The sequence below is a fragment of the Prionailurus bengalensis genome, chromosome C2 (genome assembly GCF_016509475.1).
Source record: "Prionailurus bengalensis isolate Pbe53 chromosome C2, Fcat_Pben_1.1_paternal_pri, whole genome shotgun sequence".
In the NCBI taxonomy this organism is placed as follows: Eukaryota; Metazoa; Chordata; class Mammalia; order Carnivora; family Felidae; genus Prionailurus; species Prionailurus bengalensis.
In genome coordinates, this window is record NC_057350.1 from 43,919,684 (window position 1) to 43,991,772 (window position 72,089).

Consider the following 72,089-nt stretch of genomic DNA (forward strand, 5'->3'; position numbering starts at 1 on the left):
CATTGATATAGGTGGGATGTTAAAGTCCTCTACTATTATTGTGTCACCATTTCTCCCTTTATATCTGTTAATATTTGCTTTATATATGTAGGTGCTCTATGTTAGGAGCATAATTTATAATTGTTATATCTTCTTATTAGATTGATCCCTTTATCATTATCTAATGCCCCTTTTGTCTCTCATTGCAGTATTTGTTTTAAAGTCTGAATATATATGTGTGTGTGTGTATATATATATATATATATATATATATATGCATACACATATACATATACATACATACATATATACATACATGCGATATTACTACCACAGCTTATTTTCAATTTCATGTGGATGGAATAACTTTTCCCATCTCTTCACTTTCAGCCAGCATATGTCTTTAGGTCTAAAGTGAATCTCTGGGGCACCTGGGTGGCTCAGTCAGTGAAGCATCAAACTTTGGCCCAGGTCATGATCTCACGATCTGTGAGTTCGAGCCCTGCATTGGGCTCTATGCTGACAGCTGAGAGCCTGGAGCCTGCTTCTGATTCTGTGTCTCCCTTTATCTCTGCCTCTACCCCACTCATGCTCTGTCTCTCTCTTTCTAAAAAACAAAACAAAACAAAACAAAAACATTAAAATCAGTCTCTTGTAGGCAGTATACAGATGGATCTTGTTTTTTTATCCATTTAGTTGTCCTATGTCTTGTCTTTTTCTTTCTTTCTTTCTTTCTTTCTTTCTTTCTTTCTTTCTTTCTTTCTTTCTTTCTTTCTTTCTTTCTTTTCTGTTTATTTATTATTGAGAGACAGAGAGAGACAGAGCGTGAACAGGGGAGGGGCAGAGAGACAGGAAAACACAGAATCTGAAGCAGGCTCCAGGCTCTGAACTGTCAGCACAGAGCTCAACACGGGGTCCAACTCACAAACCGCGAGATCGTGACCTGAGCCGAAGTCGGATGCTTAACCAACTGAGCCACCCAGGTGCCCCGTCCTATGTCTTTTCATTAGATTCAGTTGATTTTATTTATAGTAATTATTGAGAGGTGTGTAATTATTGCCACTTTGCAAAATTGTTTCTAGTTTTTGTAGTTCTTTCCCTTTTCTTTTTTTCCTCTTTTTTTTTTCTCTTGTGTTTTGATGACTTTCTTGAGTGTTATGCTTGGATTTTCTGTTCTTTATTTTTTGTGCACCTTTTAGAGGTTTTTGGTTTGTGCTTACCATAAGTTTTATACATAGCATCTTGTATATAGTAGTCTATATTCAGTTGATGCTTACTTAAGTTTAAACACATTCTAAAAGCACTGCATTTTTAATCCCCCTCCCACATTTTTGTGTATATGAGTCCTATTTTACATCTTTTTATTTTTATATTCTTTAATTGTCAACATCATTGAGTTTACTACTTATTTTCTTTTAAGGCTTATTCTAGTTTTATAAGTGTTTGATCTACTTCTTGACTATATGCTTGCTTTTATCAGTGAAATATTTTCCTTTTGTAATTTTCTTCCAGTTATGGCCGTTTTTTGTTGTTGTTGTTGTTGTTGTTGTTGTTGTTGTTTTTACACTTAAAGAAGTCCCTTTAACATTTTATAGGGCTGGTTTAGGGGTGATGGATGTCTTTAACCTTTGGGAAACTTTTTATCTCTCTTTCAACTCTGAATGGTAACTTTGCCAGGTCGTATATTTTTGGTTTAGTGGGTTTGTTTTGTTTTGTTTCCTTTCAGCACTTAGACTGTATTTTGCCCCCCACCCCCACTACTGGCCTGTAAAGTTTCTGCTGAAAAATCATCTGATAGCCTCATGAAGTTTCCATTATATATAACACATTGCTTTTTTTCTTGCTGCTTTTAAAACTCATTTTTTATCTTAAACTTTGATATTTTAATTATTGTGTTTCTGACGTGGACCTCCTTGGGTATATCTCATTTTGAGCTCACTGTGCTGCTCTTAAATGTTTGTTCCCTTCCCCCGGCTGGGGAACTTTTCAGCTATTCAAACAAGTTTTCTGCTGCTTTGTCTTTTTTTTCCTTCTAGGATGTCTTAAATGTGAATGTTAGTATGCTGATGTTGTCCTACAGGTCCCTTAATGTATCTTCATTTTTAAATTCTTTTTTACTTTTCTGTTCAGTTGGGTGGCTTTCTATTACCATGTCTTCCAGATTGCTGATCCACTTTTCTACATCCTCTAATCTAGTGTTGAGTCCCTCTAGTCTATTTTCATGTTAGCTATTATATTTTTTCAACTCTGATTAGTTCTTTTTAATATTTTTGTTCTCTTTGTTGAAGATCACACTGAGTTTATCCACTCTTCTTTCAAGTTCGGTGAACATTTTTATGACACTTACTTTGAACCCTTTATCAGGTAGTTTGGCTATTTCTATTTTGTTTACTTCTTTTCCTGAGATTTTTTATTCTTTTGTTTGAAACATATTTCTCTGTCTCCTTGTTTTATCTCTCCGTGTTTGTTTCTGTGTATTAGGTAGCTCAGCTATGTCTCCTGGTCTTCAAGATAGTGCACTTAGATATAAGGCATCCTGTGGGGCCCAGTAGTACAGAATCAGGTGCTCCAGGAGTGCCTTCTGTGTAGACTTGCATACCCTCCTGCTGTGACTGGGCTGTGACTGCTGCACACGTGTGAAGTATGCCGACATGTGGGGCTGGCCCCAGCCTAGTGGGCTGCAGTGAATGGTTATGACTACTGTGTATACTGGTTGGCAGGGAAGGCCTCCAAGCACAGCTGTCGAGGAGGCCCAGCTGCACCTGCAGTAGGCTTGCTGGTGGGCGGGGCCGGCCCCCAGCCTGACTGGGTGTATTGATGGATTGTGACTTGGTGTGCTGGCTAGAGGCCCGCCTGTGGCCGGTGGGTGGATTATCTCCTAGTACAGCTAATGGAGAGCCTTGGCTGCAACTGTTGACAGGGGTGCATGTTGGCAGCATTGTAACCCCCTCCCTGAGGCAGAATGTGTTTTGTAGTGGCACTGGTTCTGGCCAGGGCTATCTGCCAGTGTAGTGGGGTGGTAGTCACTATGGAGGGGATACTGGTCCTGACTGTTGCTGGCCACTGGGTGTGGCAGGAGGTATTCGCTTTGCAAAGGTGTGTTTGCTCATTGGGGTGGATTTTCACAGAAACACTGGAGTGGGCAAGCAGCACTCCCAAGGTAAATGGAAAGTGCCAGTTAGCTGAAGGAGGGCAAGAAAATGGTGCCCAACAAGACTTCCATTCCTGGAGAAAGCTGCCTGTCCCTCCAGTACATCTTAAAATTAGTCAATAAATCTCCTTCACTTATAACCCAGGTCCTTTGAAATTTCGGCCTCTGTGCTGGGTCTCAGATCAAGTGATACAGTGTGCTGGCCCATTAAGAGCAGAATCTGAGTTTCCTGTAAATCTTTGCTTTCCTTGAGTTAAGTCCCATTGATTTTCAAAGACATTATGGGGCTTGTCTTCCAAGTGCAGATCCCCAAGGTAGGGTGTGCCTGATGTAGGGTTTGATTTCCTTGCTCCCCAGGGAGAACCTCCATTCCTGTGATATTTCTCCTGCATGTGGGTCACTGCACAGAGGGGTTGGGTTCCAACCATGTCTCTTCCCCACTTCCCCTTCTCAATGTGGCTTTCTCTTTATCTTTAGCTGTGGAAGTGCTGTTCAGCTAGTCTTTAGATCATTTTCAGAGTGAGTTACATTATATATACCTGTAGCCTCAGTATGTCTGTGGGACAAAGTGACCTCAGGATCCTCTGATTCTGCCATCTTCCTTGACCCCTAATGTTATCTCAGTTTTAGTATAATAGTGTCCTTGATTCTTACCAAACATAGTAAATATCCACTGTTTAAAAATAATAATAATTAAAAATAGCAACTATTCACTGTTTAAAAACAGATGCAATAAGATTAGCAAAATAGTATGAACAGAAACAATTTTGTTAGCTTCACAATAAATACAAGCAGGTACTCATGGATTACACTTGAAATAATAAAAACCAAAAACAGGTACTCATGGATGATACTTGAAATAAGGAAACAAAATAGGATGTATCTGATTCTCATCTATATACAAAAATTCAACAACTAGATCAGGGTGTTTTTTTTAATTCAATAAAACCATCAATTAATATAGACTTCACAAAGGAATGAAAAGATGAATGAGACATAACTCATTTCTCATGTGGAAGAATATATACTTTATTGGAGGATAATGGCACATACTTAAAATATGCAGATAATCAGTAAAGGGAGGAAAGCGTTTTCTAAATTGAAACGTGTATTGTGTGAAAAGTCCATTTTACTTTGACATTATAAATTCGGCCTCCATATCCTTGTAAAGAATATGAAAAGTACTCAAAAAATATTTCTAAATGTTCAGTAGCCACCTACAAATAGTAACTTGTATATATCCCTTTAAAGGTGGGTAAAACATATTTCCAAAGAATTCTTACTGCAAAATAATCTCAAAATTTTAAGTAAAAAAGTACATTCTGCTGAAACTAAAATTATACTGTATGTTAACTAACTGGAAGTTAAATAAAAACTTGAAAAACACATTCTGAAACAGTATATATTTTATGAGCTTAAATTGGCTCAAAATTGACATGCATGTATTTTTGTGTGTGCACACATGTATATATGTGGAAATAATACCTTATTTGTGTGCATATTTCCAGAAACTTAATTGTGGTTATTTCTCATTAGTGTTACTGCTAACTTATATTCTCTGATTGTCTTTTATATTCTCAAATTTTTGGTGGTGATTTTACATACATATAAATTATACACACACACACACATATGGCATATGTACAATATATTATTATACATGTAATGTATATTATGTGAAATATTATATATAACAAATGTTATATGTATACATATATACATATTCTATTCATAAAATGTATGTTACATGTATTATATAAATTATATAAAATATATAATGAATATATATTATTTTATAATTAGACATTAAGTGATAGAAATAAAAGGTCTTTTCCAGAAATAGAAGGATAAATATTTTATGATATGTTAAGTATAAATTATTTAGGGGATAGTAGTCAGTCCTTGAAACTGTATAAGTATTTTAACATTAAGGTGGCCACCGATGCATGTGGAATAAGTCGAAAGCAAGAAGTGAAGAGAAATTAAACACACATAGAATACAATTACAGAAAACAAACTGTCCATTTTCTAAGAAATCATATGTGCAAAATAACAAGAGAAAAGTCTCCATGAAACCTGGTAAATATTTATTAAATATTTTATAAAGCTATCACAGAGTCATACACTCTAACTTGTGTATCACTGTATTTAAAATATGACAGCAAAGCCATTTTTTCAAAACTGCTAAGAATCTTTGACACATTTACATGCTATGGAGACCTGTGAAAAGTTTGAAATCGTAGTCAGCCAGATGGTTATCTGCATGATACCAAATTGCCACCTGCTTAATAACAGTTGCATGATTAACTGCACTTTAAAAGTTTTTCTCCAAGTATTTGGCAAAACGCAGGAACAATCATTATTCTATGTGATCTTTTAAAGCATTTCATGATACTATATATCTGACGATAGAGAAAATCTTTGTATTTCATAAAAATAACACTGTTAAGTACATAGCACAAAAGCACAGAATGTACTAGATGGCATAAGTGTTCGTGTCATTATGAGACTTGCACTTTTTATTACTTCTAGAAAATATATTTTAGACCCAATCTTTAGACCTATCTGCTGCCCTGTTTGTTCGATCATAAAAGGAGATCATGAAGGAGATGAATGTTCTCATGAAGGAGAACATTTACATTTAATTTTCCAAGTAACAGAGCTGCTTTGCAATGCTACCTCAGAAATCTGATTGGTAAAACAACTTAGATGGTAATTTGTGCCTTTGTATAGCTCATATAGTAGACTTAATTTACACAAATGTTAGAAAGTTTAATGGGTATTTTCTTTATATATCAACACATGTTAATAGCAGTATGGCTATTGTACAACCAGCTATTTAACATTAGCTGCGTTAGTATAGATTATAAGCACAACTTGCATGCTTTATGCAAATAATGAATCAATTACATTCTGATAATAAATTAATAACCTATTTTGCGAGTAAGTTGTGTATAGGCCATTTATATAGACAATACATAAAAATGGAACTCAGAAAGAGCCAAATTAGGTTTGTTTTTTTTTTAATTTTTTTTCAACGTTTTTTATTTATTTTTGGGACAGAGAGAGACAGAGCATGAACGGGGGAGGGGCAGAGAGAGAGGGAGACACAGAATCGGAAACAGGCTCCAGGCTCTGAGCCATTAGCCCAGAGCCCGACGCGGGGCTTGAACTCACGGACCGGGAGATCGTGACCTGGCTGAAGTCGGACGCTTAACCGACTGCGCCACCCAGGCGCCCCGTTTTAAAAATTAGTATTTTCATTATGAATGTGTATTTTAAAAATGTATAGGTTTTCTACATTTCTTTTACCTTTTATTAAACATCATAGTATTCAAAATGCTGTGCACAGTAATTGCTGAATTTATTTTACTCTTTGGCATGTATTCATTCACGTATTTGTGACTGCTGCATGAATGTTTCTACCCATCAACTTTCTCTTTCAAATTAAACATTTCAATTATCCAGAATGTTTGATCATTAAAACAAGGCACCGCCCGGGGTTTCCTTTTCCTCTATATTTAGTCTCATGAGTAAATTTGGCTTTAGTAAAGTTACAGAAATGAGACTTCCAAAAGCCTTGAATACAAAATGTAAAATATTGCAAAGTATCTCAAATATCAAGATAATGGACTTAGATAAAATAAATGACTTAAAACTGCTTTAAAAATTGTTATTTCATTACAGACTTGTGATATACTTGCTCACAATTCTTGAAAATTATGAATCTAAAATATTGGCTTTATTGACTCACTACTTTGGTGTAGCAGGATTCTTACACAGAGAATTGACACCAAGTTTGTTTTTTTGTTTTGTTTTGTTTCGTTTTTGTTTTTTTTAGAAAGCAACTTTATTTGTGCCAGCACTACTCAGTTGGGTTTGTACCCGAACTGAGCTTGGAACGCCACATGGCATAGTTTTTATATATATATTTTTTTACTTTTTTGTCTCCCATATATGGTAACTACACACACACATACACACACATGTAGTCTGATTAAGTGGTCTCATGTTACAAGGTTGTGAGGGATGTTGTCACATACGGTATAGTCAGGTTGCCTTTTTTCCCCCCCCTTAGGGAGGGGACGCTATCACATGGGAGCTTTATGAAGCTATGATATCCAAACCTTTCTCTGATTCTTAACCTTGTTGACCCAACCATTAATTCATTTTCTCTTCAAAACAATTTTCTTCCCACATTATTTGTAATTCTCTCTCACAGCCTAGCTAATAGCTTAATAATGACTTTTACTGCATCATGACAACTATGGATACTAAGTAACTCTACTCAAAGTCTAATAATACTCTCTCCCTCTGTCCCAAGCCTCCCTAGCACATGAAATTTTAAATCAAGTATGTTTGATAACTATGACATATGATGTTTCAGATTGAAAAAACACAAATATTTCTATTTATCAAAATAGACAATGCATTAAGATATTTAGTGAGGGACACTATAGATGCGTGCTGATTATTGGTATGTCTTTGCAAACATTTTTTTCTTCAAAAGGATTTTTTTTTCAAATATACCTCAAATGTTCAGCCTGTTCAGGTGCTTAGAATTATTTGTACCTAAAGGAAAAATGAAGACACTGATACTACTCTAGAGAGAACACAGAAAGAGAAAAAAGAATATTGTGTGACCATTTTCGTGTGTGTGTGTGTGTGTGTGTGTGTGTGTATATGCATGCAAACCTGTGCATATACAGGTTTATTACATAAACCTGGAAAATCATCTCTATGCCTTTTTAAATTTTTTTTAATTTTATTTTTTTTAATTTTTTTTTTATGTTTATTTACTTTTGAGACAGAGAGAGACAGAGCATGAACAGGGGAGGGGCAGAGAGAGAGGGAGACACAGAACTGGAAGTGGTCTCCACGTTCTACGTTGTCAGCACGGAGCCCAATGTGGGGCTCGAACTCACAGATCGTGAGATCATGACCTGAGCTGAAGTCGGACACTTAACCGACGGAGCCACCCAGGCCCCCCTCTATGCCTTTTTAAAAATCAGATTTTAGGGGCGCCTGGGTGGCGCAGTCAGTTAAGCGTCCGACTTCAGCCAGGTCACGATCTCGCGGTCCGTGAGTTCGAGCCCCGCGTCGGGCTCTGGGCTGATGGCTCAGAGCCTGGAGCCTGTTTCCGATTCTGTGTCTCCCTCTCTCTCTGCCCCTCCCCCGTTCATGCTCTGTCTCTCTCTGTCCCAAAAATAAATAAAAAACATTGAAAAAAAAATAAAATAAAATCAGATAAGAGATTTTGTGTCTAATCACTATCGGAGTTTATAATTGCAGAATCCTTTGTCAACTTTTAGAATCTCTATAGTTTTATATATTTTTTTCCACATAAACACATTCTTTCTACACATTAGTCCTTTATTTTGTATAATTTTTGGTTCAATTCCATTTTTGAGACTAGATATTAAAACCTTTCCTGAGTAATTTTCTGCCCCTAGAGTTGGATTTAGAATGCCACATTTTTCTTTTCTAAGCTATAAGTAGAATATTTTTATCTTCTAGAAGAAAAAAACAAAACAGAGAGCCTGGGTGGCTCAGTTGGTTGAGCGTCTGACTTCAGCTCAGGTCATGATCTCACAGCTCGTGGATTCCAGCCCCACTTCGGGCTCTGTGCTGACTGCTCAGAGCCTAGAGCCTGCTTCCAATTCTGTGTCTCCCTCTCTCTCTGCCCATAACCCTCTCACATTCTGTCTCTGTCTCTCTCAAAAATAAAGAAACATTTAAAAAAATAGAAGAAAGAGAAAACAATTGATAGGTTTTAATTTATTATGGTATTTAAAATTAGATATTGAGTATATTTTTAGCTTACTATTTAAGGAAAAACAGATGAGTTACATATAAGTATTACTATCATCCTTAGCAAAAAACAAGTCTATATAAATATTCAAGATATATAGAATAAAAATGGTTTGTCTTAAGCGGTACAATTAAATTTGTACTTGGTGATATCATCCGATTAAATGTGTGTTTTAAGTTTTAATAGTTTTATATTTGTTCAATGACAGAAAAATCTCATCCTTCAGGTAAAAGACTTGGGAATAAGCAGGTCACTGAGAATATAAACTGAATCTGAGAGAAAGGACTTGGAAGAAGTAAACAGGAACATGCATTTTGCTTATTCAGATATTAGGAGACTCAACACAAACCTGTTAGTATTCCTAATAAGGACTGAACAATCTTCAGTGTAAATCCAAGGGCAGTTAGGTCTCTGTTCTACTAGATACGTTCATCAATACCTCAATGGTTTGAGTTACCTTTTTTCTTTTTTCCTTGAATACTGCAAATCTTTTGCTAAGGAAGAATGCCCAGGTGCTGAGAATCTTCAAACTTTGTATATAGCTTGGAAGTTTAGAGTGTTGAGCACAGACTGCATTTTTTCTTTTATTAGTGTCCACATACCCAGCAGTCTTTGTCTGTTGTAGTCAGTAGAGCTTATGTCATTGAACCATGCAGGGAAAATAGAGTGCTCTCTCTGAAGATCAAATTAACTCTTAGACACCAACCTAAAAACTAACAGAATATTTTATATATTTCATGTGAAATTTGGTTTTCTTCTAACACATGTTTGTATTTCATGCTTCTCCTTGCCATTCTCCCTCTACGCAGGGCTAACTCTACGCAATAGGAGAAAATTTAGGTTGCTATAAAGAAAAAAGACTTATAAGAGATCTTGAGAGACTGGACAGTCCAGAGGTGCTTCCTCCAACGTGGTCCCTTTTTATTTTAAACCTTATCTGAGTCTAAGTGAATGTTCTTCTCTTAACTGGAAGACTCATGAGTGGCACCAAAATGTATCTTCTTTCTCTTAGGTTGGATTATTTCAGTGGAGATCCAAGGATAAACATTTTCGTATAAGTAATTTATTAAGAGGGTTCTAGTAAAAATCAGAAGGAGAGTAAAGAAATTGTTTGATAGGGGCAAAGTTCAATAAAGACAAAGTACTTTGTAGGAAAATTTTAGTTCATCCTGCAGAGACCTCTTGAAATAGTGTAAGTAGCAATTCGTAGTGGCTCTAACAAGATAGAGAGGAGCTGAAGTGTTTATATTTATATCCCACATATATTTGTCAGTCACTGGGTTACAAAAGGCTGCGGGGAATGCTGGCTTACTCATCGATCAGGCAGCTTTAAGGGCAAGTCCTTTTGTATGTTTGTTTTTGTTCTCTCTTTTTTTAAATGTTTATTTATTTTGAGAAGAGGGAGTATAAATGGGAGAGGGGGAAAGGGTAAGGAAGAGAGAGAATCTTAGAAATCTTGCCAAGTTTCACACTTGGCATAAAGCCCAGTATGGGGCTTGATCCTACAAACTGTGAGATCATGACCTAAGCCAAAACCAAGAGTTGGACACTTAACTCACTGAGCCCTCCAGGCACCCCAAGGGCAGGACCTCTGATAAGAAGATTCAATTGCTATTCAGAGTAGAAGCACATCAGTAGCCCCTGTACATGCAAGCGATAAGGAATAAGAAAAAAATATGCACGGACAAGCATGGGCTTCAATACTACAAAAGAAGAGGTGTAATCTCACTACTAAATTGCATGAACTTTGTTTTAGCTGAAAAAAATGTCAGTATAAAAATTAAACTACAATAAATTTCACCCTTTAGGTGTACTTTTTGATGAATTTTGGCAGTTGTATATATTCATTATCTCATCAATCATGATACAGAGCAATTCCAAAAACTAAAATATATTCTTGGGCTCCTTTGCATTTCATGCCTCCTCTGGCTTTCCTTCCTCGCTGCTAGGAAACACTGATCTCTTCTTTGTCCCTATAGTTTTGCCTTTTCTGTAATTTCTTATAAATGATATAATGCTTACGTGTTTGTGTTTGACTTTTTTGACATAGCATGATTTTTGAAATTCATCCATTTTTCAATGTTCAAATCTGTTTTTACTGCTGAGTAGTATTCTCTGAAATTGGGTTGTCACAATTTGTTTACTGACAAGTTTGTGATGGGTGTATCATTGAGCATTTTGATCAGAAATCTCTGAGAGTTCTATTTGCTCCACATCCTTGCCAACACAAGGCATCATCAAGCATTTTGATTTTAACAGTCTAGTAATTTGGTGGTGTTATTATGGTTTGAATTTGAATTTTCTGAGTGACTAATGTTGAGCACATTTCCATATGCCTATGGGCCATTCATCAATCTTCTTTTGTAAACGATCTATTCAATTGCCCATTTTTTTTGTAGGAAGCGGTTTTGTTTGTTTTTTTTGTTTTGTTTTGTCCATAGAAGTCTTCAATGTTAAGCACCATTTATTAGAAAGACTATCTTTTTTTCCATTTTTTCCATTTTTTCCATTTTTCCATCCCCCATGATTTTTCCGTTTAACTAACTTGGCACTGTGTAAAAAAAATAAACACACCCTGTAAATCTGTGATTATTTTTTCACTCTCTTTTCTTTTTTATTGATCTATATATTGATCATTACCACCATAGACACTATATGTGGTGAATCTTTCAATGGCAGATGCATTCTGTTTTGAGGTGTTTAAAAATAATTAATTTGGTTAGAATTTGTTCAAATTCAAATTTGTCAAATATGTCATTTTTTTTCTTTTTCTAACAATTATTGATAGATAGGATGTTGTAATCTCCAGGAATAGATTTCAAGAGAATTTATGTTTCAAGCCCAGTAATTTACATTCAGTTCTCTTTCTTACACATTGGATTGATTGTTCGATTGTTTTCAGGTCCTCTATTTTCTCCTTCAATTCCCCTTGCCTTGAATCCTTAAGCATAGTTGTAAAAAGTACTTTTAAGTCTATGTCTGCAAAATCCAACATGTTGATCATTTCTGAGTTTGTGTCTTTTGATTGGTTTTTCTCCTCTTTTTAAATTCACTAATTTGCTATTTTGTACTGAATATTGCTGTGTTATGCTATTAATGTGTAGATTTCGTTGTCTTAAAACAAGGTGACATTTTATTCTGGTAGAATTTGCAAATGAGCTTGATTTATTTGAGCTTCTTCCTAGATTGTGCCAAGATAAGTCTGGGATTATTTCTTTTAGGACTATGTTTTGTTTTGTTTACTTTTTTATTTTTTTACTTTGGTTTTGGAGTGGTTAGCCTTGCAAAATCCCCTCTCATAACTTCTCAGCTTAATATTTATCTAGAAAGTCAAGCAACTCCTGTGCATATTCCTGAAGGCCCTTCATTGTACAATATCTTCTTCAGTTTTTGGCCCATAAAGCCAGCATCCTCAATAACATAACATTGATCTCTGTGGTTCCAGCTCAGTGTAATTTTCTGCTCTATTTGGACTTGCTGTACTCCAGAAAGTATCTCCAGGCATAAAACTGAGGTTATAGAGCCATCTGACAGTTTTTCCTTCTTTTCATGATAACAGCATCACTTTGCCTATCATGCAGTATTTGAAAAGTTATTATAGTTATCTATTAGGAGACATTAATTGCTAATTTTATTCAGTTTCGCCATTTTAATCACATATGGAAATCCCCATTCTTCTTTTTCTGAGTTATTTTTTAGTTTCAGTATAGCTAACACACAATGTTATGTTTGTGTCAAATGTACAACATAGTGATTTGACAAGTCTGTATATGTTAGGCTCACAAGTGTAGCTACGATCTGTCACCATATGATGCTATCACAATACCATTGGCAATAGTCTCTATGCTATACCATTTATCCCCATGATTTATTCATTCCCTAACTGAAAGCTTGTATCTTCCACTCCCCATCATCCATTCTGCCCATCCCTCCCACTTTCCCCTCTGGAAACCATCAGTTTTTCTTTGTATTTATGGGTCTGTTCCTGTTTTTGTTTATTTTATTTTTTAAGATTCCACATATAAGTGAAATTGTATTTATCTTGGTGTGACTTATTTCACTTAGCATAATACCCTCTATGTCCATCCATGTTGTTGCAAATAACAAGATCTCATTACTTTTATGGCTAAGTAATATTCCATTATAGATATTTATATTCATATTCAGATTTATAAATATATATGTATATACACACATGCCCCACATCTTCTTTATCCATTAATTTATTTATTGAATGTCCCTAAATTTTTAAAGTGAGTTTTCAACAAATTGTTTTGATTAACTGGATGGGTTTTCATAGTTTTTGAGCAATATTTTTTAATACATATAAACATCCTTGGAAAACTTCCTTCATAATTAGTGACATTTTTCCACATGAAAAAAGAATAGTGTATTTTTATCAACGGGAAAACAGAATAGTATATTTTTATTGGGTCATCCTAATAATGTAATTAGGATTTATGGTATAAAGTCATTACTTAAAAAGAAGTAAAACTTTTAGAATAATGTCTATGTTATTTGTCATTAATGTAATGTTCTAAAGGTCACAACATTAAGTGCATGTGTGAAAATTAGTGTTGTGTACTTGGTTAGTTATGTCTTGAGGTGAAATAATCATAAATAGCTCAACTTTACAAAATAGGATACTGAGTATATCCATTGATGGTAAGAAATAGTGAGTAGTGACCCAATCTGAAAGCAGTATACCATATTTCTTTTACTTGCAACATCTTTCACAAAAAAGTTAAAAAATCAACCCACCAGGGCGCCTGAGTGGCCCAGTCGTGTAAGCATCTGACTCTTGGTTTCAGCTCAGGTCATGATCTCAAGGTTCGCGGGCTCAAGCCCCCCACTGGGCTGTGCACTGTTAGCCAATTCCTTAACATTTCTTCCTCTCCTTCACCCTCTCTTCTCTCTTTCTCTATATACACACATCCTATTGGTTCTGTTTTGCTGGATAATCCTGACTAATACAAAGGCTGTATTCATTTTCCTTAACTAAATACATATGTTCATGTCTCACCTCCTTTGCTAGTAGTTCTTATATATTGTTATAATTCCAGTTATTTTATTTGCATATGATTTCTATCACAAATTAGGGTATAAAATTCTCTACAACTGAGACAGTGTATAATACCACTTTTATATCTGTGTCTACTACATTTTTCTTTTTTAATTATTGAGATAGTTTACTCATTTTTTTTAATGTTTGTTTATTTTTGAGAGAGAGACAGAGCACAGAGGGGGAGGGCCAGAGAGAAAGAGAGACACAGAATCCGAAACAGGCTCCAGGCTCTGAGCTGCCAGTACAGAGCCCGAAGCAGGGCTTGAACTCACAAACTGTGAGATCATGACCTGAGCTAGAGTTGGACACTTAAGCAACTGAGCCACCCAGGTGCCCCTCTAGTCCATTTTTCAACTACACAGGTAGAATGCCAACATATATTTTAAAAATTAATCCTATTGCTTTATATTATGCTACTGACTCTTGTGAATAAATATGAAGCATTTGATATATTATTAAACCTCAAAAAGTATGTATCTTTGTGTGTGTGTGTGTGTGTGTGTGTGTGTGTGTGTGTGTGTTGGAAAAGAAAAATGGAATGATATCATTATTAGTTGCTTCTAATGACTCTCAAAGGAACCAAAAACTAAATGAAATCTTTGTCCTATATCTGTTCATGAGTGTTCTTAAAAGAAATATTACAGTTTTGTTTATCATGATTAGTATCATGTCATAATATTTTAGATTGTTTTCAATTTAATTTAAAGAGAATAAGGCCATATCTATTTTAAGTATACTGTTGCTTTTGTCCCCAAAGTGAATATGGTTAGATTTACTTTTACTGCCACTTTATTTTTAATGAGAATATTTCAGTGACAACAACAGTAAAATACTCTGATTGTTTTCAAATTAGAGATATAAACTCTGCTCCATAATTTACTTTTGCCTCTCTACTTCATGGAATATTCGTTATTTCTAAGAACTGCAGTTTCCTATAAATGATATAAATAAGGTAAATGATGATCTTCACCTTTCCTTAAATTTCTAAGAGGCAAAGACTAACTGAAAGTTTCTATTCACCTATTTTTTTTTCATGGGAATTATTTAAGAGACAGAAGTTTTTCTTTTATTATTGGCTGATAAGCAAACAAATTGAAGCAAATCAAATCAATTTATAAACCTGTAGGAGGATAAAATATAGACATAAATCCACTGAACACACATGTAACTAATACACCCTCTGCACGTATTCTGAATGATTTCAGCGAACGCTACTCGTCTGTCCATAGGCACATGTAATGAATGCCGATGCAATCATCTGGAGGCTTAGCCATCCTTCTCTTCTTCTTCTTCTTCTTCTTCTTCTTCTTCTTCTTCTTCTTCTTCTTCTTCTTCTTCTTTTGTCTCTAGGCTCTCCAACTTTTATGTTTTTCATTCACTCCACTAAGCTTCTCTTGAGCTTTCTAGGTTTGACAAAGCTGTCCTCTGGCATGTTTTTGCCAGCTGTCATGGCTCATGTGCAATTTAAGCCTCTGTTGCACACTATTGTAAATCCAGGTAATGAAAGCCACAAACTTCTCACAAGCATTATAAAGCTGACATCTGTCAAGATAAATATTGTGCAGTCAGCAAAGAGAGGGGATGGCTTAGATGGCTTAAACAGGTAACCTTGATATTTCATTTGAGAAGGCTTTAGATGCACCTTCAAAGTATCGTGGTTTGCGTTAAGTTGTTATGTAACATCTGCAGATCACTTTCATGCTCTTAATAAGTAATAGTTTATGTTTTTAAAAACATCTGTGTTTTGGAGAAAATGGATGAATTATTTCCTAAGCCCATTATTTAAAAACATGGTATGATTTTCTGTGTTTTATTTACTTATTTACTATTTTATTATAATATTAATACCTGTTGTTTAAATAAAATATATACATGTGTTAAAGTACACATATGAAGAATACCACAATTACTTTTATTGTCACAAACCTTTCAGTGTTGTTTAGCAATACTTTATATTCCTTTAATATTCTTTTATTTTTGCAATGAACACTGTATGAAAATTTGCATCTTAATATATCTCAGTAAATCTTATGTCATAAACATTGTCATGTTAATCATATTTATCTAAATTATAGCATGAAGTTGCCCTGTAGCTTTCTGGCTTTTAATGACAGAAGATTTTACAGAGTGCTTTAATTATAACTATTATAACAACTATACAAATAAGTTCTAACATTGACCATTTCTTATAGGTCAGACTATTTCCTATGTGATATATATTCTCTCATTTAATTCTTTCTAAAAAAATTTTTTTTTAATTCATTAATTCATTTTGAGAGAGAGAGAGAACACACACAAGGGGAGAGGAGCAGGGAGTGAGGGAGAGAGTGAGAATCCCCAGCAGGCTCTGTGCTGAAGTCCAATGTGGGGGCTCAAACTCAAGAATTACAAGGTCATGACATGAGCCAGCTGGCTACTGATCTGACTGAGCCACCTAGGCCCCCAATCTCATTTAATTCTAACAATAATCTACTACTCATACTATTATATAAATATAAGTTAAAGTAATACACAAATAATTATGTAAATATAATACAATAACCATTATATTATGTTCTCTCTCTCTTATAGACAATAAAGCCAAAGATTAGAGAAGTAAAACAAAATGGTTGAGACAATACAGCCAGTAAGAACAAGAGCTGGCACTCGAGCACATTCTTGTAAGCATCTTTAGAATTAGTTCTTGTAATATCTTATCATGTACAACACTATGTGACAGGAAAATGAAGATTTAGTTTTAGTTACAACTCACAAGTTAGAAGATTATTCTTTTACCCCATCTTATTTCTTTAGTATATTCAGAGAGCACTGTAGAAACAGAACAACACTGATCACTATGGAAAAAAAAAATAGAGCTGACTATATAAGGAAAAAGAATCTTCATCCATTCCCTTTGAGCACAGGGAAAAAAAAAACAAAAACTAAAAACAAATGCTTTGTGCAAGGTATAAAAAAAAAAAAAACAAGAAATGAGAATGCTGTAAGAATTACATTCTCTCTTGTCAGACAGTGAGACACCAAACAAGAATAGACCAGAAAAAATGTTATTGACATAGACATGCTTTTTATCATTATTTTTTTAAAATTTTTTTTCAACGTTTTTATTTATTTTTGGGACAGAGAGAGACAGAGTATGAACGGGGGAGGGACAGAGAGAGAGGGAGACACAGAATTGGAAACAGGCTCCAGGCTCCCAGCCATCAGCCCAGAGCCTGACGCGGGGCTCGAACTCACGGACCGTGAGATCGTGACCTGGCTGAAGTCGGACGCTTAACCGACTGCGCCACCCAGGCGCCCCTATCATTATTTTTTAAGGAACGAAATACTGAAAATGGATTTGGAACCCATAAAATCCTTTAGAATTTTTCCATATAAGTATGTATATAATGATTGAGAACCATAGTATACATGTGTGAATCTTTTTATATACGTACGTGTGTGTGTGTGTGTGTGTGTATTTCAACAGTAGGTAAACTAATGCAAGGTCTAATTATTCTGTTAATTTTGTATTTTTGAGATTGGAAATAAGAGAAAGATCCTGTCATTAGAATCTAAATTGTAGTCGACTCATCTGTGAAGAGATCTATCATTTTGTGAGAAAGAATAAGGAAGAATGTGATGAAATCAGAGTGAGCAACTGGGGGTGGAGGGGAGGAGAAAAAGCCAATATAGTATGCTCTTGCTCTTCTCTGTAAGAAAGAGGTAAATAAGATTAACACATATATTTTTTTTAATTTCTAAAGAGAGCAAGAATGAAATATGAACTACTCAATTTTACATAAAACTTAGAAAAAGGGAATTGACAGGGAGAAGCAAATACATTTATATGATTTTGACTTTGAACCGTATTTCTTTTACACTTCCAAAAATGAAATTCATCCACCTGTAGGGAAATACCTTAAAAAGTAGGAAAAATAAATGCAAAATTAGGCACAAACATTAGAAAATAAGTCCAACTCTATATTAAATAGGTAACACATCCATGTCTTATACAATGTTATTTATAATTATAACTCAATAAAATTGGAAAAAAACACCAAAAAAACCCCACAGACATAAGACCTAAATAATATTTCAAGTAATTTTAACACAGTTCTTTATATAGATTTATACACACACACACATACATGTATAAACAGAAAGAACTATAAATACACTTTTGGTACATTTTCAATCAAAATGAACAATAGGTTTATTGTTAGTAATGTTGACAATGTAATTGTAAGCTACATTAAAGTACATTCTTGGGGCCCCTGGTTGGCTCAGTCAGTTGAGTGTCTGAATTTGTGGCTCAGGTCATGATCTCACAGTTCACTAGTTCGAGCCCTGCTTCAGGCCCTGCGCTGACAGCTCAGAGCCTGGAGCCTCCTTCAGATTCTGTGTCTCCCTTTCTCTCTGTCCCTCCCCTGATCAATTACTTTCTCTCTCTTTCTCTGTCTCACTTTTTTAAAAAGTACATTCTTTCAAACTACACCAAATGTATTATAAATGAATTTATAATTATTCCCTAATATACGTTTTAAAAAAATGTAAATATATTGAATTTATTTGGAAACAGTTTTTACAGCATAAAAGCATTAAATAAAATAGTTTTATAGCATAAAAGTACTAAATAAAATAGGTAAAAACCTTTTTGTTAAATTTGAGTTAGAAATACGAATGTAACTTGTAAAGTATATATATTCTCTAGGTTTTTGCTACTGAAATAATCTAGAAGCAGTGACCTCCCAAGAGTAATGTGTATACGTAACAACCAGACTTTGATTCTAAAAACTATTCTCCAATATAATGAAGAGGTGAGACTTGAAGAAATAGCTATTTCCAAGTCTGAGAACAGGGAAAATAGAGAAAATGAAAAATGCACACAAGAAACTGATCAAATATTAATGTGTTCATATCAAAAGGATACAGAAATGGGTTGGCAATTTGTGTGGAAAATTATATATATATATATATATATATATATATATATATATATATATATATATATATGTGTGTGTGTGTATGTATATATATAAATTTTTTTTCAATGCTATACATCTCAAAATCTTGATTAGTTTTTCCAGTATGAAAAATATGATATCCACTTTAAGTTTGGTATATACACTTAGTGGATCTTTCCATTCTGTTTATTTTTAAACTTTTTGTATCATTTTGTTTTAAAATCCTATTGTGCAAAAATATATGGCATTACAGAGGAGACAGTAAGATTTAAGAAGAAAGATAGTATCTTTTAAGCAGTAGGCTTAAACCATTCATATGCATACCGATTTTTGATGAGTTTGAATATATTCCATATTTGGTTTTATGTGGTCTTACTTGTCATTATTCACTTATTTTATACACTCCATTTTCCACTTTGGTGATTTTAGTTTGCTTCATTTTGTTTACGTATTTAAAACTACGTATTTTACTCTCAAATTTTCTGATTACTTTTATGTACATATTTGACAGGTAACATTAAATTTAAATTTTCTAATAAAAGTTTAAGTTTAATAAGATCAGTTTTACTCTCTGCAAGGACATTAATACCTATTTAATTTTATCTTCTTTTTTTCTTGTCCTCTTTCCCCATAAACACACACACACACACACACACACACACACATACACATCATAGGACAAACCTTATTATTTTCATCTAGGTTGTAGTTTAATTTGTTAACCAAAACACATTTTAAAACACTGATTTAGATATATTGAAGACATATTTTTGGTAGCAAATTCTTGAATAGTATTGTTCAAATGCCAGTAAGCTAATTAAATAATTTATAGAAATATAGCATATCAAGAATGGAATATTTTGTTGTCATTAATATTGATGTGATTTGTCCATATCAGCATATATTTAAAATGCTCAAAATTTATTGTAAAGTGAAAAAATTAATTTATATGAAGACAGTTATTTTAGATACCATTTTACTCAACTTCTATCAATAGTTATGTCTAGAGAGATACCCAAATAAATAGGTAGATATATACATACATAAACAACTTGTCATTTCTGAAAATAGGCACCATTATTTTATAAACACATTTGCCTTTATTGAGAGGAACTGGTACAATGTGTTACATATACATTTGTAATGCTAAAATTTTGCCATGTTTATGTATTATGTAAAAAAAAAAACTATTCAAAATGTCTACTACAACATGACAGTTTTTAAAAAGTTCTTACAAGTCAATGATTACATGTTACATGGGCATCTGGGAAAAGTTAGTAAAAAAAATTAATGCATTGATGAAGAAAAACACATGTCCCTACAATAAGGAGAGTTGAATCTTCACAATCAATGAAATAAGATTTGCCTACAATCTTGTCATCTACAATATTAGCAAAGCACTTTAAAATAAACAATTGATGGAGAATGTGAGAAAAATGTTACTGAGGTGAAAATTGGTATTTAATGGCAATACATATATCAACCTTCAGCTGGTATGAGACAGTGTAATTAATTATTGGGATAGCATTCCAAGTAAGAGTATGTTTAACAATACTCTGCCCTCTAAGGAACATTTCTTCTGTTTTTATTTTCCTTAAATTCAATAAAAAGAGAATTAAGAATGATGTTGATTTGAGTTTCTAAGGTTCACGCCTGCAAGTCAGGATTCTCAATCCAGAGACAATGGCCCCAATGTGATAGAACCCCAAAGGCCTCATTGAGAGTAACTGGAATGAGACAGTTGATAGCTTTGATGACATGAACCTCTCTGATTCCCTTTTCCGTGTCATATGCCTATGGCTTTGAGAAGCCTTCTGCCATCCAGCAGTGAGCCCTTCTTTCTTGTATCAATGGTTAATGTGATCACTGAAGCCCAATCTGAGACTGGGAAAACAGTCACTTTTGCCATATCAATTCTGTGACAGATTGAATTGGAACTAAAGGCTACACAGGCCTTGGTCCTGGCACCCAGCAGAGAGTTGGATCAGCAGATACAGAGATAGTCATGGAATTAGGAAATTACGTGGGTGCCTCCTGCCATGCTTGCATTGAGGGGACCAATGTGTGTGCTGAGGTGCAAAAGTTGCAGATGGAAGTTCCCCATATCATCATACCCCAGGTCATGTGTTTGATATGCTTAACTGGATATACCTGTATCCCAAATACATCAAGATGTTTGTACTGGAGGAAGCTGATAAAATGTTAAGCCATGGATTTGAGGACCAGATCTATGACATATTCCAAAAGCTCAACACTTTTGGAATGGTGGTTTTGCTGTCGGCTACAATGCCTTCCAATGTGCTTGAGGTGACCAAGAAGTTCATGAGGGAACCCATTTGGATTCTGGTCAAGAAAGAGGAGTTGATCCTGGAAGATATCCACCAGTTTTACGTCAAGATGGAACAAGAGGAATGGAATCAGATGCACTGTGTGACTTGTGTGAAACCCCGACCATCATACAGGCAGTCATATCCATCAACACCTGAAGGAAGGTTGATTGGCTCACTGAGAAGACTCACACTTGAGACTTTACCATGTCCTCCAACATGGAGATATGGACCAAAAGGAATGAGATGTTATCATGAGAGAGTTCAGCTCTGGCTCTAGCAGAGTATTTATTACCACTGACCTGTTGGCCAGAGGCATTGATGTGCAGCAGGTTTCTTTAGTCCTCAATTACGACCTTCCCACCAAAAGGGAAAACCGTACCTACAGAATCAATTGTGATGGACCATTTGGCTGTAAGGGTGTGGCTATTAACATGGTGACAGAAGAAAACAAGAGAATTTCTCAAGACAATGAGAACTCTACAACACCTCCATTGATGTATACCCCCCAATGTCGCTGAAACCATCATCTGAGGTGCTTCCTGCTACCTAGCTGTACCTGGAGTTCAGTCCTTGGGCAGGATAAGGGGGGAGGGGCACTGAAGAGGAGCAGGAGAGGGGAGGGAAGGGAGCCAAGGGATGGACATCTTGTCATTTTTTTTTTAATAAATGTCACTTTTTGAGGCCAAAAATAGACTTCTGTTGATTTTATTTTATTATATAGGCTATACTTTTCAATATAAAAAGAAAATTTATACTTTTTTTTATAAATTGAAAGAGAACAGCATGTTTGGCATCATAAAACAGAGCTATGGTTGAAGTATATCTATTTAGACATTACAAGTAATCTCAGAATAACCTCGTGGGTTTTTTTTTCCATTTTCATGGGTGTGTGTTTGCAAAATCTAGTTTAAAAAGAAACCCATAGCAGTTTTCATTTGCCCAGAATGAGGGATGAAGATTACAATTTACAGTCACTTTCTATTTTTTTATTGACGTATAGCTGACATATAGTATCCTATTAGTTTATATCAATAATACATCATAGTAATTCAATATTTTTATACATGATGAAATGATCTCCATAAGTCTAGTTATCATCTGTCACCACACAAAGTTACTACACTGTCATCAACTGTATGATATATTATATCCCCATGATTTATTTATTTTAAAACTGGAAGTCTGTACCTCTTAATCCTCTTTACCTATTTTGCCCATCCTCTAAACTTTGGTAACCAACAGTTTCCTGTATCTAGGAGTCTGTTTCTGTTTGGTTTTGTTTTATTTTTAGATTCCATATATAAATGAAATCAGACAGTATTTGTCTTTCTCTGACTTATTTCACTTCATATAATGCTCTCTAGGTCTATCCATGTTGTCTCAAGAGGCACAATCTCATCTATTTTTATGGCTGACTAATATTCTGTAACACACACGCCACATCTTCCTTATCCATTGGTCTATTGATGGACATTTAGGTTGCTTCCATATCTTAACTGTTGTAAATAAGGTTTCCATTGAACCTAGGGATACAAATACCTTTATGAACTGGTGTTTTCATTTCCTTTGTATAAATGTCCATAAGCAGAATTGCGGGTGGTTTTAATTTTCTGAGGAACTTTCATACTTTTTTTCACAGTAGCTGAACAAATTTGCATTGCTACAAAGATATGAGAGTTTTCTCCACATACTTGCCAGCACTTGTTCCTTTTTGTCTTTTTGATAATCTGACAGGAGAGAGGTGGTATCTCATTGCATTTTTGATTTGCATTCCCCTAATTATTAGTGTTTTTGGGCATCTTTTCATGTGTTTGTTGGCCATCTTGCATGTCCTCTTTGATAAAGTATTCAATTCCTCTCTCCATTTTTAATCACGTTGTTTATTTTATATATTAAGTTGCGTTAAGTTCTATATGTATTTTGGATGGTAACCCTTTATTGGATGTATGATTTGCAAATATTTTCTCCCATTCAGTAGGTGCCTTTTCATTATGTTGATAGTTTCCTTCTCTGTGCCAAAGCTTTTTAGTTTGATGTAATCCCATTTTTTTTTTTAATTTTAACTTTTGTTGCCCTTGCCTGAGTAGGTCCAAAAAGCATTGTTCACACAAATGTCAAAAAATTTACAACCTGTGTTTTTTTTTCTACGAGTTTTATGGTTTCAGGTCTTACATTCAAGTCTTTAATCCATTTTGAATTTATTTTTTAATATGTTAAAAGATAGTGGTCCAGTTTCATTCTTTTGCACATAGCTCTCTAGTTTTCCCAGTAGCATTCATACGAGACTGTCTTTACCCCATTAAATATTCTTGCCTTCTTTCTTACAGATTAATTGGCTACGTATGTGTGGAGTTATTTCTGGGCTTTGTATTCTATTCCATTGGTCTATGTGACTGTTTTGTGCCAGTCCCACACTGCTCTGATTACTATAGCTTTGTAGTATAGTTTGAAATCAGATAGCATGATACATATACCTTTGTTCCCACCCCCCACCCCCCAAGAAAAAATTATTGCTATTTGGGATCTTTTCTGGTTCCAAACACATTTTAAGATTCTTCTTCTTAGTTCTGTGACAAATACCATTAGTACTTTGATGGGCATTTCATTGAATCTGTAGAATGCTTTCAGTCGTGTAGACATTTTAATAATATTATTTCTTCCACTGCATGAGCATGGTGCACCTTTCCATTTATTTGTGTAATTAGTAACTCTCATCAAGATCATCTAGTTTTCAGCATACATGCATACGTCATCTTATTGCATTTTTCTTTATTGTGTATTATGAATATTGCATTTAGTACAACTAAAGATTTGTGGCAACCCTGAGTTAAACACATCTCTTGGTGCCATTTTTCCAACAGCATTTGTGTAATTTGTGTCTCTGTGTCACATTTTGATAAGTCTCACAATATTTCATTTAAAAAAATTTTTTTTAATGTTTTACTTCTACTTTTGAGAGAGACAGAGAGAGAGAGAGAGAGAGAGTGAGAGCGGAAGGAGGGAGGGAGACACAGAATCTGAAGCAGGCCCCAGGCTCTTAGCTGTCAGCACAGAGCCAGATGTGGGGCTTGAACCCACTAACCATGAGATCATGACCCGAGCTGAAGTAGGAGGCCCAAGCAACTGAGCCACCCAGGCACCCCTCACAATATTTCATTTTTTAATTATTATTTTACTTGTTATAGTGGCCTATGATAAGTAATTACTACTCCCTGAAAGGTAAAGTGATGGTCAGCATTTTTTAGCAATACTTTTACTTAAGATATGTATATATATATATATATATATATATATATATATATATATATTTAGTCATAATGCTATTGCACACATAATAGGCTAAAGAGTCATGTAAACATAACTTTTTCATGCAGTGGGAAACCAAACAGTGTATTTGATTCACTTTATTGCAACATTTACTTTATCACAGTGGTCTGGAACCGAATGCTCAATGTCTCTGAGGTACATCTGTACAGGTCTTTCACCTCCTTACTTAAATTTATTCCTAGGTATTTAATTCTTTTGATGCAAATGAAAATGAAATTGTTTTCATAATTTTTCTTTCTGATACCCTGTTATTGGTATATAGAAATGCAACCAATTTCTGCATCTTAATTTTGTATTCTGCAGCTTTAATGAATTCAGTTATTAGTTCTAATAGTTTTTTTGATAGAATTTATGTATATGTATGTATGTGTGTATGTGTGTGTATGTGTATGTATATGTATATGTATATGTGTGTGTGTATATATATATATATATATATATATATATATATATAGTACAATGTTATCTCCAAATAGTGGCAGTTTAATTTCTTCCTTTATAATTTGGATGCATTTATTTATTTATTTATTTATCTATCTTGTCTGTTTCCTGTGGCTAGGACTTCCTGTCTTATGTTGAATAAAAAGTGGCAAGACTGGACATCCTTGTCTTCTTCATGATCTTAAAGGAAAAGCTTTCAACTGTTCCCCATTAAATTGATGCTATCTGTGGGTTTTTCTTTTATGGCCTTTATTATTTTGAGGTATGTTCCTTCTATGCCAACTTTATTTATGGTTTTTATCATAAATGCCTGTTGAATCTTGTCAAATGCTTTTTCTGCACCTTCTGAGACGATCATTGGATTTCATCATCCAGTCTGTTGTTGATTCCTTCTAGTGCATTTTTTATTTCAGTTGTTACATTCTTCAGTTCTGATAGTTGTTTTTTAGATATTTTCTAACTTTGTTTTCTAACTCTACTAAAGTTCTCACTGTGCTCTTCCATCTTCTAGCCATCTTTATGATCATCATTTTGATCTCTTTATCAGGTAAATTATCTATTTCCTTTTGTTAGGGTTTTATTTTTCTGTCTTGTTCTTTCATTTGAAACATATTCCTTAATCTCCTCATTTTACTTGGCCTTCTTCATTAGTCTGTATGAAATAATCACAATAACTACCTCTCCTGGTCTTGGAGGAGTGACCTTGTGTAGCACCCACCTCTGTGTAGACTGCATTTGCCAGGCAGCTTTGGGAGACCAGCTGGAAGTAGTACAGGCATAAGTGGGGTGTTCTGGATGACAGTGTCCCAAAGCATGGCTTGCTGAAGAAGCCTTGGCATGTTTAGTGGAGTTGGGATTAAGTACAGCTAGAGGAAGTGTGGTCTTGGGTACTTCATATCACAGCCTCCTTGGTGAGATAGCTAGAGTGGTTGTAGTCAAAGGGTCCTAGGGTGCACCGTGCTGAGGCCACCCTGGTGGGATAGTCGGAACTGGAGTGGGTATGGCCAGGTGGATCCAATGTTGTGCTGCACAGGGGCTCACTTGGTGGCAGGAATGGAGCAGGTGTGGCTTGGGGACATCCTAAGGCATGCTGCAACACAGTCGCCTTGGCAGAGTGGCTGGATTGTGTATAACCAGAGGTGGTCCTTGAACACACTGCACCAGGACCACCTTTGTGGGACAGGTGAATTGAGCACAAGCTGGAGAGGTCTTGAGGGTGTCACACTAGAGCTGTCTCGGTGGGACAGCTGGAGCAGGCACAGGCCAGCAAGGACCCTGTGCCAGGATCACACTGGCAGGATGACTCCAACTGGTGTGGACTGGGAGCCCAGGGCTTGCTGGCACAGTCCTAAGAGGCTGACAAGAGCACCTGAACCCTGTTCCTGTCTCCACTGTCAAGGTGAAAAGGAAACAAAAAAATGTGCTTGCTGGAGCCTCTGACCCTGGAGAGCTTCTGCTGTTCCCTGCCTGTTTGGCAGACACTCTAGGCTTAGTAAAATGATTTCCTTTACTAATGGTCTAGTTGCCCTTTAAACCACTTTTTCCCCCTCCTCTTGAATGTGAGCAAGTCTGAGCACAGGCCCCTCAGGGCTATCCTCTCCCTACTGCAGGCCATAGCATGGGGGGGGGGGTTGCCAACACTACCTGTCTTCATGTCTCCTATGTTATGTGTATCCTGTTGTTGGTTGTTCAAAAGTTGTTCAGTCAGCCTCAGTTCTTCAGGAGAAATTCCTTTATATGTGGGTTTAGACTTGGTGTATCTATGGAGGGATTAAGTTCAGGGTTTTCTTATGCTACCATCTTGGACAACCTTTTTCCCCACAGTCACTTTCTATTGATGCTTTCATTGGGCATTAAGAAAAAAAAAACCTTATTCTAAACAATCACAAAGTAGAGAACTTCATTTATGCTTTGACAATAGTTAGGCTAAATATGTCTCTGTCCTCCCCTGTACATTTAGATTAAGAAATAATACACATCTTTGTAAATATATATGTTCTCCATTTATTACAAGACATTTACACAAGCTGTGAATCATTATGCTTCCAGTCATTATATATTATGGAAAATAAAGTACCTAATTATCACCAATAGATATTTAAGATATATAATATTTTAAATGCATGTTTTTCAACAATTTGAAAAGTACATTTATTTAGTTATTTAACATTGTTCCATTAAGGGGTCTGGAAAGTTTCAGTTACAAACATTAAGAAAATATTAAAGACTGATAATTATAATAATTACTTTAAAATAAACTTAACTGGCACACTGTCATCATAGTATTTCTTTGCTAAAGTCATTTAGCTAGGTGTAGAAATGGCAAAAATAAGCCTTAGATTTCTTTGTTTATTCAAAATTCTCTAGATGTTTGTAAGAAGAACCATTATTGTTATAGTCCTGGGTTTTAGTTAAAGTCATACCATTTTGATGTATGTGTATATTATTATATTATACAACTTTTAATCTCCATTTGCTTTCAAAGAAAAGAAAATATTAATATCTATCTTATATTTTTAACTTTAAGAAGACTAGCTGAGATTAAGAAGATATTATATATGTTATGAAATAACCATATGAATTTCAATTATTATTTGCTATACAATAGTGTATTTTCCTTATTTTTTTTTCCTTTCATTCTGCCTCTGATATTTTCCTGTTACCCTAAATTTCACCCACCTAAACAGTCAATTTATCTTTGCATGAATGCTGGGATTTCTGTATATTTCTTTTGTTTAGACATTAGTAAAGAACACCTGATGTTAATTATTAGAAGGAAAGAAAATAATTTTTTCCACTATGTGCATGTAAACCAAAAGAAAACAAAAAGTCTGTGGCAAGGATTTGTTGAATTCATTTATTTCTAGTTGTTGTTGTTGTTGTTGTGTGCTTTACTCCTACTGAAACACCCCTCCCATTTAATAAATGGTAACTGCTTCATAAATACAGTATTGATTGCAAACAAATAGACCTTTATGAGCTTTGTTTATAGTCCAAATTTCTGTGCATAGCTACATAAATCACCATTAAAAAGCACAAACTACTGTTAACACTGTTGAGCACTTGTGTGTCTTAAGTTTTTCTAAGCATTTTATACTGGTAGTGAGTAGTGACGTCAAGATTTAACTACAAGCATTTTGGTTCAGAACCAATTCTTAACCACCACACAATGCTGCCCTCTAACATTAATTAACTCAGTGAATATAAATTTGGTGAGATTATGCTATTCTGTTAAGATATATTTTCTAATGGATGAGTTTTGATCTACCTTTTTAAAGAAAACAAGAACAAGAAAGGTGAATCTAGGTTTGTGAGTCGTCTTTGGGGTTTGTGAGGATAATTTTTACAAAGGTATAGGGAAGACATATACATTTATTTGAAGACAAGATGAGTATTCATGATACACTCTGTTTCTCTCAAAAAAAAACCATAAAAAACAATTTGTTTATTTTTATTTATTTTGAGATAAAGAGAGAGAAAGAGAGAGAGAGAGAAAGTGAGTGCAAGGGAGGGGCAGAGAGAGAGGGAGACAGAATCCAAAGCAGGCTCCAGTCTCTGAGCTATCAGCACAAAGACCAAGTTGGGGCTCAAACTCATGAACTGTGAGCTTATGACCCAAGCCAAAGTGAAGAATTGAATCGTTAACTAACTGAGCCACTCAGGTGCCCCAAGCTTCTAACTCTTGATTTCAGCTCAGGTCATGATCTCAGTTTGTGAGATCAAGCCCCACTTTGGACTCTGCACTGACAGCACAGAGCCTGCTGGGGATTCTCTCTCTCTCTTCCTCCTCTCTCTCTCAAAATAAATAAATAAACTTACAGAAAAATCTTATGTTGGTGTCCCAGGATGGTAGAAGAATAAGACATAAATAAGTAAATAAGTAAATGAATGAATCAATTTATTCATTCATCTGTTCATTCATTTATTACAAAATAATACACTTTCAAGAAAACTAAGTTTATTCCTTGTTATATAACAATTCCAAGGTGACCTAGCTGCCCATGTCAATGAGAAAGCTGTGTGTACTAAACCCCTTATTCAGGGATCTAAGTTCCTTCTATGGTATGGGCTCCACCATTCTATAGATTCTTCTTACTATCCATGGGCCAGCTTCCAGGAGGGAGAAAGAAAGTACATGAAAAATAACCACCTGCTCTGTTAAGAGCCCTGCAGTGAAAGTAGTTTCGAGCATTTCTACTCACCCTGAACTAAACAGAATTAATACATATCTTTCACTATGTGCCTAAGTCTACAGCCATGATTCTATTATGATAAAAGAAAACAGGTGGTACAGTGATTTTTTGTTGAAATCTGACATTCTGATAAAAAAAAAGCTGAGTAATACATTAAAATCACTTTAATGTAAACAAATTCTGACCCTGCATAGACCAAATTTGATTCATTTTCTGCCTTTCCTCCCTCACCAAATCTTTATACCAGAAGATAGTGTTTTAGTGACAGTATTTAAGTTTGTAACTCACCAAATTCAAGAGACAAATTAAACTACTTTTTATCACAAACTGGCTGATTGAGGGAAGTAACATTTAAAAGTAATAACAAGTAATAAAAGAAGTAACATTCTAGTTTAAGTATCATCACTGATCTCATTTAAACCATGCAGGCAACAAAGCTATTTCACAAAGGACCAATGAAACCTGTGTTTTCTACTTGATTTACTTTCCTTCAGAGATAGAGCATAATATCCTAAACCCAAAAGCAGAGCTCAGAAAGAAGTGGTCAAAATAATCACAATTCTGTAAAATGTCTTTAATCAGGCACACCAAAGCCTTTGGTTTATCTCTTATTTTAGCAACAGCGACAGTGTGCAATTCCAGACTTACTCAGATGGACCTTGCCCTGCATATACGCCGACTCAAACTTGCACCATATCTTGTTCTGATATTTGCCGCACAGCAAAATTGGAAGCACAGGAATGTAAATGGGAGAAAAGTGAAAGGGAGCAAGGACAAGCTGGTGGATGAACGCTCCAGCTTCAGCCTTAGAGACACAATACTGGGAAGACTCCAGTATGTGTTTAAGGGACCCCACAACAGCAACTCTGGTACATCCTTATGTTGGCTCCTCTTGTCTCACTCTCCCTCAGCCATTTGTGCTTCTTAGAATCACTTCCTGGATAAACTATTTGAACACAATTCTTTCTCTAAGGCTCTGCTTTTGGAAAAACCCAAGTCGCAGTGTTCATCATTTATTTACTGAGAGTCAACTGTATTTTTAAATGCTTCTCCTTCCCTTGGAAAAGGTATGTATATTTAATAAAATGAAAGATACATTATCTACATCTATCTATCTCTCCATATCATTTATTTATATATATCCACACACACATTTGTCATCATCTTTATTGTGGCAGTGGTGAATTATTAGGCATTTGATTTATAAGAACTTATGAGAATTATCATTTTTATCCCATAACAATAGATGACTATGGGAGTTTTTCTAATGAATTATTTTGCTTTTGATTTCTTTTTTGAGAGAGAGAGAGAGAGAGAAAGAAAGTGTTTTAAAAAAAAAGACTAAAAAGATATCTGCCCATTTTAATCATCTTCTATTTCTAGAGTCATTTCTACCTGTGTGCCAGAATCCACAGCAATAACAAATATAATAATAAGAGAAAAACATCATGCTAAAAATGGGAGTTAAGGTGAGAGATTAAAGAACAAAATCAATATATCAAATATTGAAAGTTGATATTCCTGGTAGACACTAAACCCCTATAAAGATGAACAGTGTGTGGTGACAAATCTAATTAACACATATGGAAACACATCCTATTCATTTCAGTGCTGTTGTGATATCCAAGGTGAGAATGTTGTCAAAAGGGAGTTGTTTTCAAGTTTGTATTTCTCTGTTAGATTTTTTGCAGAACACAACATGAATTTTCGCAAAAAATAGATCAGCTTCCCTTTCAATTCATATTCCTGGAGTGTCTTAGCAGGAATGGTGTCTGTTTTCATAGCAAGACCAATTTCTACTTTATGAATCACTTGTCTACGTTGTGAACCCTGCTAAACTGTGAAAGAAGAATTACTTGTGGACAGAAAATGTTGAACTGTAAATTATTTTGCTTTCCGTTTACCTAAATTCAGAGTTCCAAATCCTTAGTTTTACATCTTATTGCACTATTCCTGTCTCTATTTTGACAAATCATACAAACTATAACTGTGTTACAGTAACACTAAATTAGCAGCTGTGGACAAATACAAATGTGTGCACACACACACATACACTCAAATATTTGTAAATCAGTAGTCACTGGCTTTGCTTTATCTTAGAAGCATTAGGTAGTATAACACAAAATAATGAAAACATCTATACTCTTGAAAAAACTAAAAAATGTTTAGAAGCAGGCAAATTAACTAGGACATCTACCAAATTCTTAAATGCTCATGCTTTTGCACCAATATTGCACTTAGCTGTCTTTATAGTCTAAATCTAAAATTATCCTACAATAATATACTTTCTACAAAATCCTGTAATCCATCAAACAGTCCTAAAACTGCATATTGCATTAACAATTACTATTCAATATTTTAAATGTTCGTTTCAGTACTATACTTTCAAGCAAGCATATGAGTGAGAGGAGTAACAGCTTTACATTCATGCTGAATGTGAACGAGTTTGCTAAATGGACTTTCTGAGGCAGGTGTTCCTGAACAAGGAATATCTTTCAGAGACTTTCAGCTGCTCTCAGCACTGGGGATATATTACAATGTAAGCAATAGCTCTTTTCTTTCTCGTTCCCTCTAAATATGGAAACAACTTCCTTCTTCTTAGCTTCCATTGCTTGAATAGATGAAACAGAAAAAGACAATTGCCTTCAAGCCATTTCACTTCTGTCTCTGCTCTGTGAATCTTAACTAGCACTTGTTACTATCAGTTTTATTTTTACTTAATTTTTTTTTTTTCATTTTAGCCAGTCTAGTAGGGGTGGCATTGCGGTTTTAATCTGCATGTTTCTAGTGACTCATTTTGGCATCATGTCACGTGTTTACTTGCCAACTGCAAAATTTTTGATAGTGTTCATACAAAATGTTGGTTCATTTTTCTATTGGTTTTTTTTATGGCTTACTTCTGAAATTTCTTTATATATTTTGAGTATAAGTAATTTTTTAAATATATAATTTCAAATATATTCTGATGTTCAGCTTGATTTTATTCTCAATGTTATCAAAGAGCAAAAAGTTTAGGCTTACACAAAGTTCAATTTCTACACTTTTTTCTTTTGTATCTAAGAACCTGTTACCTAACATAAGTTTATAATTTTATTCCCCTAAGCTTTCAATAAAAGTGTTGTAGTTTTACATTCCATGTTATATATGCAATCTTGTTTTGCATATGATTATGCAAAAATATGTCATTGTTTCCGCGCCATTTCATTATAAGACTACTCTTTTCTCTTTTCAAGTTGAAGTACATTTGAAGTTTTGTTTTTCCTTCCCCTCCCCCTTCATGGGTGATGGGCATTGGGGAGCGCATTTGTTGGGATGAGCACTGGGTGTTGTATGTAAGTGATGAATCACCGGGTTCTATTCCTGGAGCCAATACTGCAGTGTATGTTGGCTAACTTGTGTTTAAATAAATAAACTTAAAATTTTAAAAAAAAGTCTAAAATGGGAAACCTAGACATTCATCCTCATGAGGCTGCAATGCAGGTCTTCATTACCCCAGCTTAAATAATGTCAAAAAAGGCCAACTAAGAAACCAAGACTTATCACGATCCGAAGATAATGAGATCTTTCCTCCCACCATGCTGCAGTGTCATGGGAGACATGTAGGTAGCCTAGATATCTACCCCAAATGTGCAGAAAACTTTCCCTGCTGGGGTGATATCAGAGGAGGTCTAGTGGATAGTTATAACTTCCAGAATTACCTGATGACAAATAACAAGTAAGTCTAACCACAGTGACATTAGGCACCACGTAAAGAATTGAGACTTCTACCCCAGCCAAGCAATTATGAGGGGCCCCCACCTCGGTGTCATGTAATGACACCTGACAAGAATGAATTAGTCTTCCGTCCCCTGCCAGAGTAAAGCCAAAGAAAGCTAGTTAAAATGAAGATTTAAAGAACATCATAATATAAAAATGTCCAACTTTCCATAGAAAACCACTTATCGTACCAATAGTCAGGAAAATCTCAAACTAAACTTAAAAATTTTAAAAGACAATCCATTAACGCCCACACCAAGAGGGCAGAGATGCCAGAATTATCCAATAGGTATTTAAAATCAGTCATACTGAAAATGTCTCAGTGTGCAATTAAGAACATGGTTGAAACAAATTTTAAAAAAGGGGGAGAATGGTCTGGGCAAAAAAAAAAAAAGTTCCAAATAGAAATATAAATAAAAGGCAATCAAATGAAAACTTTATAACTGAAATATACCATATCCAAAATAAAAAGCTTTGTGGACGGGCACAATATCAGATAGAAAGAAGGAAAAAAATCAGTAAAAATGAAACAAAATTACACACTATGAACAAGGGAGATAAAATGGACTTTAATAAAAGAACAGAGCAGGGACTCATGGAGACATAAGAAAAGATTTAATACTTATGTTATCAGAGTTCCAGAAGCAGAGGGGAAAGAGGTTGCGACTGCAAAAGTACTTGGATATAATGACTAAGAACTTCAAAATTTTGTCAAAAGACATTAAACTACAAATTCAAGAAGCTAAAAGAACTACAGTTTAAACACAAAGTAATCTACGACAAAATGCATCATAATTAACTATTTAACTAATGACAAAAAAAAAATTATGACAGCAGCCAGAGAAAAATGCCACCACATCTATAGCAGAAATGCTATTTGATTGACACATTTCTTTTTCACCAGAAACCATGGAGGCCAGAGGCAGCAGCACAATACTTTTGAGATGCTAAAAGAAAGGAATTGTCAATCCAGAATCTTATATCTAGTGAAAATACACTCTGGGAATGAAGGGAAGTCAATAAATTCTCAGATGAAGGAAAATATGATCAGCATATTTGCCCTAAAACATTCTTTTATGTAAGAAATGGCTTAAGAAAGTTCTTAGGGAGGGGCACCTGGGTGGCTCAGTTGGTTAAGCATCTAACTCTTGATTTTAGCTCAGGTCTTAATCTCAGTATTGTGAGTTCAAGCCCTGCACTGAACTTGATACTGGGTGTGAAGTCTACTTAAAAAAAAAAGAGAGAATTGGAGAAGAAGAAAAGTTCTTAGGTAGTAAAGAAACAATAAGAAAAGTGATGTTGGGACATAAGAATAAAAGAACATAAACATGGTAAGCAAAAATTAGAGACTGTTAAATTTTCCTTTTCCTTTTGAAGTTTGTACATTATAGTTGGCATTTATAAAGCAAAAATATATTACTAATGCGGTTCTAAATATTTGTGGAGAAACTATTTGATTATTATAAACTGGAAAGGGTAAAGAAATATAAAGGGAGGGAAAGTTTTTTTGTGTGTGAAGTACAATTGAAAAACAATGTTATATTAGTTTCACATGTACAAAATAGTGATTCAACAAATCTGTTATTTTATGCTCATCACAAGTGTAGCTACCATCTGTTAACATTCAATGCTTTAACACCATTGACTATGTTCTCTATGCTCTGCCTTTTATCCTCATGACTTATTTATTCCAAACTGGAAGCTGGTATCTCCAACTCTCCTTCACCGAGTTTGCCTATCTTCCTACCCCCTCCCCTCTGGCAACTATCAGTTCTCTGTATTTATGGGTCTGATTCTGCTTTTTTGTTGGTTAGTTTTGTTTTTTATATTCCACAGACAAGTTAAATAATATGATATTTGTCTTTCTCTGTCTTATTTCACTTAACATAATACCCTCTAGTTTCATCCATGTTGTTGGAAATGGCAAGATCTCATCCTTTTCTACAGATGAATGATATTCCATAGTATAATTATTTGTGTACACACACACACACACACACACACACATATACTACATGTTTATCCATCCATCTGTTAATGAACACTTGGTCTATGTCCATATCTTGGCTGTTGTAAATAATGCAATAAAACATAGGGGTGCACATATATTTTTGAATTAATGTTTTTATTTTCTTTGGGTAAATACCTAGTAGTGGAATTACTGGATATATGCTATTTCTATTTCTGTTTTTTAGAGAAACTTCCATACTATTCTCCATGGTGGCTGCATCAATTTATGTACTTAACAGCACTGTACAAGGGTATTTTTTTCCATATCCTCCCCAATACTTTCTCTCTCTTTCTTTCTTTCTTTCTTTCTTTCTTTCTTTCTTTCTTTCTTTCTTTCTTTTCTTTCTTTTCTTTTCCTTTCTTTCTCTCTCTCTCTCTCTTTCGCCCTCCTTCCTTCCTTCCTTCCTTCCTTCCTTCCTTCCTTCCTTCCTTCAGCCATCTGACACACATGAGGTGATATATCACCGTGGTTTTGATTTGCATTTCCCTGATTATTAGGGACATTGGGTATCTGTCAGCCATCTATATGTATTCTTTGGAATATGTCTATTCAGGTCCTCTGCTCACTTTTTAATTGGATTTTTTTTACGTTAAGTTGTATAAGTTCTTTATGTATTTTGGATATGTATCCCTTATCAGATATAGCCTTTGCAATTATTTTCTCCCAGTCAGTAGGTTTGTTTGTTTGTTTGTTGTTTGTTGTTTTTGTGGAAAAGGTTTTCATTTTGGTATAGTTCCAATAGTTTATATTTGCTTTTGTTTTCCTTAACAAAGGAGATATATCTAGAAACATGTTACTGAAGGCAGTTTCATAGAAATTACTGCCTATGTTTTATTCCACAAGTTTTATGGTTTCAGGTTTCACATTAAGATTCTTTAATCCATTTTTATTTTATTTTTGTGGATAGCATTAAAGGATGTTCAAGTTTCATTCTTTTGCTTATAGCTGTCAAGTTACCAGCTACATTTATCAAAGAGACTGTTGTTTTTCCCATTGTACATTCTTACCTCCTTAGTCATAGATTAATTTACCATATATGTGTGTGTGAGTTTATTTCTGGGGTCTCAATTCTGTTCTACTGATCTTTGTGCCATGTTTTTTGAAGGTACCATACTGTTTTAATTACTATAGTTTTGCAATATAACTTGAAATCTGGAATGGTGATAGCTCCAGCTTTGTTGCATTTATTGGCTATTTGGGGGTTTTTTTGATTCCACAAAAATTTTGGAATTTTTCTGTTTTAGTTCTTAGAAAAATGATGTTGGTATTTTGATAGAGATTGCATTGAATTTGTGGATTGCTTTGGGTAGCATAGGCATTGTAAAAATATTAATTCTTCTAATTAATAAGCATAGGATATATTTCCATTTGTGTCATCTTTAATTTCTTCATCAGTGTATTATGGTTTTCAGAGTACAGGTCTTTTACCTGCTTAGTTAAGTTCATCCCCAGGTATTTTATTCATTCTGGTGTCATTGTAAATGCAATTGTTTTCTTAATTTGTCTTTCTGCTACTTTGTTATCAGTATATAGAAATGCACCCAATTTTTGTGTATTAATTTTATATCCTTTGGGAAAGTAAGGATTATATTCCATTTGAACCCCATTTTCTAAATATCATGAACTTCAGAAGATACATATAAGCTGTGAGATATGTAATTTTAGACTATTGAATGGGGGTTTAGACTACGTTGCAATTTATACTAATTTGCAAATACCAAATCAAACAACAACAACAACAACAATGACACATAAAATAAGTTATCCTGAACACTTTGTGATGGTTAATTTTATGTGTCAACTTGCCTGGGCCAAGATACCTAGATATTTAAGCAAATGTTATTCTGGATGTTTCTGTGAAAGTTTTTGTTTTGTTTTGTTTTTAATTGGTTAATATTTAAATCAGTGGACTTTGAGTAAAACATTACCTTGCATTATGTGGGTCGGCCTTATCCAATCAATTTCAAGCCTTAATAGAACAAGGACTGACCTCCTCCTAGCCAGAAGTAATTCTGCTAGTAGACTGCTTTTGTGCTGGAACTGTAATTCTTCACTGAGTCTCCAGCCCATCTGCCTATCCTATCAGCCTTTATAACTTGCCAAGCCTCCATAATTGCTGAGCTTATTTATTAAAATAAATATCTATACATATAATATACACACATGTGTATACACCTATGTATCTATATCTGCATCTACCTATACATACACAGAAACACACTCACACATCCTTCTATTTCTGTTTCTCTGGAAAGCCTAACACACTATTCAAATTTTATTCCTAAAAGTCCTAAAGTGTTCAGTTATAAATTTGGATTTGTATACTATTCCTTTCAGTTATATCAGGTTTGCATTGTGTATGTTGTAGCTTTGTTGTTTGGTGAATACACATTTAGAAATGCTATCTTCTTGGTTGATTGACCCTTTTATCATTATAAAGTGATATGTATTAATGCTTTTTACCCACTTAATACTTGATCTCCTTCCTACCTAATACTTAATCTCAGAGAAGTCAGAATATCCAAAGGATCCATTTTTGTGGCACCTACTCCTATACACTGTACCCAAGGCTATAAAACAAACCCCCAAGTTTAAAATACAGGCATACTTCAGAGATAATGGGAGCAGATACCAGACCACCACAATATAGCAAATATCACAATAAGGAGAGTCAGGGGTGCCTGGGTGGCTCAGTTGGCTGAGCATCCAACTCTTGATTTCCACTCAGGTCATGATCCCAATGTTGTGAGTTTGAGCCCTGCATCAGACTCTGTGTTGAACATGGAGCCTGCTTGGATCCTTTTTCTCTCCCTCTGTCTTGCTCCCATACTCTCTCTCTCTTTCTCTCTCTAAAATTAAAAATAAATGTTAAATAATGAGAGCCAAATCATTTTTTTTGGTTTTCCAAGACATATGAAAGTTATATTTACATCATACTGTAGTCTATTAAGTGTATAATAGCCTTATGTCAGAAAAACCACTGTGCATACCTTAATTGAAAAAGGCTTTATTGCTAAAAAATGCTAACCATGCATGTCTTGACTCATTGTTGATGGATGCTGACTGATCAGAGTGGTGAATGCTCAAGGTTGGGGTGGCTGTAGCAATTTCCTCAAGACAACAATGAACTTTTCTGCATCAATTTATTCTTCTTTTTGTTGATAATTTCTCTGTGGCATATGATGATAGCATTTTAACCACTGTGGTATTGATAGTATTTTACCACTGTAGAACCTCTTGCAAAATTGGAATCAGTGCTCTCCAACCTGTCTGCTATTTTAAGTTTATGTAATATTTGATGCCCTTTGCTGTTATTTCAAAAATCTACACAGCATGTTTACCAGGAGTAGATTCCATCTCAAGAAACCACTTTCTTTGCTCATCGATAAGGAGCAATTCCTCATCCATTCAATGGCAATTTAGCCATATCTTCAGGCTCCACTTATTTTTTTTTCTTTTAAGTTTATTTTTTGATAGAGATAGAGAGCAAGTGAGGGAGGGGAAGAGACAGAGGGGGAGACTGTGCTGCCTCTGTGCTGTCAGTGAAGAGTTTGATACAGGGTTTGAACCTACAAACTGTGAGATCATGACTGAGCTGAAACCAAGAGTTGGATGCTTAACCTACTGAAGCACCAGGGCACCCCTTCAGGTTCCACTTCTAATTCTAGTTTTCTTTCTGTTTCACCACATCTGCAGTTTCTTCCTCCACTGAAGTCTTGAACCCCTCAAAATCATCCAGAAGAGTTGGAATCAACTCCTTCAAAACTCCTGTTGATAATATCTTGGCTTTTTCCCATGAATCACAAATGTCTTTCATGACACTTAGAATGGTAAATCCTTTCCAGAAGTTTTTCAATTTATTTTGCCCAGGTTCATCAGAGAAATCACAATCTGTGGCAGCTATAATCTTATAAAATCTATTTCTTAAATAATGAAACTTTCAAGTCAAAATTACTCCTTGATCCATGTGACTACAGAATAGATGTTGTGTTGGCAAGCATAAAAACAACATTCATTTCATCATACATCTCCATCGGAGTTCTTGGGTAACCAGGTACATTGTCGATGAGTGGTGATATTTGAAAGGCATCTTTCTTTCTGAGCGGCAGGTCTGAACAGTGAGCTTGAAATATTCAGTAAACCATGTTGTAAACAGATGCTCTCTCATCCAGACTTTGTCATTCCATTTACAGAGCATAAGCAGGGTAGGTTTAGCATAATTCTTAAGAGTCCTGGGATTTTTCAGAATGGTAAATGGGCACTGGCTTCAACTTAAAGTCCCCAGCTGCATTAGTTCCTAACAAGAGAGTCAGTCTGTCCTTTGAAACTTTGATGGTAAGTATTGACTTCTCCTCTCTAGCTATGAAAAGTCCTAACAGGCATCTTCTTCCAATCTAAGACTGTTTTGTGTACGTTGAAAATCCACTGTTGAGTCTAGCTGCCTTCATGAATTATCTTAGCTAGATCTTCTGGACACTTCGCTGCAGCTTCTACATCAGCACTTGTTGCTTCAGCTTGTACTTTTATATTATGGACACAGCCTTTCTTAAACTTTGTGAACTATCCTCTACTAGCTTCAAACTTTTCTTCTGACACTGCCTCACTTCTTTTCAGCCTTCTTAGAATTGAAGAGAGTTAGGATCTTGTTCTGGAGTAGGCTTTGGTTTAAGGAAATGCTGTAGCTGGTTTGATCTATTCCAACTGGTAAAACTTTCTCAGCAATAAAGCTGTTTCATTTTCTTATCATTCACATGTTCAATGCAAAGCCCTTTTAATTCTCTCTAAGAATTTTTCCTTTGCATTCACTGCTTGGCTGAGTGTTTAGCATAAGAAGTCTATCTCAGCTTTCAACATACCTTTGTCACTAAGCTTAATTATTTCTAATTTTTGACTTAAAGTGAAAAGACATGTGACTCTTCCTCTTGCTTAAAAACTTATAGACCACTGTGGGGTTATTAATTGGCCTAATTTGAATATGTTGTGTCTTAGGGAGTGGGAAGGCCTGAGGAGAAAAGGAGAGAGGTATGTGATTTCCTCTTATCTTCTTCATAGCATACAGACCATTCATTTCTAGTCTCCATAGTAAGAGATAAAGGGTTGTTTTTGTTTTCTTTTCCTGGTAATGCTTCTTTTTGTATTGACTATGCAATTATGCAGTTCTGAGATTCAGGCTGTCAGGCATCAGATATGGGATGAAAAAAAAAGACAAATTAAACAACAAAAAACCTAAAATAGGGAAATCACCACTGTATTGGTTGTGTTTTGAATTTTGGTTTTTCTTCAAAGTTTCCTGAAATTATTTACTTTTCAGGGTCTGTAGATAGTTGCTTATATATTCTTCTCCGTGTTTTGCTGTTGTAATCATTGGGAAAGTTTGGGTGGAATGTGCTTACCTATCTTAGGTGGATCTGGATGTCTGTACTCTAACTTTTACATTAACAAATTGTCTTATTTCAATACAAACACATAGTAGTAGCTACAGCTATATATCCTCATGTCACATTTGCATGGGGCTACCCATAGTTAAAATGAAACCTATATTTAAAGTGAAAAAGAAAAAAAAATAACAGTAGGAACTATTTCCTTTCTCTAATTATATTTCTGAAAAACCCTTATTTTAGTACTATTAATATTTTAGTCAATAATAATATTAGCATTCTGGATTCATATTTATTAACTAGTGTGGTAGTTAACATGAAAAATTGAACATTATTAATCTCTTTTCTTTTTTCGTGTCTATTGATGCTTGGCAGCCGGCTTTTAGTTTTATTTCCTGTTCTTTACTAAGCACTGTATTGAGAATAATTAATTTTTGATTCAGGCAATAATTTTTTCTCTGAGACATTCAAACCTTGTTTACTTTGTTAAAATAGTAAAGTAAAAATGCAGTGTTTTAGCCTATGAATAAGCAATCAGTCACAAAATGCCTTTCTAATTAAATTCAGTATTTCTCCTGACTCTCAAGTTATTGCACATCAAGTTAAATCAGTAGAAGAGAACACCTAATGAATCCATAGATAGATACATGTCCATTTAGCTGCTTATTCGGTCACTAATGTAACCTACTTCTCAACACATTTTAGTATTGTCAGAATTATTAAATCTCACTTGAAGTTATTGGTTTTGAAAGTAATGGATTTTGAGTATAAATTCTTGCTGTGAATGTTTTATGTACTTTTTGAGATTTAGGGACAAATTATTTAATATATGTAATTTGCATATGGGCCTTATTAATCAAAAAGGAAAGAACTATTTTATTACTAACCTTATTACTGATAACCTGCAAAATATTTATTTACTTGTTCAACTTTAGAATCCACATAAAACAATTTCAAGATTGTTAACCCACTACCCTGTTAAAAGCATATATATATATATATATAATATGTATATATATATATATTAACTAGATAACAAGGTTGATGATGAACTCTCTTTTTGTCTTCATCCTTGCAGTATGAAATGAAAATAGTCTGTTTCAAAATTACTTAGGTTAGTTATCTGCTGCACCTCCATTATGCTATGCAATATGCATTTGCAATATGCTATTGCAGTAATGTTAAATTAATTCGTGATATCATGCATTTTGACTGTTTTTTCCCTACACATATCCTGGTTATTTTTTTTTATTAGCATACATTAAAATTCACACTTTATAGTGTAGACTTCTATGGGTTTTTAAAAAGACATGGAGCCATGCATGTACTACCACAATCATTTTAAGATCTATCCCGTTAGACTGAAATGTTCATGTTGCCTGTAGGTAGCACATACCTTTGACTAATACCACCCTTAGCAAATGCTGAGATATATTTCATCCCTGTAGTTTTACCTTTGCCATATTTCATATAAGTTAAATCATACAATATATAAGCTTTTGGATCTGGCTACTTTGACTTAGTAAAAGGCATTTTAGATGCAACATATGTTGTTTTGTGAAACAGTAGCATGTTTCATTGCATTGCTGAGAAGTATTCCATTCTGTGTAGGTACCATGGTGTGTAAGTTTACTAGTTGATGGATACCTGGATCATTTCCAGTTTGGAGTGACCATCGATAAGTTCTGCTCTAACATTTATATTAAGATTTTCATGTGAATATGTTTTTATTAATCTTGGGTAACATTGTGTTAGGGGAATTACTAGGTTACATGGTATCTGTATGCTTAACTTTTTTTTTTAAATGCCTTTTAGGAGTTGAATTGTATCCCTAAAATGATAAATTGAAACCCTAACTCTCAGTACCTCAGAATGTAATTGTACATGAAAATAAGTTTGTTTTAGAGTTAATCAAGTTAAAATGGGGTTATTAGGGTAGACACCAACCCAATGAATGTATTATTATTAAGAGTAGAAATTTGGACAGAGATACACAAGAAAAATTCCATGTGAAGAAGAAAGCAGAGATTGGAGTGATAGATCTATAATCCAAATAATGCCATGGATTGTGTGCAATCACCAGAACCTTGGAGAGAGGCATGGAATAGATTCTCCTCAGAGCCCTCAAAAGGAACCAACCCTTACAATAATTGGATTACTGACTTTTAACTTCCAGAACTGTAAGAATAAAATTATGTTGTCTTGAACCATGAAGTTGGTAGTACTTTGTTATAGCAGGTTAGAAAATTAATATACTTCCAAACTATTTTCCAAAAGAGTATACCAATTTGTAGTCATACGAGAAATATATTACAATTTCAGTTACTCTCCATCACCAACAGCACTTAGTATTGCCTTTGATTATTCTAGTAGGTATACAGATGTATCTCACAGTATATTTAATTTGAATTTACCAAATAATTGATCATCTCTTCATATGATTATTTATCACCTGCATACTTTTTGAAGTATCTGTCTGAATTTCCTGCACATTTTTATAAAGATTTTTCAAACAGTTTTAGGGACACCTGAGTGGCTCAGTCAGTTAAGCACCTGGCTCTTGATTGTGGCTCAGGCCACCATTGCACAGTTCATGAGTTCAAGCCCCACAGTGGGCTCTGTACTCACAGTACTGAGCCTGATTGGGATTCTCTCTCTCCCTATCTCTCTGTTCCTCCCCATCTTGTGCCCTATCTCTCTCTCATAAAATAAATAAATAAACTTAAAAAAAATTGTAAAGAAAAAAAGAATTAAATTAAAAAAGTAGATTTACTGGGGCGCCTGGGTGGCTCAGTCGGTTAAGCGGCCGACTTCGGCTCAGGTCATGATCTCACAGTCTGTGAGTTTGAGCCCCGCGTCAGGCTCTGTGCTGACAGCGCAGAGCCTGGAGCCTGTTTCAGATTCTGTGTCTCCCTCTCTCTGACCCTCCTGTTCATGCTCTGTCTCTCCCTGTCTCAAAAATAAATAAAACGTTTAAAAATTTAAAAAAAAAATTAGATTTACTGAAAAATCAAAGATGGTAATACAGTTTTTATACATTCTCTGCCTAATTTCCCCTATTATTAATACCTTAAATTAGTATGTTATTTCTATTGTATTAATGATGCAATATTGATTCATGATTATTACCTAGATTCCACCCCCCTATTCAGATTACCTTAATTTTTACCTATTTTTTTTTTATGTTCTAGGATCCCATCTAGGATACTGCATTATATTTAGTAGTTATATCTGCTTAAGCTCCTCTTGTTTGCAAAAGTTTCTCAGACTTTCCTTATTTCTGATGACCTTGATAGTTATAAAAAGTGTATCCCTGGTATCTTATAGAATGTCCCAAAATTGGGAATTGTACGATGTTTTTCTCATATTGAAATCAAGGTTGTAGATTTTTGTGAGGAAGAACACATAGGTGAAAGTGTCATTTTCTCACAACATATCAAGGGTACATACTATTAATATGGCTTATCATGGTTGAGGTTCACCTTGGTCACCTAACTGAGGCTGTGTTGGTTAAATATTTCCACTGCAAACTAGTCTTCCCTTCTCTTCTATACTATACAAATAGTCCCAGCTTTGACCACTGAGAGCTGCTTCAGTTGGCTCCTGTGTCCCTTTGATATATCTCTGTCATTGCATTTGTGTGTGTTTTTAGCACTTTCTTACACTCTGGAATTACACAACTTTCCAGATTCATCTTGTATATTTCTCCCCCATTGTTAGAACAAGGGATTTATCCCAGGATCCCATTTCTTTTTACTGAAGGTTGTTTTTACTCGTATCATAATAAATCAGAAGCTGATCACTAGTTGTCCTTGTTGCTATTGTAGTGTCATTTCATCTAGGGTCAGTTGAGAGAGAAAGGAAGTACATATGTGTATACTAACCTGTGTGGATGCATCTATCCGTGTTTCTATGTGTAACCATCTGTATCTATATTAAGCTAAATATGAGTTCATTTCTTATGTTTCTAATTCTAATCCGTTATCACATGGATCATTAAAGACTTTCCACCCCCCCCCCCCCCAGCTTTGTTTGTCTGTTAACTACCACTCCAACAGTAAGTAAACTAGCTCCCACTATTGCCTTTAGATTTACTTATTCAATTCCAGTATATATGTATAGCAGTTTCAGAATTTTTAACCTGTACCCTACAGGAAACAAATTTGTCAACCAGAGTACAATGCTTATGTGCAATTCCTTTTGTATTCAGTTTTATAGACCCTGCTTATTTCCAAAGATTTTTAGGTTAGAGCATTTTCTCCCAGCCCCATCAGAGGCTTTTTTTTCATACATTTGTAATGCAGGTAGATTCCTTAGACATAGCATGCTTTTTTTCATGCGATCCTCTGACCTCCTAAATGGCATTTGTTGTTGTTGTATTGGCATACATATTGGTTCACTTGCTGTGCTGCAAAACTGTATGAATTTTTTTTTTTAAAGGTTGGGAGGGGGAAGCTTTTTTTTTTTCAACGTTTTTATTTATTTTTGGGACAGAGAGAGACAGAGCATGAACAGGGGAGGGGCAGAGAGAGAGGGAGACACAGAATCAGAAACAGGCTCCAGGCTCTGAGCCATCAGCCCAGAGCCCGATGCGGGGCTCGAACTCATGGACCATGAGATCGTGACCTGGCTGAAGTCGGACGCTTAACCGGCTGCGCCACCCAGGCGCCCCAAAACTGTATGAATTTTGACAAAAGCATAGTGTGATGTATCTATTGTTACATTATTATGTAGAATAGTTTCATAACCCAGAAACACAAACAAAAACAAAAAAACACTATGCTTTGCCTAGTCATTCCTCCTCCTGAACCACTGGAACTCACTAATATTCTCATTGTGCCTGTAGTTCTGCCTTTTCTGGATTATATATAATTGAAATAATAAAATACCTAGCTCCATTAGACTGCTGTCTTAAATTTAGTAATATACATTTAAGATTCGTCCATATCTTTTCATGGCTTGATAGATCATATCTTTCCATCACTGAATAACAATCCATTGTACATATACCATATACCTTTTTTAAAAAATTCATACAGGGGCATCTTAGTTGCTTCCAATTTGGGCAGTTATGAATCAAGTCGCTCTAAATATTGATGTGCATATTTTTGTGTATACATGTTTTTAAATCAGTTGAGTAAACACCTAGGATTATGATACCTCCTAGGATTGTATAATAAGACTATTTTTAGCTTTGTAAGAAACTTCTAGTTGCCAAAAGTGGCTGTACCCTTTGTACTCCCCTCAGCAATTAATAATAATTCTTGTAGATATGTATCCCCACCAATAATTGGTATTACTAGCTTTTTAGAGTTTCAGGCATTCTAATAGGTATGCTGTGGTATGTCATTGTGATTTCTATTTTTTTTAATGTGTTACTAGTGTTACATTTTGAGAATTCTCTGTATATACTGGATATGTTTTTCAGAAATATGATCTACAATTTTTTCTCCAAGTCTACACCACTTTTTTAAAAGTTCTTAGCTCTGTCTTTACCAAAGAAAATTTGTTTATTTCCTATTTATCATATAGTTGTTTTCTCTTAATGGTTATTTTTTGGTGTTGTATATAAAACCAAACTATTTGCCCAATTCAAAATTAGGCAGAGTTTATACTATGTTTTCTTCCAGAAGCAGTGTAGTTTTAGATTTTTAGATTTTATAACAGATTGTCTATTTTAAGTACATTCCATGACATGTGATATAAAGATCAAGATTCATTGATTTCTCCAATGAATACCTGTTCCACTCTCTTTTATCCAGTGAGTTGCTTAGCACATTTATCAAAAATCAGTTAACTATATTTGTGTTGATCTATTTTCTATTATGTAATAGATATGTAATCAAAACAGAATGGTAGTGGCACAAAATAAACACCTTTATATTATTTCACTAATACCACACTGTTTAGATTATTATAACAATTATAACAAGTCTGAAAAGTTGGAAGTATGAACCCTCAAAATTTGTTCTTTTCCAAAAGTTTTAGGGAGTCTTATCCCTCACATTACATATAAATTTTATGTTAACCTGTCAATATATGCCAAGAAGATCTGCTGAGGTATTTTTGAGATTGCTATGAATGAATCAATTTAAGTAGAAGTGACATCTTAAGAATATTGAGTCTTCTAGTACATAAACATAATTTGTCTCTCCATTTGTTTAGGAATTCTAAATTTCTTTCAAGGGAATTTTAGTTTTCAGCATACAGATTCTGTACATGTTTTATTAGAATTATATCTAAGTAGTTCCTTTTGGTGCTGTAGTAATCTTTGGTATCTTTGTTTTAAAAATTCAGTTCATTGCAGCTATACAAAAATACAATTACTTTATGTTGACATTGCATCATGGGATATTGTTAAACTTGCTTTCCAAATTTAGTTCTTTTGAAGGTTCTTTGATACTTTCTACAGAGGCAATTATGTTGCAAGTTAATAGAGATAGTTTTTGTATCTTCCTTTCCAATCTGAATATAATTTCTTTTTTTTTTTTCTTTTTTTTTTCAACGTTTATTTATTTTTGGGACAGAGAGAGACAGAGCATGAACGGGGGAGGGGCAGAGAGAGAGGGAGACACAGAATCGGAAACAGGCTCCAGGCTCTGAGCCATCAGCCCAGAGCCTGACGCGGGGCTCGAACTCACGGACCGCGAGATTGTGACCTGGCTGAAGTCAGACGCTTAACCGACTGTGCCACCCAGGCGCCCCTCATGTAACCAACTTTAGAAGAAAGAAATCCTTATTTTCTCATTATGTATGAGGTTAGCTTCTATAGATATCCTTTATTTACTAAGGGAATTTCTACCCTTAGTTTGTTCAGTTTTATTATGAACAAATGGTGAGTTATACAAAACATTCTACATTTGCTTTAGTAAGTTAATATGGTAATTTTCATTATTTTTTTATTGAAGTATATAATTAACATACAGTATTATATTAGTTTTAGGTGTACAATATAATGATTCAATAATATTATATGTTACTCATTGCTCATCAAGATAAGTGTACACTTTATCTCTTTTATATTGCGCCTCACTTCACCTCCCTTTTTTCTGGCGACCAGCAATTTGTTCTGTATTTAAATGTCTCTTTTTTTTGTTTGTTTCATTTTTTCTTTCTTTTTCTTATTTCATAGATTCCACATGTGAGTGAAATCAAATGGTATTTGTTTTTCTCTGACATTTTTTATTTAACATTATGCCTTCCAGGTCTGTCCATGTGGTCACAAATGGCAAGATCTCATTATTTTTAATGACTAAGTCATATTCTATTGTACGTATATACCACACTTTTTTTATCCATTTATCTGCTGGTGGATACTTGAATTGCTTCCATATCTTGGCTATAGATCATTCTGCAATAAACATAAGTGTTCATATATCTTTTTATTTTTATTTTTTTTAATTTTTTTATGCTTATTTCTGAGACAGAGACAGAGCATGAGTGGGGGAGGGCCAGAGAGAGAGGGAGACACAGAATCTGAAGCAGGCTCCAGGCTCTGAGCTGTCAGCACAGAGCCCAACGCGGGGCTCGAACTCACAAACCATGAGATTGTGACCTGAGCCGAAGTCGGTCGCTCAACCGACTGAGACACCCAGGCGCTCCATTGTCCATATATCTTTTTAAATTAACATTTTCATTTTCTTTGTGTAAATACCCAGTAGTGGAATTACTGGGTCATATAGTAATCCTAGTTTTAATTTTTTTCAGCAAACTCCATACTGCACCAATTTGTATTCCCACCAACAGTGCACAGGAGTTCCTTTTTCTCCACCTTCTTGCCAACGCTTGTTAATTCTTGTCTTTTTTGTTTTAGCTATTCTGACAGGTGTGAGGTAATATCTCATTATGGTTTTTATTTGTACTTGTCTGATAATAAATAGTGTTGTTGAACATCTTCTCATGAGCCTGTTGGACATCTGTATGTCTTATTTGGGGAAAAAAATGTCTATTATTTAATTGGATTATATGTGGGAGGTTTTGGTGTTCAGTTATATATTCTTTATATTTTTTGGATATGAGCCTTTTATTAGGTATATCATTGAAAATATCTTGTCTCATTCAATACATTGCCTTTTTGTTTTGTTGTTGGTTTCCTTTGCTGTGCAAAAGCTTTTTATTTTGGTGCAAGTTTTTTTGGTCCTGATAGCTTGATTTTGTTTCCTTTGCCTAAAGAGCCATATCTAGAAAAGTACTTTTATGGCTAATGTCAAAGAAATTACAGCCTATGTTTTCTTCTGGGAATTTTATGGTTTCAGGAATTATATTAGGTCTTTAGTTCATTTTGAGTTTATTTTTGTATATGGTGTTGGAAAGTGATCCAGTTTCATTCTTTTGCATGTAGCTGCCCAGTTTTCTCAGAACCATTTGTTTGTTCTGTTTTCCCCATTGTATGTTCTTGACTCCTTTGTTGTAGATTAATTGACTATATAAGTGCAGGTTTATTCCTTGGCTCTATTCTATTCCACTGATATAGGTGTCATTTTTGTGCCACTACCATTCTGTTTTGATTACTACAGCTTTGTAGTACATCTTAAATTTTGGGATTGTCATCTCTCCAGCTTCATTCTTCTTTCTCAAGATTGCTTTGGCTATTCAGGCAACTTGTGATTCCATACACATTTAAGATTATTCTAGTTCTGTGAAAAATGTTGTTGGTATTTGATAGAGATTACATTAAATCTGTAGTTTGCTTCCAATCCATGAGCATGAAATCTTTCCATTTGTTTATGTCATCTTCAATTTCTTTCATCAATGTTTTATATTTACTGGAATACATGTCTTTCACCTCCTTGGTTATGTTTACTCCTGAGTATCTTATTCTTTTCATGTAATTGTAAATTTGGATTGTTTTCTTAATTTCTCTTTCTGCTGCTTCATTATTAGTGTATAGAAATACAACAGACTTCTGTACGTTGATTTTGTATCCTGCAACTTTACTAAATTTGTTTATCAGTTCTAGCAGTTCTCGGGTAGAGTCTCTTGGATTTTCTATATATAGAATTATGTCATCTTCAATAGTAAAAGTTTTATTTCTTCCTTACAGATTTGGATGCCTTTTATTTATTTTTCTTGTCTGATTGTGGTAGCATCATATAGATATGAATCTTACCTTTTTATCCATTCAGTCACACTATATCTTTTGATTGGAGTATTTAGTCCTATTACATTTAAAGTAGGGGTGCCTGGGTGGTTCAGTCGGTTAAGCGTCCAACTTTGGCCCAGGTCATTATTTCGCGGTGCATGGGTTTGAGCTCCATGTCGGGCTCTGCGCTAGAAGCTCAGATCCTGGAGCCTGCTTTGGATTCTGTGTCTCCCTTTCTCTCTGCCTCTCCCCCAGCTTGTACATGCTCTCTATCTCTTAAAAATGAATTAACATTAAAACAATATTTTTAAAGTAGTTATTGATATGCATGTATTTACTATCATTTTGTTACTTGTTTTATTGTTGCTTTTGTAGTTTTCTGTTCTTTTCTTCTTTCTTTGTTCCCTTTGGTTTGATGGCTTTCTTTAGTGTTAATGCCTGGATTCCTTTCTCTTTATTTGCTGTATATCTATTAAATAGGCTTTTTGATTTGTGATTACCAGTAAGTTCATATATAACATGCACATAACAGTCTATATTAAGTTGATGGTCACTTAAGTTTGAACTCATTCTAAAAGCATTAAATTTTTATCTCCACCACGTTTTGCACATATGATGACATACTTTATATCCTTTACTTTTGTGAATCCCTCAACTGATTTTTATATTAATAACTGATTTCACTGGTTTTGTGCTTTAACCTCTACTGCTTTTATAAACAATCAATCTACTTTTATTATATGTTTGCATTTACCTTTGAATAGTTTTTTTTTCTTTCATTATTTCCTTACTCTTGATTATGGTTTGTTTTTTGTTTCTTTGTTTTCTACTCAAAATTTCTCTTTACCTTTCTTGTAAGGCTGGTGTAGTCGTGAACTACCTTACTTTTGTTTGTCTCAGAAACTCTTTATCTCTCCTTCTAATCTGAATGATAACCTTGCTGGGTTTAGTATTCTGGTTACAAATGTGTTTCCTTTTCAGTGTTTCAAATATATCCTGCCACTTCCTGTTGGTCTGCAAAGTTTCTGCTGAATAATCAAATGATAACCTTATGGGGTTTCCCTTGCATGTAAATCTTTTCTTTTTTCTTGGTATTTTAAAAATTATCTCTTTTATCACTATTTTTAGCCATTTTAATTATTATATGTCTTGGTGTGGATCTCCTTGAGTTGATTTCATTGGGTCCCTCTGTTGGGAGATCTGGATTTATGTTTCTTTCCCCAGATTCAGAAAGTTTTCAGCTATTATTTCTTCAAATAAGTCTTCTGCTTTCTTTTCTCTCTCTTCTCTTTCTAAGATCCCCATAATGTGAATATTATTATGCTTGATGTCACCTAGTTCCCTTGACATATTCTTTGTTTTTATTATTCTTTTTTCTTTCTTCTGTTCAGCTTGATTGCTTTCCATGACTCTGTCTTCCAAGTTGCTTATCTGTTCTTCTGCCTCCTCTAATCTGCTATTGATTTCCTCTAGTGTATTTATTGTTATTATTATTTCAGTTATTGAGTTCTTCATCTTTGACTTTTTTTTGTATATTTTCAGTCTTTTTGTTGATGGTCTCATTGAGATACTCCATTCTTTTCTCAAGTCCAATAAGTACCTTTATAACTGTTACTTTGAATTCTTTACTAAGCATAGTGCTTATCTCCATTTCATTTCACTCTTTTGATTTTTTTTCCTTTTTCTTTAATTTGGTACATATTTCTCTGATGCCTCATTTTGTCCAACTCTCTGTTTTTTTCTATGTATTTGGAAAGCCAGCCACATCTTCTGTGTCTTGAAAGTAGTCACCTTTAGAAAGAAGAGGTTCTATGGTATCCTGTAGCAGAAGGCTCCCTGTGCAAAAGCAGGAGCTTCAAGAATGTCTACTGTGTGGCTTGTGTGTACCCCACTGTTGTGTCTAGGCCACATGTTTGCCCTCAGTCTGGTAGACTGCAATTGCCCTTTGCCTGTTGTAGGTACATAGGCAGGTTTTGGCCCCTGTGCCGTTAAGCAGTCAGTCTGGGCTTGCTACAGGCTTCTAGTTGGGTGGTATCAGTAGTCAGACTAGATGTCTGCCCTCAGCCTATCTGCTGGGGCTGCAGTCACACCTAATGCAGAGGCTCTCTCTGCATTGTTCCTTGAGAGAGTTTTGTTGGAGAGTAGGGACTGCAGGCAGACCAGATGCCTGCCCCAGTCCCTCTTTTGGTGCCACAGTCAAACTGATTAGCAGGGCTCTGTATCTGTGCTGTTAGGTATAAGGGTTCAGCTTCTGGGATTTCAGGTGCACTGGTACATGTGGTTATCTTTTCCTTCCTAGGGCAGGAGTCACTTTAGATTGGCACCATTTCCTGTTGGAACTTCTTGCAGCATGTGATGTGGCAGGAGCTGCATTGGAAGGACTTCTCTGTAGTGGGGTGTGTTGGATGGAGAGACAGGAGAATATGGAAGACAGGGCTAGCAGTGCTAGCAAAATAGGGGGAGAGTGGCCCACTGGTTCCTGTAAGTGTCCTGTTATGTAGGCTGCTGAGAATGGGGAGACAAATGATGCCTTCAAGCTCTTTTGTTCCTGGAGAAATTTCCTAAAGATTGCTGCTCCTTCCATGCATGTTCCAGACTAGTAAATAGATCTCTCTGTATACCCCAGTGTTTTTCAAACTGTTGCTTCTATGCTGTAGCTCAGCTGGGTTAACTGTTATGGTGGCTCTTTAAAGACAGGCTCAGTTTTCTAGTGCCCTCTGGCTTTCCCAGAGCCAAGCCCCAGGGTTTGTAAGAACATACAAAGCTAAGCCTTACTGGCCTTCAAAGCCAAATCTCATGGGGATTCATTTTCCTAATGCGAGTCCCCCATGCCTGAGAGGTGTGGTGTGGGGTCTGATTCTCTTGCTTCTTTATGTTAGAGGTGTCCCTCCTGTTTGTTATTAGTCTCACCAGAGACTGTTGGTTCCCAACTGCGTCTCCACCCATCCTATGTTTTTCAATATGGCTTCCTTTCCAGAATTAACTGTGGAAAATCTGTTCTCCCAGTCCCCAGATAACTCTCAGAGTTAGTTACATAGTTGCATTGAGGTGACTGTAATCTTGGTCTGTCTGCAGGAGGAGGTGAGCTCAGGCCTTCCTATTCCATCATCTTTCCAGACGTCTCCTCACTGCTTAATTTTTGAACTTTGAAAGAACCTTGAATTGCTAGAATAAACAGTACTTGATTGTATTTTTTTATCTTTTTATATGTTACTCGATTTGATTTGATATTTTGTTTAGCATTTTTGTATTTATGATTATGAAGCAAAGTGTATAAGCACTTCTTAAGTTTTCCCTGGTTTTGGAATTAGAGTAATTCTGGTTTAATAAATCATTTAATTGTATCCATTTTATAGAAGGATTGTATAAATTGTTATGACTTCTTCATTAAACATTTGTTAGAATTCACTAAATATCTAGGCATGGACTGTGTTTTTGTTTTTGTTATTTTTGGAAGGTTTTCAGTGTGTACTTAATTTCTTTAATAGATATAGTACTTTTCATGTTATCTTCTTTTAATGAGTGTTAGCAGGTTATGTATTTCAAGAAATTTGCATACTTATTTACTTTTTGAATTTATGGATATGGAGTGGTTGGTAATATTAATTGATTAGCCTTTATTATCTGTGAGATCTGTGGCAATATTCCCTTTTTGTTTATGATAATAGTAATTTATGTCTTCCTTCTTTTTTTATTCTTCTTTGTCACTTTGGCTAGAGTTTTCTCTGCTTTATTGGTATATCAAAGAGCCAGCTTCTGGTTTCATTTTTTTCCTATTGTTTTCTATTTTCAATGTAATTCATTTATCATATTTCTATCTTTTGGGCCTTTCTCATTCTCTAGACTAAGCCTTGGGTACTACAACTTTTCCTTTAAACCTTGCTTTAGCTGAATTTTATTTCTTGTTTATTCAGTTTTATTCAATGCAAAACATTATTAACTTACTCTGAGAGTATCACTTTGGGCCATGAGTTATTCAAGATTTTATTGTCTCATTTTCAAATACAGAGATTATTAAACTTATCTTTCTGTTATTGATTTCTAGTTTAATTCAATCATGGGCTGAGAAATACTGCATATAATTTCTCTCCTTTTAATGGTATACAGAAGTTTGTCTTATGTAGTATAAAAAAAGTCTTGGTGAAGGTTTAATATACATTGTTAGGGGAATGTTTGAGATCATTAGGTCAAATTAATTGATAGTGTTCCTCAGGTTTTCTATATCTGTACAAATGTTATTTCTCCCAGTTGTATCAACTTATGAAAAAGAAGTGTGTTAAATTCTCCTAGTGTTGTTTCTATTCTGTAGTTTTACTTATTTTTGACTTAATGGATTTTGATTCTTACTAATCAAGTAATCATGTAAACATGTAGGGTTGTTGTATATTGTTGGAAAATTGACCTTTTTATACCTATACAATTGTCTTTTCTTCTTGATAATATTCTATGTTTTGAAATGTGTCTTTACTTATGGGTATTGTTTACACGCTAAAGCTTTTCTTTCTTTTACTAACTTTTTAATATCTTTATATTTAAAACGGTGATTTAAAAAAAAATTTAATGTTTATTTTTGAGAGAGAGAGACAGACCGTGAGCGGGGAAGAGTCAGAGAGAGAGGGAGACACAGAATCTGAAGCAGGCTCCAGGCTCTGAGCTGTCAGCACAGAGCCCAACACGGGGCTTGAACTCACAAACTGCAAGATCATGACCTGAGCCGAAGTCAGACGCTGAATTGACTGAGCCACCCAGGTACCCCTAAAATGGGCTGTTCCTATTTTAATCAATCTGACAAGTTCTGTCTTTCAATTAATGTCTTTAGGCCATGCACATTAAAACTGATACTGATATGGTTGTATTGTTTTCTATTTGTTCCATCTCCTCTTTGTTTATATCTTTTTTATTTGCCCCCTTTCAATTTAATTCAGCATTTTCCTTTCCATTTAATATTCTCTATTGGCATGTTATATTTATATATTTTAAAATTCCTTTTTAGTGGTTCAGGGTTTACTATATATTTCTCTAATTACTTACTCACAGTTTACCTTTGAATTACATTATACCACTTCATATATAGTGCAAGCACGTTATAGTAGCACATTCTCTATTTCTCTTCCTTCCACCCTTGAGCTAGTGTTGCCATGTATTTCACTTAGCCTATGATATGAACACAGTATCAGATGGGTTTTTTTGTTTTTTTTTTTTAATTTTTTTTTTTCAACGTTTATTTATTTTTGGGACAGAGAGAGACAGAGCATGAACGGGGGAGGGGCAGAGAGAGAGGGAGACACAGAATCGGAAACAGGCTCCAGGCTCCGAGCCATCAGCCCAGAGCCTGACGCGGGGCTCGAACTCATGGACCGTGAGATCGTGACCTGGCTGAAGTCAGACGACCAACCGACCGCACCACCCAGGCGCCCCAGTATCAGATGTTTTAAAATTTGGCTTTGATTAGCTACTGATCTGTTAGCATATTTAAGGTTAAACATTATTTTATCTTAATATCATTATGTGAATCCAGGGTTCTGTTATATTCCTTCTGCCTTTAGTAGTTCTTGTAGTGTAAATCTTTTGCTAAAAATCTGTCAGATTTTGTCTGAAGAAGTGAATATTATTCACTTTTATATTGAGAGATATATTTTTATGGGTATAGAATTCTGGTGTATATATATTTATCAATTTTGAGATGTATCCAATGTTTTTGCCTTAAGCTTTCTGGAAAGAATTCTGCTCTTTGTTTTTTTGTTTTGTTTTGTTTTGTTTCTTTCCTTCTTTTGCTTGCTTGGTGTTGTCAGAGCTTATTAGGTAAATTTTGGTGCCTGTTGCCTGCTATTAATTTTGCAGAAGTGTCAGCCATTACTTTACTTCTTCAAAATAATGCTTCTGTTCTATTTTCTTTCTCTCCTCCTTCTGGGACTTCAGTTACACGTTTGTTAGTTTAAGTCCCATCGCTTTCAGAGGATCCATTTAGATTACTTAGAATTGTTTTCCTGTTTGTTTTTGAGTTTCAGTATTAACTTCAAGTGGAGAGATTCTTTCCTTGGCTTAACTGAGTCTACTGATGAACCTGCCAAAGGCATTCTTCATTATTGTTTTCACATTTTTATTCCTGCCATTTCTATTTGGTTCTTTCTTATCATTTTTAATCCCCCTGTTGAAGTTTCTCATCTTGTCTCAGGTATTCTTTATCATTTTTGATAGAGCCATCAACATTTTAAAAATAATTTTTAATTCCTTTTCAGAAGAAAATGCTAATGTATACATCATATCTGAGTCTGGTCCTTTTGACTGTTGTATGTGTTGTCAGTGCAGTGCTTTTTCTCTGCCTTTTCTTATGTATTTCAATTTATTGTTCAGTAGTGAACAATGGAAATAAATGGAACAATGGAAATAAACAAGTTTATGGTCAAAATGATCACAGCTTCCCATGCTAAAAATCTTTATTTGGGGGTTTGAGTTAATCTTGTTAGGAGTTGACCTGAGCTTGAAGTTTCAGTGGTCATTGGAATCTTCCATAACTGCTTTATGTTGAGGGTGGGAGCTGATTTGATGGAGAGTTTTTCTCAGTGTCTGTTACTCACTCACTCTTAGGCTTTTCCTTTGCAGTGTGCTTCCCTCTTACTTCTTACTAGATACTTGCTAGCCTTATGGCGATGGGTGTGGGTCAAGGAGTAACATTATCATATCATTATCATAATCATTATCAATTTTTTGGGTGAAGACTCAGTATTAGGCAGACTGTGCTCTTGGGTCTCATGGATGTGACCTTCTCAGTATCCCTTCCATTCTCCTAGCTGTAGTTTTGGCCTAAAATTATTTCTGCTCTTCCTTAAGAATAAAGGTTTGGCTGTGTTCCATTCTTCTAGCTGCAATGGATTTCCATCATGGGTTGCCCTGAAGGCAATAGTTCTTGTTGTTATACCTACTGTAGATTAATGCTTTAATTTGAAGCATATTAGAGTATAAGAATTACTGATGAAGTCTCACGTCCACTATACTTGCTTTCCTAGCCCATGCCAGCACCATGATGGTGTCATTTGGATGATTACCTGGTGAATTAAAAACAAGGCTTGAAAATTCATATGAACTGTCTTGCATATAAACATGCCTCTTACCACACACTATTACCAGCCCACACTCTACCTATTTGTTGTTTTGTTGTTAACTGAATTTTTATTACTTTTGTTTAGCTATATATTCCTCAGGTTCACCTTCCCTTGTAGAAATCTCTCTCTCTTTAGATAATGGGCTGGTTGGTTGCCCTGTGACCTCAACCATTTTGATGAGTTAAAAAAAAAAAAGTGTACACACATTTTAGCCAGCTCTAAGTTTTAGAGCAATACTATTTTCTGAATTTTAAAAAATAATAAATTGAGCAAAAATTGGTCATCACTGAATGGTACAGAGTAGATATCAGTGTATATCAGTAGCTGTGGTTGGTTCTAAGTTTTAGGATAATTTAGGATATTATTATATATATTATATATTATTTATATTATTATTATTATTATTATATATTATAGATTTAGAACACTTTAGGATCATTTTATCATAATTGTAAGCATGTGTCAAGGAAAGACAAGAATGGATGGAACTAATTCTACATTATGCTTCTCACCAAAGTTATTGATAATTTATATATTGTTGCTTGGCAAGTTAGATCTCATCTAGAAAAGGCCTCTTTCCAGTGGGTAGGATCTAGAATTTTGGTGTTATGGCAGAAACTATTTGGGAAGCATAATTATACTGCTTAAGACATTAACAAAAATGTGTTTTATGAGATATTGTTTTAGGTGGAAGTAAGTCTTTTGCCAGGCAGGGAAACAACAGAGCACAGATCTTAGATGAAGGGAGTTATGGGGAATGGCAGTAGCAAGAGCTGAAAATTAAAATACCAGATTGTCTGAGTTTTACTGCATAAATTTAATGGGGCCCTGGCCTACAAAACCAGACTTAAGGGATACATCTGGTTATAAAAACTAGGAAAGCATAGGAAGGATTAAGAGAAAATCATACTCTTATTTTGGTACCTTGGTACCCCTTACTACATGGGTTTAAAACAACAGTCCAAGTTCAGATCTTTGTTTCTGGTGATTATATATATATATATATATATATATATATATATATATATATGTATATATGTATATATATGTGTATATATATATATACACATATATGTGTATATATATACATATATATGTGTGTATATATATATACACACACATATACATATATACATATACACACATATAAATACATATATACATATATGTATATACATTTATACATATAAATACATACATTTTTTTTCAGTTCCGGGGGGAAGCACCCTATTTTAATATCCCTACCACAAAAGAGTTTAGATTTTAAAAGAATATTAAAACCTCAGTGTGTAGGGGTTTTTGAAATGAGAGTTCATTTGCTTCCTTTTGGAGGCTGTTATTTATAATTCAATACAGTTCCTTTACAGTTGTCTTTCTGGATTATTCCACAAAGCTATTGTGAAGATACAGTACCATCCCTTGTCTTCTACTCATGAGTATAGAATTTCACTGAAACGTTCTGAACTTATCTCCAAGTAGTTTCATCAGATAAGTTTCCAGTCTATTCTTTATTTACAGTTTCTTGTCCCATATTCTCTCTTCTGAATGTTTTGTCTTTTTTTTTAGAAACAAATATAATGCTGGAGCAAATATAATTGAATGGCAAGTTACTATTTCATGACTCTGATGCTTCCTTAAAAGGGGGTAGGAGTGGAAAGGAGGGAGATCAAGATGGGCACATGGTACAGGTTACATTTCAAGTTTGCTTCCCAAAGTTAACTTTGCATATGATGACCCACTCTCACTACACAAATGTCTGGACCAGGGGAGCCTGGGTGGTTCAGTCAGTTGAGCATCCGACTCTTGATTTTGGCTCAGGTCATTATCTCACCATTCGTGAGTTCAAGCCCCACATCAGGCTCTATGCTGACAGTGCAGAGTCTGCTTGGGATTCTCTCCCTATCTCTCTCTTTCTCTCTCTCTTCCTCCTCCGCTTGTGCTCTCTCTCTCAAAATAAATAAATAAACTTAAAAAACAATGTCTGGACCAAACTGGGTAACCAAGATCATTATGAATTCTATAAAGAAAAATAAAATACAACAAATAACATTAACATGTGAAACATTTTAAATGTGATGTCTTAGTTCAATTTAAAATTATTGATTTTTGCTTCAAATACAGTTAAACATATACAAAATATGTAAAATATATATAGCATATGACATGTCAAATATGCATTTTAAGGTAATTTTTGCCAGAAGTTAAATGTGTAGAGTTTATTTTGGCTCAAAATTAAAAAGGTTTTTCTTTAGTCAGGCATACCTGTGTACTACAACTGCTAGGTAATAAGGAAATTGAATGAATGCCCTGATAGCTCTGTAAATTATTTTAAGGTTCATGAGAGCATGAAATTTAGTCATGACCTGTTCTTCTTTTCCCTTACATTACAAAAATGAAAGCTCAACAAGAATGTGTGGCTCCCTTTTATAAATTTGAAATCTACTTGTGTTTCAGAGAGACTGCTAGCTATTTTCAGGTGGGGAGAATGATTGTCTGAAATCTATCTAAATGTATTTGTGATTCCAAGAACATAAATTAAATTATACATAACATATAGGCCAAACACACACACACACACACACACGATCCACTGCTTCTTTTTAAACCTACTGTCTCTAAATAAACATGGTTTTCTACTTTGCTTTAGATATTTACGACTACCTTTAAAATAAAATGTTAACATTTCTCTTGCATCCAGGTTTCTTTCACAATTTGTGAGTTACTTTTAAATGTAAAATATTTGCTGATAAAGAAATAATTTAATAGCATGAGACAGTTTAATTGAATGGCCCTTATGGTCATGATACATCTAAATAGGCATTCCATCATCACACTTCAGTGTCTCAGATTTATGAAGTTAGTTATTTCTCATCATCAGTAAAATATGTGGATGACACTACCTCTGTTTCAGAGTTGCCGTGAGGATTAAATGAATTTCTGTTATTTCCAAAACCTTTATTATTCTGATCACCATGTTGTAAAAACACACTGCTTAGAATTGAGTATAATACTTGAGTCATGGGTGATTAACAAAAATCATTAATACACACTGTTTTTGCAATTAGATCTTGTATTAATGGGTCTTAGAATATGCTAGACATTTTAACAGGTGTCTAACATTGTTGGCTTGTTCAGCTTAGAGTAAATTAAACTTCAAACCTGAGTGAAATGCAGGTTTCAGATGATAGAGCCATATATATTCTTTACTTCCCAACAACAGGTTATTTGCTAGAATTGCAGTTATACAAATTGCTATAGGGAACAATTTTGTTCTCCAAATTTAATCAGGTAAAGCCATAAACATATCAAAGTGCAGAAACTGCTGTCATTTTAATATGATTTGTTTACTACAATTTTTCATGTACATGTAAGCGTAATTGGGAAATATGTCGTTATTCCCTATGAACAGCAATCTGTTATCAAAATATAAGGATATACAGAGATTGTTTTTAATGGAATAGATAGTACACAAAGTTTTCTACAATTACTGGAGGTGGGGCTTATCTATAAAAAATCCGCTAAAATTTTTCAAACAAAATTGAGAATTTCTTAGTATAAGACTAGGGAAGAAAAAAAAACAGAAACAATAGTCGAAGTAAAAAAATAGACTTGCAATTCCAATTTTTAAAATTTTCTACACTGTTAAAAGACAAAAAACAAAATAATAGGGAAATGTGATAGGGAAACATTACTGCATTCATAATTGTAATTGTAGAGAGAATTCCTCTAGAAGAGCCTACACATTTGTCTTATTTACCATTGTATAAATAATGTATAGTAGATTAGCATATAATAGATACTAAGAATATTTAGAGAGAATATAAATAAACTAAAAAGTGAATAATGAATGGATGAATGGTGAATGGAAAGTTCCACCTATTTTGTGAAAACTTATCTTTTATAAAATTTTCTAATGTTTACTTATTTTGAGAAAGAGAGAGTGAGAGAAGGGGGAGGACAGAGAGAGGAATAAAGAGAGAATCCCAAGCAGACTTTGCACTTGAACACACAAACCACAAGGTCATGACCTGAGCCAAAATCGAGTCAGAGGCTTAACCAACTGAGCCACCCAGCCACCCCAAAAATAAATTTTTAAAATTGAGATATAACTTACGTATATTGAAATCTGAAGATCTTATGTGTATATTTAAATGAGTTCCGATGATCGTAAAATCTATATACTCATCATTTAAGACAAAGTATAGGATATTTTTGGTGCAGTACAGGGTTGCCATGACAGAGCTGCAGCAGCTCTGGGGGCAGGAGGAGGTATGCTCTGTGGTGAAGAGTCTGGGGAGAGAGAAAGTCCAGAAGATACAAGGCCTCATGTTCCAGTGCAGCACCAGCTGTTGTGAGGACAGTAGGGCTTCCACTGCAGCTGATGCCCCAGTACATTGAGCGTTGCCATACGCCTCTGGTGACCAGTGCATTGGATAAGTTCCAGGACCACCTGGCCCTGTGTACCATGCATTGCAATGACGAAGCCAAAGATTCAATAGATTCAGGAAGTAAAGAGCGTCAGGTGAAATGGAAGCTGGAGAGTTGAGTGACTAAGTGTGTGGATGACCACATGTACTGCATCCCTACCATGACCTAGAAGATGAAGGCGTCTCGCCTGTCTATTGGGAAATAGAAGTCTTTGCAATTGGCCATCAGAGCTGACAGCAGGGATCTATTTAAAATGTGAAATAGGAGTTTTGGACTTTTAAGTGAAGTTTGATGCAGCAAGTTTGAGGCATGTGACACTTGCCTCTGAACCCTGGTTCCTTTGTTTCAACCTTAGAAAGCGAAACCGAAAAAACTTCTGCTAAAATTTGGGTCAGACATAGCACAGGAGAGGTTTTGATGGCCTCAGTTTCACATGCTTGTCTTGGCACTAGGGATCTCCCTTGCACCAAGCCTGAGCCCTCCAAGGTACCAGATTCTTCTTAGGATATGGGCACCAACAAGCTGGCAGGTTCCTCTACACTGCCTATAATCTGGTGGAGTGTGAGTAGAGGTGTTTCCATTTGTTGCCAACCTTCTGTTTATCAGAAGGACCTCTAAGTCATTTTCCATAAGCTGTAAAACAAAATCCACAAGGTCACTAATTTAGCAAGGGAAAAAATGGTTTCTGGGTCTTTGTTTTGCTTGGTTTTGTTTTATATAGAAGATCATGAAGTTGATTAAAGATGTGGAGCTGGGAGAGGTAGTTTGGATCAGAACTTGAACAATTCCTTGTGGACATCTGTTTCTGGCTATCAAGATGTTAATATGCATTTCTTGAAATACGCATTACATCTTTCAGCCAGGAGACCCTGTAAAAACAGAGAGGCGATGTTACACAGGTTATGGGAAACGTACCTTCCCTCTGGTCGCCATGATGGGCCCTGAGGCTAACTGCAGCAGAGCAATAGGACAATCTTGCAATAACACGCTCCCTTGAAGGGAAAGAGGGTTTTGATTACACTACATGCCAGTATCCAGGAGTAAACATTGAAGGAGAAACTGTTGCCTTCTTAATTAAGAGACTTATTAAGTACTAAATTTGGAAAATCCAGAATGGAATAAAAGTCTTAAACTCATTATTGCTTACTTAGCCCCCTGAAACAACAGAGCTCTCCTGAGACACTCCCTTGGCAAGAAGAAGGTCAAAGGAGAAAAAGTAAGCAGCTCAGGGGTGAGCTGTGATTCCTTTAAAGGAAAAGAGGAGAAACTCCCTCGTTACCAAATGCCACTTTTGCTTGGGCCTTCTGTAGCAGTTTGCGGGCTGTCCCAGCTCTAGCACCCTATCATTTTGAGAAAGACCTTCTTGTCTTTCTAGTAACTTATTACTTGAAATGACAATATAGCCTGTATTGGGTGTTTCAAAGCTGTGATATATTTCCTAGTGGTTTGGTTTTTTAAAATAAAGTTTAGTTTTTCATCCAAAAAACAAAGGGGGTATGGAATACTTCTTTCATCTCCTTACCTGTTCCATGCCCCAAAGAAAACCACTCATTTCTACCATCAGCAATTATCATTGCCAGGTCATGGACTTTCTATAAATAAAACCAGAAAGTGACTACTCCTTTGCTTGGCTTCTTTTGCACCTGCATTTTGGAGACAAAATAATATTTATTTGGAGATAAAATTTATTTGGAGATTTATTTGGAGATAAAATAAAAATATGTGCTTAAAAGTCTGAAATATATAGGAAAGAAAATAAGGATATTCTCTCTTCCCACACAATAATGTGAGAGACCCTCCTCTCCTTTTGTTTCCTTTCTGCCTGACACTTGCTGGAAAAATCACCAGGGAGAAATTCTAGGAACCCTGAAGGATGGTATGGAGAGAACCCCACTTGTCATGACTTTAGACTTACGTGAGCAAGGCATGTGTCTTTGTTTTGTGAAACCCTTGAGATTTTGGAGTTGTTACTGCTGTTGGCATGCCCTAATATAAGTAGAAAGTAGATGTCTTATTTACTGCCATTGTAAAAGCAAAACACAAATTACAAATAAGAAACTTAATTCTCTCTGTTGAAAATAAGGGAAGAGACTGCCTTTCCTTAGAGCATTTACTTTAGAAAACTTGACAGTAGTGAATTCTTATCTGCCTTCTTGAAATATTTGCAAATCTTTTTAAAAGCTAAAACTGCCACTTGCTGGCTTTATGACCCAGAAATGTCTCTTTCAACAAGCAGGGAACCATTGCCTTGAAATGTAATCATCAACAAAGACAGGGCCTCAATCTTCCAATTTCTGGGGGAGAATAGGAGCCTAATTTTTGTAGCGCCTTTTGCCAAGTTGCAGAACTACCTTTTTCCAAGTTGCAGAAGATGCTAGCAAGTCTTCTTACTTGAAGACTGGTTATTGTTTCTCTTGAGAACATGTATGTAAATGGTGTTCGTCTGTGTGGCTCTTTGAACGGGTGAGAGATCTTTCTGGTTTTGCAAACTCTTAGCAAATTATCTGTGATGCACATCACATTCTGGTTTAATGCTTATGCAATAATGAAGTTGTTTTATCTCTCTTTTATCTTTGTGCAGAGGTTTTTGAGAAGATTTTGTTTTTAATTATATTTCCCCAACAATTCTGATAATGAAGACAGTATGTTTGGAAGTTCCTGAACTGAGCAATGCAGCTGAAGGTCTGTGGCCACACAATAGTCAGGTAAGTGGCCATGAATTATAGAAAAGTTTCCCCTCCAGCTCTCCACTCTTTTGGAATACTAGATAAACCACCACACTCTCTCAGTTCAAGATTTTACTATTGAATAGCATGGGTAATACAGGTTCTAAAACACCATTCAGATCATATTGTTGGAAAATATGAAAATGCAAAAATATTGCCTCTAGCTCTTCCTCTTAAAAAGCTGATATCTTTCTGTCATATTTTGAATGGATATATAAGAATCTGGTTCTTTAATGGCATAAGAACAGTTCTTTTGATTTGGATAAATTAATGTATTTTCCGGGATTCTTGGGTTTCATCCCAAATAAATTAATTATGGGTATTTGGGGGGATATAATTCTAAGAAGAAAATGAAATATGATTTGGATAACCAGAGCGCAAAATATTGAAGAAAAAAAAAAGAGAGGAAATGTGAGACTTAAAGGCACTTCCCCTTTATCAGAGCTTTCCTTCTTTCTCTACTGTTCCTGTTTTCTCCATTCTCCCTGTGTCTCTTTGTCCTTCCTTGCCTCAAACTGACTCCTTGAAGAAGGTGATGATTTTTTGAACAAGCAGTTCCCTCAATAGCGGATTTCCTTGAAAAAAAAGGAATAAGGGCACAATTTCTTGACTGGTTAATGAATCACCCGCTCAGTTTGATGACACAGGTTTGTGTATCTTATACCTTGGACCTGAGTCGTTTTCATATTTTAGTCTAGATTCCACTTTCAAGCATCTCTTCTCATCCATGCACTCTGTAGCTAGGAAAGCAGACTTAATGGTGAGATGTAATTGGGGGATAATGGAGAATATAGTGAAAACCTATGACCCCCTGTATAACCAGTAGAATGGAGAGTAGCTACACCAGTCACTTGGAAAAAGGCAGGCAAGCAAGCTATTAAGTGGATGAATGCCAGCATGGGAAGGGAAATAAAAATGCCCCATAATTTACATTTCTCTTGTCTCAGTGCTAGAAAAACAAGCCCTTCCTATTTGGACTGACAGAAAAGCTGATAGCATTGAGTATCCAGAACTCCCATTCTTTCACATTCAGTCAGTATGTGTTTTTAGGTCTGAGGTGAGTCTCTTGCAGGCAGCATAATCATGAGTCATGTTTTTTAACCCATTCCGGCACTCCTTGTCTTTTGATTGGAGCATTTAGACCATTTACATTTAAAATAATTATTGATAGGTGTGAAATTAATGTCATTTTGTTAATGTTTTATAGTTGTTTTTGTAGTTCTCTGTTTCTTTTTCTCTTGCTCTCTTTCCTTGTGATTGATGACTTTCTTAAGTATTATCCTTGGTTTTCTTTCTCTTTATTTTTTGTGTATTTATTATAAGTGTTGGGTTTGTGGTTAACATAGGGTTTATCTATAGCATCCTAAGTACATAGCAATCTATATTAAGTTGATAGTCACTTCAGTTCAAACACATTTTAAAAGAATTATTTTTTTTTACTTCCACATCCATATCGCATGTATATGTTGTCATATTTTATATATTTTTGTTCATAATTTTCTTTTAAGTATAGTCTTTTCCCTGTAAAGAAGTCCCTTTCACATTTCTTATAAGGCCTGTGTATAGGTGATAAACACTCTTAACTTCTGTTTGTGAAACTTTTATCTATCAATTCTGAGTAGTTAACAACATTATCAGCAGAATATTCTTGATTGTAGGTTTTTTCCTACCAGAACTTTGAGTAAATCATGCCATTCCCTTCTGGCCTGCAAAGATTCTGCTGAAAAATCAGCTGATATCTGTATGGAATTTCCCTTACATAACTTCTTTTTCTCTCTTGCTCCTTCTAAAATTCTCTCTTTATCTTTAATCTTTGACATTTTACTTATTATGTGTGTGGTGTGGACCTCCTTGGATTCATCTTATTTGGAAATCTCTGTGTTACCTGAACCTGGATATCAGTTTCCTTTCCCAGATTAGGAAAGTCTTCAGTTATTTCTTTAATAGGTTTTCTCCCTTTTTTTTATCTTCTCCTTCTGGGACGCCTATAACATGAATGTTTGTTTGCATGAGGTTCTCCAAAAAGGACTTTAACCTATCCTCATTTTTTAAAATGTTTTTAATGTTTATTTATTTATTTTTTCAACATTTATTTATTTTTGGGACAGAGAGAGACAGAGCATGAACAGGGGAGGGGCAGAGAGAGAGGGAGACACAGAATCGGAAACAGGCTCCAGGCTCCGAGCCATCAGCCCAGAGCCGGACGCGGGGCTCAAACTCCCGGACCGCGAGATCATGACCTGGCTGAAGTCGGACGCTTAACCGACTGCGCCACCCAGGCGCCCCAATGTTTATTTATTTTTGAGAGAGAGAGACACAGTGCACAGGGGGAGGATCAGAGAAAAAGGGAGACACAGAATTCGAAGCAGGCTCCAGTCACTGAGCAGTCAGCACAGAGCCCGATGTGGGGCTCCAACTCACAAACCACTAGATCATGACCTGAGCCGAACGGGACTGAGCTACCCAGGTGCCCAACTGGTCCTCATTTTTTAAAATCCATTGTTCTTTTTGCTGCTCATCTTGGGTGCTTTCCATCACCCTGTCTTCTGGACAGTCAACCCATTCATCTGCATCCACTAATCTCTTATTTATTCCCTCTAATGTATTTTTGATTTCAATTATTGTACTCTTCAACTCTGATTTGTTCTTATCTATATTTTGTATCTCTTATTGAAGTTCTAAGTCCATCCACTTTTTTCTCCAGTCTGATGGGCATCTTTATGATCACCACTTAAAAGTCTTTATCAGGTATATTGTTTATCTCTGTTTCATTTAGTCCTTTTTCTGAGGTTTTGTCTTGTTGTTTCATTTGGAGCATATTCCTCTATCTCCTCACTTTGCTTGACCTCCTGTGTTTGTTTCTATGAATTAGACAGAATAGTTACTTCTCCTAAACCTTAGGGAGCAATCTTGTGTATGGTCTTGTGCTTTGTAGACTGTGTGTGCCTGGTAACTGCAGCTGTCTAGTTTGAGCTGTGGCTGGCATGGGCTGGGGGTCCTGGGGCATCTGTACTGGGGCTAACTTAATGGGATGGCCAGAGCTAAAGTGGGCATGGGTGGGGTAGTCCTGGGGCTCTCCACACAGAGGCCACATGGCAGTACAGCTAAGGCTGAAGTGGGTACAACCCAGGGAGTACAAAGGCTCTTTGTAAAGAGGTTTCCCTGGAAGTATAGCTAACACTGAAGTGGGCATGGGCCACGGCAGTCCCTGGGCTCTCTGCGCAGAGGGCATCCTGTCAGGATGGCTGACGCTGAAAAAGGTGCAAGTTGGGGAGGTCGGGGGCTCTATGCCCAGAAAGCTGTATGCACAGAGGGCATCCTGGCAGGATAGTTGAAATTGCAGTGGGCAGGGGCGCCTGGGTGGTGCAGTCGGTTAAGCGTCCGACTTCGGCCAGGTCATGATCTCGCGGTCCGTGAGTTCGAGCCCCGGGTCGGGCTCTGGGCTGATGGCTCAGAGCCTGGAGCCTGTTTCCGATTCTGTGTCTCCCTCTCTCTCTGCCCCTCCCCCGTTCATGCTCTGTCTCTCTCTGTCCCAAAAATAAATAAACGTTGAAAAAAAAAATTAAAAAAAAAAAAGAAATTGCAGTGGGCATATGCCAGGGTGTCCCAGGGCTTTCCACACAGAGTGCACCTTGGCAGAACTGCGGAAGACAAACCGGTTGTAAGCTGAGGTGTCACAGGGTGCTCAGTAGAGGAGGTGACGTGGCAGAGGAACTGGAGTTAAGGCCAGCACAGGCAGGGTATTCCAGGACGCAGGGTGGGGCAGCTGGAGCTGAGGCAAGGTGCTGACGAGGGGGGTGCCCAGACCCTGCTGCTGCTGTCCATGCCATCAAGGTCAGAGGGAACATAATCTATGGGGCTCACCAGCCCCTCCCACATAGAGCCCCAGCAACTCCCCCACCATTTGGCAGAGTTCTAGGGCTACTTCCTTCATATTCTAGTTGCTTTTTTTAAACCATGGATTTTTTTTTTTTTTCTCTGTCCCAGGGCTTCTGGGGCTTGTATGGACTAGGAGCCTGGCCTTGCTGAGGCAGCAGGCCAGCTATGGTGTCCAGACCCTATTCCTGTCTGTGCAATCAAGGTGGAGGGGGAATGTAAACTGTGGCACTTGCCACAACCCAGAGAGAATTCCAATAGCTTTCCCACCATTTGTCAGGGTGTTAGAGCTGGTTCCTTTATACTCCAGTTGCTTTTTTTTAAACTGTGGCTTTTTTTTTCCCCATGCCTCGGAGCAAACAGATCTGTTTAGAGTCACTGTGTTATCCCTCCCCACTGTATAGCTTGCAACATCAGGGTGGGCATTCCGTGACTTTATCTCTTTGCCATACTCTATGTGGTGTCTCCACCTTTTGTTGTCAGCCCTCAGTTCTTCAGGAATAATTGCTTTATAAATAGGTGTAGATTTAGTGTGTCCATGGAGGAGGCGACTTGAGGGTCTTCCTATGTCACCGTTTGAGACCAGAACCCACAATTTCAATATTATTGTGTCTCAGGGAATAGGGAGACGTAAGGAAAGGGAAAGATAGGGGGAAACAAATGGTTGCTGGAACCGGCTGACAACACACATTTATTAAGTTTGCAGGCTTTGGGGTTTATGGTGCCCCCAAACAATTATAATAGTAAGATCACAGATCACCATAACAAATACAATAATACATTTGAAAGCTCATGAGAATTATCAAAATATGATACAGAAACACAAAATAAGCAAACACTATTGAAAAATAATATCAATAGACTTAGTGCAGAGTTGCTGTAAACCTTCAATTTGTTTAAAAAAAGAAGAAAAAGTATCTGAAAAACACATAAAGCCAAGTGCAATAATATGAGGTATGCTTGAATAGCTTACTGAATAAAAGTAAACATTGAGTCCATGTGACATGCATGTGTGTGCAAGAGTGCAGAGAACAAAAGGCTCTTCTATATGTAAAAATACCCATAATGTAAGTGGAAAGAATAATAGAATAAGAATATTAACATGTTTCAATCATCAATGTAATACTGATGCACTTATACACTATCAATGATTTTAGTTACTACATATTTAGTAATGTGATTAATCTTACAAAGATTTCTTTTTATAATGAAGTCTGAGGACATTACCTTAAATCAAGTAATGGAATTTAATATCCAGAATATTACAAAATGACCTTATGGCCTTACTAGAGTGATGAACTGAAAGTGACACAACATTATTTTTATAGTACTCTTGACACATTGTGTTGAATCTGAACAAAAAGATAACGATCAAGCAACTTCAAATAGGTGAAGAGAATTAGGAGGAACAAATTTCCAGTTATGCAATACATAAATAATAGGGAAATTAGTCAATTATGTTATGACATTGCATGGTGACAGATGATAACTATACTTATCACTGTGAGCATTTTGTAATGTGTATAATTATCAACTATTATGTTGTACACCTGAAACTAATATAATACTGTATGTTAAATACAATAAAAAATTGCTAAAAAAATTTTTAAGTTGTGAGACATATTAAAAACACGCACATAAACCTGAGTTCTTTAAGGTGTCAATGATAGAAAAGACAAAAAAGCAAGTACATAGCTCTATTTTAAAGGAATAAAGAGAAGAGATTAAGGGCTATTCCAAAAAGATTAAGGAGGTCAAAGGAAAAAAGAAAATTACAAATAAATGTCATGCACGATCCTTAGTTGGATTGAAAAACAAACAATCATAATAAGGTGTTAAATATATTATTGAGTCAACAGAAAAAAAATAACTGGTTATTAGATAATTTTATTGTTTTAAATGAAGGTCCTTTAGCGTATTATAGTTAAGTAGAAGAATGTGTTTCTTTTTTGAAATGCATATTACATTAACTGAGTGACATCACAACGTTTATAATATTTTCCCTTTTAATCACTCATTTCCTTTGATCCCTTTTCCTGAATATTTCATTTTCTCACAACTTTTCAAATTTTCTTTTTTAAAAAAAGTATGTCATAGTATACAATACTTTATGAAGTATCCAATGTCATATTAATTTCAAATATATGACATATTGATTAAAGATTTATATGTATTACTCAGTGCTTACCATGGTAAGCCTAGTCACCATCTGTCATCATATTATTGTTAGTCACATTATTAAAATATTGTTGGCCATATTTCCTATATAGCACTTTCAATTCCACAATCTATTTATTTTATAATTGGAAGTTTGTACCTCTTAATGCCTTTTATCTATTGTGCTATCCCCTTCTGCAATGTCCCCTCAGGAAATCACAAACTTGATCTCTGTATTTGGGTCTGTTTTTAGATTCTTCACGTAAGTAAAATCCTATGTAGTTTGTCTTTCCCTAATTTTATGTAGGTCCATCATGTCGCAAATGGCAAGATCTCAATAAACATAGGAATGCGTGTACCTTTTTAAATTAGTGGTTTTGTTTTCTTTGGATAAATATCCAGTAGCGGGATTACTGGATTGAATGGTAATTCTAGTTTTTTGTTTTGTTTTGTTTTGCTTTGGAGAAACCTCCACATTCTGAAGTAGTTGCCTCAATTTGCATTCCCAATAAAAGGGCACAGGGGTTCCTTTTTCTCCACATCTTTTTGCTAATGCTTGTTATTTCTTGTCTTTTTGCTTCTAGCCTTTCTGACAGGTGTGAGGTGATATCTCATCATTTATATCTCATCATGATATATCATCATTTCCCTGATGCTTAGTAATGTTCAGCATCTTTTCATGGGTCTGTTGGTCATCTGTGTTCCTTTGAAAAATGTCTGTTCAGGTCCTCTTCCCATTATTAAAGCAGATTTTGTGTGTTTATTTATTATCTATTTTTGGTGTTTTATAAATTCTTTAATTTTTTTAATGTTTATTTTTGAGAGAAGCAGAGCGTCAGTGGGGGAGGGGCGGAGAGAGGGGGAGACACAGAATTTGAAGCAGGCTCCAGGCTCTGAGCTGTCAGCACAGAGCCTGACATGGGGCATGAACCAACAAACCATGAGATCATGACCTGAGCTGAAGTTGGAAGCTTAACTAACTGAGCCACCCAGGCACCTGGAGTTTATAAATTCTTTATGTGTTATATGTATGAATCCTTTATTGTACATATCATTTGAAAATATCTACTCCCATTCAGTAGATTGCCTTTTTGTTTCATTGATTGTTACCTTCATTGTGAAAAACCTTTTTGTTGTAGCGCACTCCCAATAGTATATTTTTGCTTTTGTTTCCCTTGTTTGAGGAGATGTCTCCATGAGTATGTTACTAAGACTGATGTCCAGTTACAAGACTGATGTGTTTTCTTGTAAAAGTCTTATGGTTTCAGGTATCAAATTTAGGTCTTTCATTATTTTTGAGTTTATTTTTATGTATGGTATAAGAAAGCAGTCCAGACAATTTTTTTTGCATGTAGCTATCTCGTTTTCTTTAGCACCATTTAAGGAGACTGTCTTTTACCCATGGTATATTCTTGCCACTTTTGCTGCAGATTAACTGACCATATAAGTGTGGCTTTATTTATGGGCTTGCTCTCCTGTTCAATTGATTTTTGTGTCTATATTTGTGCCAGTACAAAATGATCCTTTTTTGAATACTACAGCTTTGTAGTATAGCTTGAAACCTGAAATTTTGATGCCTCTGGCTTTGTTCTTTTTTTCTCAAGATTGCTTTGACTTTTCAAGGTGTTTTGTGGTTCCATGCAAATTTTAGGATTCTGTCTTTTAGTGCTGTGTAAAATTCCATTGGTATTTTGACACGGGTTGCATTGAATTTGTAAATTGCTTTGGGTACTGTAGACAGTTTAACAATACTATTTTTTTCCGTCTGTTAGCATGGTATATCTTTCCGTTCATTTGTGTCCTCTTCAGTGTATTTCCTCAATTTCATGGTTTTGAGAGTTTAGGTTTTTGACCTCAGTTAAATTTATTCTTAGGTATTTTATTCTTTTGGTGCAGTTCTAAGTGGGATTTCCTTATTTTCTCTTTCTGCTATTTCATTGTTAGTGTATAAAAATGCAACATATTTTATAATGGTAACTTTCCATCCTGAACCTTTATTTATCAGTTCCAATAGTTTTTTTGGTGGAGTTATATATATATATATATATATATATATATATATATATAGTATCATGTGATCTGCAAACAGTAACAATTTTACTTCTTCCTAGTTAATTTGGATGCCTTTAATTTTTCGTTCTTGTCTGATTCCCGTGGCTACAACTTCCAGTATTCTGTGGAATAATAGTGGGAAGAGTGGACATTCTTGTTCCCAATCTTAGAAAAAAAGCTTTCAGTTTTTAACCATTGAGTATGATGTTAGGTATGGGGTTTTCATATATGGCCTTTATTACGTTCAAGTATTTTTTGTCTAAATTCACTTTGTCAGAG

At 35.2% G+C, this 72,089-nt stretch overlaps 2 pseudogenes; both read left to right on the forward strand.

The window, feature by feature from the left end:
- The first annotated feature begins 3,007 nt into the window (after positions 1–3,007).
- LOC122490957 lies at positions 3,008–21,830 on the forward strand (annotated as a pseudogene).
- A 38,974-nt stretch (positions 21,831–60,804) lies between these two features.
- Positions 60,805–61,204, forward strand: LOC122491342 (annotated as a pseudogene).
- Positions 61,205–72,089: the final 10,885 nt, after the last annotated feature.